Below are 72,089 nucleotides of genomic sequence, written 5' to 3' on the forward strand. Positions count from 1 at the left end.
TTGACTAGAGCCAAACAGGGCAGAATAGGGCCGAATCGAGCCAAATCCCACCAAATCGAGCCTAATCGAGCTGAACTGAGCCAATTTGAGCTGATTTGAACCGAACGGGGCCGAATCGCGTCAAACTGTCAAATGAAATTGAATAGATTAGAGTAGGGTAGGTTAAGGTAGGGTAGAGTAGACTAGAATAGAACAGGACAGAACAAAAGAGAAAGAATAGAGTCGAGTCGAATAGAGACGAATAGAACCAAATGGAGACAAATTGTGCCAAATTTCATCGTATGGTGTCGAATCCCTTTGAATCGCGTCGAATCCCTGCAATTCGTGTTGAATCGTGTTGCATCGAATGAAATCTATTAGAATGGATTATAGTAGAGTAGGATAGGATACAGTAGATTACAATAGAATAGAGTAGAAGAGATTAGAAGGGAGTAGAATGCTGGAGTGGAGCTGAATGTTTCTGATGGAGTCGAATGGCATCGAATAAAGAAATAGAGTCGAATAGAGCTGATTAGAGCCAAATGGAGCCAAATCGAGCTGAACTGAGCCAAATCAAACCGAATCCAACCGATTAGAACCGAATGGACCCGTTGGAACCGACTGGAGCCTAGTCATATCGAATCGCATCGCATAGTGTTGAAATGCGACAAATCGAATTGAATAGAGTAGGGTAGGTTAGGGTAGAATAGAAGAGAATAGAACGGGACAGAATAGAAAGAAGACAACAGAATAGAGTAAGGAGAGTAGAGCAGAGTAGAATAGAGTAGTGTAGAGTAGAATAGAGTCTGATAGAGCCGAATCGAGCGGAATCAATCCAAATGGATAGGAAATAAGACAGATCGCCTCAAATAGAATCGAACCGATTAGAGTTTGTTAGGGTAGGGTAGAAAGGAATAGAGTAGGATAGTGTAGAATAGAGTGGAATTGTTTGGAATGGAGTCAAATGGAGTGGCATAGATAGGAACAGAGTAGAAAAGAGTCGAATAGAGCCAAATAGAGTGGAAGAGGGCTGAATAAGGCCGAATAGAGCCAAAGTGAGTCGAATCGAGCCTAACTGAGCTGAATCAACCGGAATGGAGCCGAATCCAGACGAATCCAGCCTAATCAAGCTGAATCCACACGATTCGATCCGAATGGAGCCGAAAGGACCTGAATGGAGCAAGGCAAGGAAAGGATCAAACGGGACCCAGTCAGACCAAGCTGGATATGACCAGATCAAGCCGGGCATAACCAGATCAAACCAGATCTAACTAGACCCAAGCGGATCAAGCCAGATCTAACCGGGCCTAACTGTATCCAAGCTGATCCAATCGAATCCAGGTGGATAGAAGCAGATCCAGACGAATAGAACCGGATCCAGCCAGACATAAAAGGATCCAGGCAGATCCGAATGGATTCAACCAGTTCTAAACAGATACACCTGGATCCAACCAGTCCCAACCGGTTCCAACCGGATCCATCCGGTTCCAACCTCGCCCATCTGGTTCCAACAAGATCCAACAGATTGGAACTGGATCCGTCCGGTTCCAAGTGGTTCTATGTGGACCCAGCCGGATCCATCAGGTTTGAATTGGTTCTCGCAGAATCCAGCCGGTTCCAGCCAGTTCGAACTGGATCCATCTGATTCCACCGGTTCCTTCCGAAACTACCCAGTTCCAACCGGCTCCATCCGGATCGATCTGGTTCCAACCGGTTCCATCCGGATCAATCAGCTTCCAACCGGATCCATTCGGATCCAGCCGGATCAATCAGGTTTCAACTGGTTCCACCTGGATCCAAACGGATCCGTCCGGTTCCAACTGGTTCCATGTGGACCCAGGCGGATCCATCAGGTTTCAACTGGTTCTAGCAGAATCCAACTGGTTCCAGTCGGTTCCAACTGGATCTATCAGGTTCCAACAGGTTTTCTCCGCAACTATCCGGATCCAACTGGATCCATTCGGGTCCAAACCGCTACAGCCGGATCAAGGATTTTGCAACTGGACCCATCCGTATCCAGCCGGATCAATCTGGCTCCAACCGGTTCCATCCGGATCCATCCGCTTCCAACCGGATCAAATCAGCTCCAAAGAATCTCCTTGAATGCCATTGCATCCCAACAAATTCCAACAAATCGCATCGAATCCCATCGAATCCCATCCAATCGCGTCGAATCCCGTCACACCCCTTTGAATCGCATTGAATTCCTTCAAATCCCGATGAATCTCTTCAAACCCCGTTGAACCCTGTCGATTCTTGTCGAATCCTGTTGAATCGTGTCAAACCGTATGCGAGTTCCATCACAACACGTCGAAATGCTTCGATTCCTGTCAAATGGCATCCATGGCATCGAATCGCTTCAAGTCGGTTCCAAACCCGTGAATTCCATTGAATCTCATCAAATGGCTTCGATTGGCGTCTGAGCGGGTCGATTCCTGTCACATCCCATCGCATCTCATTAAATCTGTTGAATCGCGTCAAGCTGTGTCACGTTGCATTGAATCCCTTCCAAGTCGAGTGCCGTTGAATTGGGTCGAATCAAGTCGAATGGCATGGAATCCCGTCGAATCCCGTCGAATCACGTTGAATCCTGTCGGATTGCCTCTAATCGTGTCAAATCGTGTTGAATCACTTCGATACCTGTCGAGTCCCATCGATTCCCATTAAATGCCGTCCAATCACACTGAATGGCTTTGAATCGGAAGCAATGGAATAGATTAGAATGGAGTAAGGTAGGGTAAGTTTGGGTAGGGTAGACTACGGTGGACTATAGTAGACTAGAGTAAACTGGATTAGTAGTCTAGACTATTGCCCTAGGCTAGTAGCCTAGATGAGTAGACAAGAGTAGGGTAATGTGGGGTAGCGCTGGGTAGGGGAGCGAAAGGTGGAATACACAGGAGAAGAATAGAAGAGAAGAGAATAGAGTTGAATTGTGTTGAATTGCCTCGAGTTGCATCGAATATCATCAAATCATGTTGAATCGCATTGAATAGAGTCTATTAGAGCAGGGTAGTGTAGGATAGAATAGACTAGGACAGGAAAAAGTAGAATAGAACACAACAGAACAGAATAGAATAGATTACAGTAGGGTAGGGTAGTGCAGAATAGAATAGATTAGAACAGAACAGAATAGAATAGAATCGATTAGGGTAGGGTAGGTTGGAATAGAGAGAAAAGGAGAATAGAATAGAACAGAACAGAGCAGAAGAGAAAAGGATAGATTAGTGTACGGTAGGGTAGGATAGGGTAGAATAGAATAGAAATGAATGGCATAAAAGAGGATAGAGTCGAATTGTATCAAATTTCGTGGAATCGCATTAAATCCCATGGAATAGAACAGATTAGAGTAGGGTAGGGTAGGATAGAATGGAAAGGAATAGAATAGACAAGAACGGCATAGAACAGAAGTGAAAGGAACAGAACAGGGTAGGGCAGGGTAGAATGGAGTAGGGTACTGTAGAGTCAAATAGAATGTAATAGAATAGATTAGGGTAGGGTAGGGTAGCATATTGTGGAATAGAGAGTAGAAGAAGAGAAGAGAAGGGAATACAATTGAGAAGAGTCGAATCGAATAGATTAGAGTTGGCCAGAGTAGGGGAGAGGAGGGTAGAATAGAATGGCATAGAACAGAACAGAACACAATAGAAAGCATAGCAGAGAGTAGAATAGGGTAGAGTGGAGTTGAATAGAGTGGAAAAGAGCCAAATAGAGCTGATTAGAGCCGAATGGAGCCGAACTGAGCTGAATCAAGACGAAACGAGATGAATGGAGACAAATCGAGCCGAATTGCACCTAATCGCATTGTATCAGGGAGAATCGTGTCGCATCCCGTCAAATCGTGTCGAATTGCATCGAATCAAATCGAATTGTATTTGAGCTGAATCGCGTCGAATCGTGTCGAAATGTGTCAAGTCGAATCCAATGGAATAGAGTAGGGTAGGGTAGAAAAAGAGATAGAGTAAAATAGAACTGAACAGAAAGAATAAAATAGAATAGAGTAGAGTAGAATAGAGTAAAGCAGAATAGAGTTGAATAGAGGCAAATAGAGCCCAATGGAGATGAAACGAGACAAATTGCTTTGAAGCGCGTCCAATAGAATCAATTAGAGTGAACTAGAGCAGGGTAGGGTAGGGTAGGGTAGAATAGAACAGTCCAGAATGGAGTGGACTGGAATCGAATGGAGTCGAATGGAGTCGAATAATGATGAATAGAGTAGAAAAGAGTTGACTAGAGCCAAACAGGGCAGAATAGGGCCGAATCGAGCCAAATCCCACCAAATCGAGCCTAATCGAGCTGAACTGAGCCAATTTGAGCTGATTTGAACCGAACGGGGCCGAATCGCGTCAAACTGTCAAATGAAATTGAATAGATTAGAGTAGGGTAGGTTAAGGTAGGGTAGAGTAGACTAGAATAGAACAGGACAGAACAAAAGAGAAAGAATAGAGTCGAGTCGAATAGAGACGAATAGAACCAAATGGAGACAAATTGTGCCAAATTTCATCGTATGGTGTCGAATCCCTTTGAATCGCGTCGAATCCCTGCAATTCGTGTTGAATCGTGTTGCATCGAATGAAATCTATTAGAATGGATTATAGTAGAGTAGGATAGGATACAGTAGATTACAATAGAATAGAGTAGAAGAGATTAGAAGGGAGTAGAATGCTGGAGTGGAGCTGAATGTTTCTGATGGAGTCGAATGGCATCGAATAAAGAAATAGAGTCGAATAGAGCTGATTAGAGCCAAATGGAGCCAAATCGAGCTGAACTGAGCCAAATCAAACCGAATCCAACCGATTAGAACCGAATGGACCCGTTGGAACCGACTGGAGCCTAGTCATATCGAATCGCATCGCATAGTGTTGAAATGCGACAAATCGAATTGAATAGAGTAGGGTAGGTTAGGGTAGAATAGAAGAGAATAGAACGGGACAGAATAGAAAGAAGACAACAGAATAGAGTAAGGAGAGTAGAGCAGAGTAGAATAGAGTAGTGTAGAGTAGAATAGAGTCTGATAGAGCCGAATCGAGCGGAATCAATCCAAATGGATAGGAAATAAGACAGATCGCCTCAAATAGAATCGAACCGATTAGAGTTTGTTAGGGTAGGGTAGAAAGGAATAGAGTAGGATAGTGTAGAATAGAGTGGAATTGTTTGGAATGGAGTCAAATGGAGTGGCATAGATAGGAACAGAGTAGAAAAGAGTCGAATAGAGCCAAATAGAGTGGAAGAGGGCTGAATAAGGCCGAATAGAGCCAAAGTGAGTCGAATCGAGCCTAACTGAGCTGAATCAACCGGAATGGAGCCGAATCCAGACGAATCCAGCCTAATCAAGCTGAATCCACACGATTCGATCCGAATGGAGCCGAAAGGACCTGAATGGAGCAAGGCAAGGAAAGGATCAAACGGGACCCAGTCAGACCAAGCTGGATATGACCAGATCAAGCCGGGCATAACCAGATCAAACCAGATCTAACTAGACCCAAGCGGATCAAGCCAGATCTAACCGGGCCTAACTGTATCCAAGCTGATCCAATCGAATCCAGGTGGATAGAAGCAGATCCAGACGAATAGAACCGGATCCAGCCAGACATAAAAGGATCCAGGCAGATCCGAATGGATTCAACCAGTTCTAAACAGATACACCTGGATCCAACCAGTCCCAACCGGTTCCAACCGGATCCATCCGGTTCCAACCTCGCCCATCTGGTTCCAACAAGATCCAACAGATTGGAACTGGATCCGTCCGGTTCCAAGTGGTTCTATGTGGACCCAGCCGGATCCATCAGGTTTGAATTGGTTCTCGCAGAATCCAGCCGGTTCCAGCCAGTTCGAACTGGATCCATCTGATTCCACCGGTTCCTTCCGAAACTACCCAGTTCCAACCGGCTCCATCCGGATCGATCTGGTTCCAACCGGTTCCATCCGGATCAATCAGCTTCCAACCGGATCCATTCGGATCCAGCCGGATCAATCAGGTTTCAACTGGTTCCACCTGGATCCAAACGGATCCGTCCGGTTCCAACTGGTTCCATGTGGACCCAGGCGGATCCATCAGGTTTCAACTGGTTCTAGCAGAATCCAACTGGTTCCAGTCGGTTCCAACTGGATCTATCAGGTTCCAACAGGTTTTCTCCGCAACTATCCGGATCCAACTGGATCCATTCGGGTCCAAACCGCTACAGCCGGATCAAGGATTTTGCAACTGGACCCATCCGTATCCAGCCGGATCAATCTGGCTCCAACCGGTTCCATCCGGATCCATCCGCTTCCAACCGGATCAAATCAGCTCCAAAGAATCTCCTTGAATGCCATTGCATCCCAACAAATTCCAACAAATCGCATCGAATCCCATCGAATCCCATCCAATCGCGTCGAATCCCGTCACACCCCTTTGAATCGCATTGAATTCCTTCAAATCCCGATGAATCTCTTCAAACCCCGTTGAACCCTGTCGATTCTTGTCGAATCCTGTTGAATCGTGTCAAACCGTATGCGAGTTCCATCACAACACGTCGAAATGCTTCGATTCCTGTCAAATGGCATCCATGGCATCGAATCGCTTCAAGTCGGTTCCAAACCCGTGAATTCCATTGAATCTCATCAAATGGCTTCGATTGGCGTCTGAGCGGGTCGATTCCTGTCACATCCCATCGCATCTCATTAAATCTGTTGAATCGCGTCAAGCTGTGTCACGTTGCATTGAATCCCTTCCAAGTCGAGTGCCGTTGAATTGGGTCGAATCAAGTCGAATGGCATGGAATCCCGTCGAATCCCGTCGAATCACGTTGAATCCTGTCGGATTGCCTCTAATCGTGTCAAATCGTGTTGAATCACTTCGATACCTGTCGAGTCCCATCGATTCCCATTAAATGCCGTCCAATCACACTGAATGGCTTTGAATCGGAAGCAATGGAATAGATTAGAATGGAGTAAGGTAGGGTAAGTTTGGGTAGGGTAGACTACGGTGGACTATAGTAGACTAGAGTAAACTGGATTAGTAGTCTAGACTATTGCCCTAGGCTAGTAGCCTAGATGAGTAGACAAGAGTAGGGTAATGTGGGGTAGCGCTGGGTAGGGGAGCGAAAGGTGGAATACACAGGAGAAGAATAGAAGAGAAGAGAATAGAGTTGAATTGTGTTGAATTGCCTCGAGTTGCATCGAATATCATCAAATCATGTTGAATCGCATTGAATAGAGTCTATTAGAGCAGGGTAGTGTAGGATAGAATAGACTAGGACAGGAAAAAGTAGAATAGAACACAACAGAACAGAATAGAATAGATTACAGTAGGGTAGGGTAGTGCAGAATAGAATAGATTAGAACAGAACAGAATAGAATAGAATCGATTAGGGTAGGGTAGGTTGGAATAGAGAGAAAAGGAGAATAGAATAGAACAGAACAGAGCAGAAGAGAAAAGGATAGATTAGTGTACGGTAGGGTAGGATAGGGTAGAATAGAATAGAAATGAATGGCATAAAAGAGGATAGAGTCGAATTGTATCAAATTTCGTGGAATCGCATTAAATCCCATGGAATAGAACAGATTAGAGTAGGGTAGGGTAGGATAGAATGGAAAGGAATAGAATAGACAAGAACGGCATAGAACAGAAGTGAAAGGAACAGAACAGGGTAGGGCAGGGTAGAATGGAGTAGGGTACTGTAGAGTCAAATAGAATGTAATAGAATAGATTAGGGTAGGGTAGGGTAGCATATTGTGGAATAGAGAGTAGAAGAAGAGAAGAGAAGGGAATACAATTGAGAAGAGTCGAATCGAATAGATTAGAGTTGGCCAGAGTAGGGGAGAGGAGGGTAGAATAGAATGGCATAGAACAGAACAGAACACAATAGAAAGCATAGCAGAGAGTAGAATAGGGTAGAGTGGAGTTGAATAGAGTGGAAAAGAGCCAAATAGAGCTGATTAGAGCCGAATGGAGCCGAACTGAGCTGAATCAAGACGAAACGAGATGAATGGAGACAAATCGAGCCGAATTGCACCTAATCGCATTGTATCAGGGAGAATCGTGTCGCATCCCGTCAAATCGTGTCGAATTGCATCGAATCAAATCGAATTGTATTTGAGCTGAATCGCGTCGAATCGTGTCGAAATGTGTCAAGTCGAATCCAATGGAATAGAATAGGGTAGGGTAGAAAAAGAGATAGAGTAAAATAGAACTGAACAGAAAGAATAAAATAGAATAGAGTAGAGTAGAATAGAGTAAAGCAGAATAGAGTTGAATAGAGGCAAATAGAGCCCAATGGAGATGAAACGAGACAAATTGCTTTGAAGCGCGTCCAATAGAATCAATTAGAGTGAACTAGAGCAGGGTAGGGTAGGGTAGGGTAGAATAGAACAGTCCAGAATGGAGTGGACTGGAATCGAATGGAGTCGAATGGAGTCGAATAATGATGAATAGAGTAGAAAAGAGTTGACTAGAGCCAAACAGGGCAGAATAGGGCCGAATCGAGCCAAATCCCACCAAATCGAGCCTAATCGAGCTGAACTGAGCCAATTTGAGCTGATTTGAACCGAACGGGGCCGAATCGCGTCAAACTGTCAAATGAAATTGAATAGATTAGAGTAGGGTAGGTTAAGGTAGGGTAGAGTAGACTAGAATAGAACAGGACAGAACAAAAGAGAAAGAATAGAGTCGAGTCGAATAGAGACGAATAGAACCAAATGGAGACAAATTGTGCCAAATTTCATCGTATGGTGTCGAATCCCTTTGAATCGCGTCGAATCCCTGCAATTCGTGTTGAATCGTGTTGCATCGAATGAAATCTATTAGAATGGATTATAGTAGAGTAGGATAGGATACAGTAGATTACAATAGAATAGAGTAGAAGAGATTAGAAGGGAGTAGAATGCTGGAGTGGAGCTGAATGTTTCTGATGGAGTCGAATGGCATCGAATAAAGAAATAGAGTCGAATAGAGCTGATTAGAGCCAAATGGAGCCAAATCGAGCTGAACTGAGCCAAATCAAACCGAATCCAACCGATTAGAACCGAATGGACCCGTTGGAACCGACTGGAGCCTAGTCATATCGAATCGCATCGCATAGTGTTGAAATGCGACAAATCGAATTGAATAGAGTAGGGTAGGTTAGGGTAGAATAGAAGAGAATAGAACGGGACAGAATAGAAAGAAGACAACAGAATAGAGTAAGGAGAGTAGAGCAGAGTAGAATAGAGTAGTGTAGAGTAGAATAGAGTCTGATAGAGCCGAATCGAGCGGAATCAATCCAAATGGATAGGAAATAAGACAGATCGCCTCAAATAGAATCGAACCGATTAGAGTTTGTTAGGGTAGGGTAGAAAGGAATAGAGTAGGATAGTGTAGAATAGAGTGGAATTGTTTGGAATGGAGTCAAATGGAGTGGCATAGATAGGAACAGAGTAGAAAAGAGTCGAATAGAGCCAAATAGAGTGGAAGAGGGCTGAATAAGGCCGAATAGAGCCAAAGTGAGTCGAATCGAGCCTAACTGAGCTGAATCAACCGGAATGGAGCCGAATCCAGACGAATCCAGCCTAATCAAGCTGAATCCACACGATTCGATCCGAATGGAGCCGAAAGGACCTGAATGGAGCAAGGCAAGGAAAGGATCAAACGGGACCCAGTCAGACCAAGCTGGATATGACCAGATCAAGCCGGGCATAACCAGATCAAACCAGATCTAACTAGACCCAAGCGGATCAAGCCAGATCTAACCGGGCCTAACTGTATCCAAGCTGATCCAATCGAATCCAGGTGGATAGAAGCAGATCCAGACGAATAGAACCGGATCCAGCCAGACATAAAAGGATCCAGGCAGATCCGAATGGATTCAACCAGTTCTAAACAGATACACCTGGATCCAACCAGTCCCAACCGGTTCCAACCGGATCCATCCGGTTCCAACCTCGCCCATCTGGTTCCAACAAGATCCAACAGATTGGAACTGGATCCGTCCGGTTCCAAGTGGTTCTATGTGGACCCAGCCGGATCCATCAGGTTTGAATTGGTTCTCGCAGAATCCAGCCGGTTCCAGCCAGTTCGAACTGGATCCATCTGATTCCACCGGTTCCTTCCGAAACTACCCAGTTCCAACCGGCTCCATCCGGATCGATCTGGTTCCAACCGGTTCCATCCGGATCAATCAGCTTCCAACCGGATCCATTCGGATCCAGCCGGATCAATCAGGTTTCAACTGGTTCCACCTGGATCCAAACGGATCCGTCCGGTTCCAACTGGTTCCATGTGGACCCAGGCGGATCCATCAGGTTTCAACTGGTTCTAGCAGAATCCAACTGGTTCCAGTCGGTTCCAACTGGATCTATCAGGTTCCAACAGGTTTTCTCCGCAACTATCCGGATCCAACTGGATCCATTCGGGTCCAAACCGCTACAGCCGGATCAAGGATTTTGCAACTGGACCCATCCGTATCCAGCCGGATCAATCTGGCTCCAACCGGTTCCATCCGGATCCATCCGCTTCCAACCGGATCAAATCAGCTCCAAAGAATCTCCTTGAATGCCATTGCATCCCAACAAATTCCAACAAATCGCATCGAATCCCATCGAATCCCATCCAATCGCGTCGAATCCCGTCACACCCCTTTGAATCGCATTGAATTCCTTCAAATCCCGATGAATCTCTTCAAACCCCGTTGAACCCTGTCGATTCTTGTCGAATCCTGTTGAATCGTGTCAAACCGTATGCGAGTTCCATCACAACACGTCGAAATGCTTCGATTCCTGTCAAATGGCATCCATGGCATCGAATCGCTTCAAGTCGGTTCCAAACCCGTGAATTCCATTGAATCTCATCAAATGGCTTCGATTGGCGTCTGAGCGGGTCGATTCCTGTCACATCCCATCGCATCTCATTAAATCTGTTGAATCGCGTCAAGCTGTGTCACGTTGCATTGAATCCCTTCCAAGTCGAGTGCCGTTGAATTGGGTCGAATCAAGTCGAATGGCATGGAATCCCGTCGAATCCCGTCGAATCACGTTGAATCCTGTCGGATTGCCTCTAATCGTGTCAAATCGTGTTGAATCACTTCGATACCTGTCGAGTCCCATCGATTCCCATTAAATGCCGTCCAATCACACTGAATGGCTTTGAATCGGAAGCAATGGAATAGATTAGAATGGAGTAAGGTAGGGTAAGTTTGGGTAGGGTAGACTACGGTGGACTATAGTAGACTAGAGTAAACTGGATTAGTAGTCTAGACTATTGCCCTAGGCTAGTAGCCTAGATGAGTAGACAAGAGTAGGGTAATGTGGGGTAGCGCTGGGTAGGGGAGCGAAAGGTGGAATACACAGGAGAAGAATAGAAGAGAAGAGAATAGAGTTGAATTGTGTTGAATTGCCTCGAGTTGCATCGAATATCATCAAATCATGTTGAATCGCATTGAATAGAGTCTATTAGAGCAGGGTAGTGTAGGATAGAATAGACTAGGACAGGAAAAAGTAGAATAGAACACAACAGAACAGAATAGAATAGATTACAGTAGGGTAGGGTAGTGCAGAATAGAATAGATTAGAACAGAACAGAATAGAATAGAATCGATTAGGGTAGGGTAGGTTGGAATAGAGAGAAAAGGAGAATAGAATAGAACAGAACAGAGCAGAAGAGAAAAGGATAGATTAGTGTACGGTAGGGTAGGATAGGGTAGAATAGAATAGAAATGAATGGCATAAAAGAGGATAGAGTCGAATTGTATCAAATTTCGTGGAATCGCATTAAATCCCATGGAATAGAACAGATTAGAGTAGGGTAGGGTAGGATAGAATGGAAAGGAATAGAATAGACAAGAACGGCATAGAACAGAAGTGAAAGGAACAGAACAGGGTAGGGCAGGGTAGAATGGAGTAGGGTACTGTAGAGTCAAATAGAATGTAATAGAATAGATTAGGGTAGGGTAGGGTAGCATATTGTGGAATAGAGAGTAGAAGAAGAGAAGAGAAGGGAATACAATTGAGAAGAGTCGAATCGAATAGATTAGAGTTGGCCAGAGTAGGGGAGAGGAGGGTAGAATAGAATGGCATAGAACAGAACAGAACACAATAGAAAGCATAGCAGAGAGTAGAATAGGGTAGAGTGGAGTTGAATAGAGTGGAAAAGAGCCAAATAGAGCTGATTAGAGCCGAATGGAGCCGAACTGAGCTGAATCAAGACGAAACGAGATGAATGGAGACAAATCGAGCCGAATTGCACCTAATCGCATTGTATCAGGGAGAATCGTGTCGCATCCCGTCAAATCGTGTCGAATTGCATCGAATCAAATCGAATTGTATTTGAGCTGAATCGCGTCGAATCGTGTCGAAATGTGTCAAGTCGAATCCAATGGAATAGAGTAGGGTAGGGTAGAAAAAGAGATAGAGTAAAATAGAACTGAACAGAAAGAATAAAATAGAATAGAGTAGAGTAGAATAGAGTAAAGCAGAATAGAGTTGAATAGAGGCAAATAGAGCCCAATGGAGATGAAACGAGACAAATTGCTTTGAAGCGCGTCCAATAGAATCAATTAGAGTGAACTAGAGCAGGGTAGGGTAGGGTAGGGTAGAATAGAACAGTCCAGAATGGAGTGGACTGGAATCGAATGGAGTCGAATAATGATGAATAGAGTAGAAAAGAGTTGACTAGAGCCAAACAGGGCAGAATAGGGCCGAATCGAGCCAAATCCCACCAAATCGAGCCTAATCGAGCTGAACTGAGCCAATTTGAGCTGATTTGAACCGAACGGGGCCGAATCGCGTCAAACTGTCAAATGAAATTGAATAGATTAGAGTAGGGTAGGTTAAGGTAGGGTAGAGTAGACTAGAATAGAACAGGACAGAACAAAAGAGAAAGAATAGAGTCGAGTCGAATAGAGACGAATAGAACCAAATGGAGACAAATTGTGCCAAATTTCATCGTATGGTGTCGAATCCCTTTGAATCGCGTCGAATCCCTGCAATTCGTGTTGAATCGTGTTGCATCGAATGAAATCTATTAGAATGGATTATAGTAGAGTAGGATAGGATACAGTAGATTACAATAGAATAGAGTAGAAGAGATTAGAAGGGAGTAGAATGCTGGAGTGGAGCTGAATGTTTCTGATGGAGTCGAATGGCATCGAATAAAGAAATAGAGTCGAATAGAGCTGATTAGAGCCAAATGGAGCCAAATCGAGCTGAACTGAGCCAAATCAAACCGAATCCAACCGATTAGAACCGAATGGACCCGTTGGAACCGACTGGAGCCTAGTCATATCGAATCGCATCGCATAGTGTTGAAATGCGACAAATCGAATTGAATAGAGTAGGGTAGGTTAGGGTAGAATAGAAGAGAATAGAACGGGACAGAATAGAAAGAAGACAACAGAATAGAGTAAGGAGAGTAGAGCAGAGTAGAATAGAGTAGTGTAGAGTAGAATAGAGTCTGATAGAGCCGAATCGAGCGGAATCAATCCAAATGGATAGGAAATAAGACAGATCGCCTCAAATAGAATCGAACCGATTAGAGTTTGTTAGGGTAGGGTAGAAAGGAATAGAGTAGGATAGTGTAGAATAGAGTGGAATTGTTTGGAATGGAGTCAAATGGAGTGGCATAGATAGGAACAGAGTAGAAAAGAGTCGAATAGAGCCAAATAGAGTGGAAGAGGGCTGAATAAGGCCGAATAGAGCCAAAGTGAGTCGAATCGAGCCTAACTGAGCTGAATCAACCGGAATGGAGCCGAATCCAGACGAATCCAGCCTAATCAAGCTGAATCCACACGATTCGATCCGAATGGAGCCGAAAGGACCTGAATGGAGCAAGGCAAGGAAAGGATCAAACGGGACCCAGTCAGACCAAGCTGGATATGACCAGATCAAGCCGGGCATAACCAGATCAAACCAGATCTAACTAGACCCAAGCGGATCAAGCCAGATCTAACCGGGCCTAACTGTATCCAAGCTGATCCAATCGAATCCAGGTGGATAGAAGCAGATCCAGACGAATAGAACCGGATCCAGCCAGACATAAAAGGATCCAGGCAGATCCGAATGGATTCAACCAGTTCTAAACAGATACACCTGGATCCAACCAGTCCCAACCGGTTCCAACCGGATCCATCCGGTTCCAACCTCGCCCATCTGGTTCCAACAAGATCCAACAGATTGGAACTGGATCCGTCCGGTTCCAAGTGGTTCTATGTGGACCCAGCCGGATCCATCAGGTTTGAATTGGTTCTCGCAGAATCCAGCCGGTTCCAGCCAGTTCGAACTGGATCCATCTGATTCCACCGGTTCCTTCCGAAACTACCCAGTTCCAACCGGCTCCATCCGGATCGATCTGGTTCCAACCGGTTCCATCCGGATCAATCAGCTTCCAACCGGATCCATTCGGATCCAGCCGGATCAATCAGGTTTCAACTGGTTCCACCTGGATCCAAACGGATCCGTCCGGTTCCAACTGGTTCCATGTGGACCCAGGCGGATCCATCAGGTTTCAACTGGTTCTAGCAGAATCCAACTGGTTCCAGTCGGTTCCAACTGGATCTATCAGGTTCCAACAGGTTTTCTCCGCAACTATCCGGATCCAACTGGATCCATTCGGGTCCAAACCGCTACAGCCGGATCAAGGATTTTGCAACTGGACCCATCCGTATCCAGCCGGATCAATCTGGCTCCAACCGGTTCCATCCGGATCCATCCGCTTCCAACCGGATCAAATCAGCTCCAAAGAATCTCCTTGAATGCCATTGCATCCCAACAAATTCCAACAAATCGCATCGAATCCCATCGAATCCCATCCAATCGCGTCGAATCCCGTCACACCCCTTTGAATCGCATTGAATTCCTTCAAATCCCAATGAATCTCTTCAAACCCCGTTGAACCCTGTCGATTCTTGTCGAATCCTGTTGAATCGTGTCAAACCGTATGCGAGTTCCATCACAACACGTCGAAATGCTTCGATTCCTGTCAAATGGCATCCATGGCATCGAATCGCTTCAAGTCGGTTCCAAACCCGTGAATTCCATTGAATCTCATCAAATGGCTTCGATTGGCGTCTGAGCGGGTCGATTCCTGTCACATCCCATCGCATCTCATTAAATCTGTTGAATCGCGTCAAGCTGTGTCACGTTGCATTGAATCCCTTCCAAGTCGAGTGCCGTTGAATTGGGTCGAATCAAGTCGAATGGCATGGAATCCCGTCGAATCCCGTCGAATCACGTTGAATCCTGTCGGATTGCCTCTAATCGTGTCAAATCGTGTTGAATCACTTCGATACCTGTCGAGTCCCATCGATTCCCATTAAATGCCGTCCAATCACACTGAATGGCTTTGAATCGGAAGCAATGGAATAGATTAGAATGGAGTAAGGTAGGGTAAGTTTGGGTAGGGTAGACTACGGTGGACTATAGTAGACTAGAGTAAACTGGATTAGTAGTCTAGACTATTGCCCTAGGCTAGTAGCCTAGATGAGTAGACAAGAGTAGGGTAATGTGGGGTAGCGCTGGGTAGGGGAGCGAAAGGTGGAATACACAGTAGAAGAATAGAAGAGAAGAGAATAGAGTTGAATTGTGTTGAATTGCCTCGAGTTGCATCGAATATCATCAAATCATGTTGAATCGCATTGAATAGAGTCTATTAGAGCAGGGTAGTGTAGGATAGAATAGACTAGGACAGGAAAAAGTAGAATAGAACACAACAGAACAGAATAGAATAGATTACAGTAGGGTAGGGTAGTGCAGAATAGAATAGATTAGAACAGAACAGAATAGAATAGAATCGATTAGGGTAGGGTAGGTTGGAATAGAGAGAAAAGGAGAATAGAATAGAACAGAACAGAGCAGAAGAGAAAAGGATAGATTAGTGTACGGTAGGGTAGGATAGGGTAGAATAGAATAGAAATGAATGGCATAAAAGAGGATAGAGTCGAATTGTATCAAATTTCGTGGAATCGCATTAAATCCCATGGAATAGAACAGATTAGAGTAGGGTAGGGTAGGATAGAATGGAAAGGAATAGAATAGACAAGAACGGCATAGAACAGAAGTGAAAGGAACAGAACAGGGTAGGGCAGGGTAGAATGGAGTAGGGTACTGTAGAGTCAAATAGAATGTAATAGAATAGATTAGGGTAGGGTAGGGTAGCATATTGTGGAATAGAGAGTAGAAGAAGAGAAGAGAAGGGAATACAATTGAGAAGAGTCGAATCGAATAGATTAGAGTTGGCCAGAGTAGGGGAGAGGAGGGTAGAATAGAATGGCATAGAACAGAACAGAACACAATAGAAAGCATAGCAGAGAGTAGAATAGGGTAGAGTGGAGTTGAATAGAGTGGAAAAGAGCCAAATAGAGCTGATTAGAGCCGAATGGAGCCGAACTGAGCTGAATCAAGACGAAACGAGATGAATGGAGACAAATCGAGCCGAATTGCACCTAATCGCATTGTATCAGGGAGAATCGTGTCGCATCCCGTCAAATCGTGTCGAATTGCATCGAATCAAATCGAATTGTATTTGAGCTGAATCGCGTCGAATCGTGTCGAAATGTGTCAAGTCGAATCCAATGGAATAGAGTAGGGTAGGGTAGAAAAAGAGATAGAGTAAAATAGAACTGAACAGAAAGAATAAAATAGAATAGAGTAGAGTAGAATAGAGTAAAGCAGAATAGAGTTGAATAGAGGCAAATAGAGCCCAATGGAGATGAAACGAGACAAATTGCTTTGAAGCGCGTCCAATAGAATCAATTAGAGTGAACTAGAGCAGGGTAGGGTAGGGTAGGGTAGAATAGAACAGTCCAGAATGGAGTGGACTGGAATCGAATGGAGTCGAATGGAGTCGAATAATGATGAATAGAGTAGAAAAGAGTTGACTAGAGCCAAACAGGGCAGAATAGGGCCGAATCGAGCCAAATCCCACCAAATCGAGCCTAATCGAGCTGAACTGAGCCAATTTGAGCTGATTTGAACCGAACGGGGCCGAATCGCGTCAAACTGTCAAATGAAATTGAATAGATTAGAGTAGGGTAGGTTAAGGTAGGGTAGAGTAGACTAGAATAGAACAGGACAGAACAAAAGAGAAAGAATAGAGTCGAGTCGAATAGAGACGAATAGAACCAAATGGAGACAAATTGTGCCAAATTTCATCGTATGGTGTCGAATCCCTTTGAATCGCGTCGAATCCCTGCAATTCGTGTTGAATCGTGTTGCATCGAATGAAATCTATTAGAATGGATTATAGTAGAGTAGGATAGGATACAGTAGATTACAATAGAATAGAGTAGAAGAGATTAGAAGGGAGTAGAATGCTGGAGTGGAGCTGAATGTTTCTGATGGAGTCGAATGGCATCGAATAAAGAAATAGAGTCGAATAGAGCTGATTAGAGCCAAATGGAGCCAAATCGAGCTGAACTGAGCCAAATCAAACCGAATCCAACCGATTAGAACCGAATGGACCCGTTGGAACCGACTGGAGCCTAGTCATATCGAATCGCATCGCATAGTGTTGAAATGCGACAAATCGAATTGAATAGAGTAGGGTAGGTTAGGGTAGAATAGAAGAGAATAGAACGGGACAGAATAGAAAGAAGACAACAGAATAGAGTAAGGAGAGTAGAGCAGAGTAGAATAGAGTAGTGTAGAGTAGAATAGAGTCTGATAGAGCCGAATCGAGCGGAATCAATCCAAATGGATAGGAAATAAGACAGATCGCCTCAAATAGAATCGAACCGATTAGAGTTTGTTAGGGTAGGGTAGAAAGGAATAGAGTAGGATAGTGTAGAATAGAGTGGAATTGTTTGGAATGGAGTCAAATGGAGTGGCATAGATAGGAACAGAGTAGAAAAGAGTCGAATAGAGCCAAATAGAGTGGAAGAGGGCTGAATAAGGCCGAATAGAGCCAAAGTGAGTCGAATCGAGCCTAACTGAGCTGAATCAACCGGAATGGAGCCGAATCCAGACGAATCCAGCCTAATCAAGCTGAATCCACACGATTCGATCCGAATGGAGCCGAAAGGACCTGAATGGAGCAAGGCAAGGAAAGGATCAAACGGGACCCAGTCAGACCAAGCTGGATATGACCAGATCAAGCCGGGCATAACCAGATCAAACCAGATCTAACTAGACCCAAGCGGATCAAGCCAGATCTAACCGGGCCTAACTGTATCCAAGCTGATCCAATCGAATCCAGGTGGATAGAAGCAGATCCAGACGAATAGAACCGGATCCAGCCAGACATAAAAGGATCCAGGCAGATCCGAATGGATTCAACCAGTTCTAAACAGATACACCTGGATCCAACCAGTCCCAACCGGTTCCAACCGGATCCATCCGGTTCCAACCTCGCCCATCTGGTTCCAACAAGATCCAACAGATTGGAACTGGATCCGTCCGGTTCCAAGTGGTTCTATGTGGACCCAGCCGGATCCATCAGGTTTGAATTGGTTCTCGCAGAATCCAGCCGGTTCCAGCCAGTTCGAACTGGATCCATCTGATTCCACCGGTTCCTTCCGAAACTACCCAGTTCCAACCGGCTCCATCCGGATCGATCTGGTTCCAACCGGTTCCATCCGGATCAATCAGCTTCCAACCGGATCCATTCGGATCCAGCCGGATCAATCAGGTTTCAACTGGTTCCACCTGGATCCAAACGGATCCGTCCGGTTCCAACTGGTTCCATGTGGACCCAGGCGGATCCATCAGGTTTCAACTGGTTCTAGCAGAATCCAACTGGTTCCAGTCGGTTCCAACTGGATCTATCAGGTTCCAACAGGTTTTCTCCGCAACTATCCGGATCCAACTGGATCCATTCGGGTCCAAACCGCTACAGCCGGATCAAGGATTTTGCAACTGGACCCATCCTTATCCAGCCGGATCAATCTGGCTCCAACCGGTTCCATCCGGATCCATCCGCTTCCAACCGGATCAAATCAGCTCCAAAGAATCTCCTTGAATGCCATTGCATCCCAACAAATTCCAACAAATCGCATCGAATCCCATCGAATCCCATCCAATCGCGTCGAATCCCGTCACACCCCTTTGAATCGCATTGAATTCCTTCAAATCCCGATGAATCTCTTCAAACCCCGTTGAACCCTGTCGATTCTTGTCGAATCCTGTTGAATCGTGTCAAACCGTATGCGAGTTCCATCACAACACGTCGAAATGCTTCGATTCCTGTCAAATGGCATCCATGGCATCGAATCGCTTCAAGTCGGTTCCAAACCCGTGAATTCCATTGAATCTCATCAAATGGCTTCGATTGGCGTCTGAGCGGGTCGATTCCTGTCACATCCCATCGCATCTCATTAAATCTGTTGAATCGCGTCAAGCTGTGTCACGTTGCATTGAATCCCTTCCAAGTCGAGTGCCGTTGAATTGGGTCGAATCAAGTCGAATGGCATGGAATCCCGTCGAATCCCGTCGAATCACGTTGAATCCTGTCGGATTGCCTCTAATCGTGTCAAATCGTGTTGAATCACTTCGATACCTGTCGAGTCCCATCGATTCCCATTAAATGCCGTCCAATCACACTGAATGGCTTTGAATCGGAAGCAATGGAATAGATTAGAATGGAGTAAGGTAGGGTAAGTTTGGGTAGGGTAGACTACGGTGGACTATAGTAGACTAGAGTAAACTGGATTAGTAGTCTAGACTATTGCCCTAGGCTAGTAGCCTAGATGAGTAGACAAGAGTAGGGTAATGTGGGGTAGCGCTGGGTAGGGGAGCGAAAGGTGGAATACACAGGAGAAGAATAGAAGAGAAGAGAATAGAGTTGAATTGTGTTGAATTGCCTCGAGTTGCATCGAATATCATCAAATCATGTTGAATCGCATTGAATAGAGTCTATTAGAGCAGGGTAGTGTAGGATAGAATAGACTAGGACAGGAAAAAGTAGAATAGAACACAACAGAACAGAATAGAATAGATTACAGTAGGGTAGGGTAGTGCAGAATAGAATAGATTAGAACAGAACAGAATAGAATAGAATCGATTAGGGTAGGGTAGGTTGGAATAGAGAGAAAAGGAGAATAGAATAGAACAGAACAGAGCAGAAGAGAAAAGGATAGATTAGTGTACGGTAGGGTAGGATAGGGTAGAATAGAATAGAAATGAATGGCATAAAAGAGGATAGAGTCGAATTGTATCAAATTTCGTGGAATCGCATTAAATCCCATGGAATAGAACAGATTAGAGTAGGGTAGGGTAGGATAGAATGGAAAGGAATAGAATAGACAAGAACGGCATAGAACAGAAGTGAAAGGAACAGAACAGGGTAGGGCAGGGTAGAATGGAGTAGGGTACTGTAGAGTCAAATAGAATGTAATAGAATAGATTAGGGTAGGGTAGGGTAGCATATTGTGGAATAGAGAGTAGAAGAAGAGAAGAGAAGGGAATACAATTGAGAAGAGTCGAATCGAATAGATTAGAGTTGGCCAGAGTAGGGGAGAGGAGGGTAGAATAGAATGGCATAGAACAGAACAGAACACAATAGAAAGCATAGCAGAGAGTAGAATAGGGTAGAGTGGAGTTGAATAGAGTGGAAAAGAGCCAAATAGAGCTGATTAGAGCCGAATGGAGCCGAACTGAGCTGAATCAAGACGAAACGAGATGAATGGAGACAAATCGAGCCGAATTGCACCTAATCGCATTGTATCAGGGAGAATCGTGTCGCATCCCGTCAAATCGTGTCGAATTGCATCGAATCAAATCGAATTGTATTTGAGCTGAATCGCGTCGAATCGTGTCGAAATGTGTCAAGTCGAATCCAATGGAATAGAGTAGGGTAGGGTAGAAAAAGAGATAGAGTAAAATAGAACTGAACAGAAAGAATAAAATAGAATAGAGTAGAGTAGAATAGAGTAAAGCAGAATAGAGTTGAATAGAGGCAAATAGAGCCCAATGGAGATGAAACGAGACAAATTGCTTTGAAGCGCGTCCAATAGAATCAATTAGAGTGAACTAGAGCAGGGTAGGGTAGGGTAGGGTAGAATAGAACAGTCCAGAATGGAGTGGACTGGAATCGAATGGAGTCGAATGGAGTCGAATAATGATGAATAGAGTAGAAAAGAGTTGACTAGAGCCAAACAGGGCAGAATAGGGCCGAATCGAGCCAAATCCCACCAAATCGAGCCTAATCGAGCTGAACTGAGCCAATTTGAGCTGATTTGAACCGAACGGGGCCGAATCGCGTCAAACTGTCAAATGAAATTGAATAGATTAGAGTAGGGTAGGTTAAGGTAGGGTAGAGTAGACTAGAATAGAACAGGACAGAACAAAAGAGAAAGAATAGAGTCGAGTCGAATAGAGACGAATAGAACCAAATGGAGACAAATTGTGCCAAATTTCATCGTATGGTGTCGAATCCCTTTGAATCGCGTCGAATCCCTGCAATTCGTGTTGAATCGTGTTGCATCGAATGAAATCTATTAGAATGGATTATAGTAGAGTAGGATAGGATACAGTAGATTACAATAGAATAGAGTAGAAGAGATTAGAAGGGAGTAGAATGCTGGAGTGGAGCTGAATGTTTCTGATGGAGTCGAATGGCATCGAATAAAGAAATAGAGTCGAATAGAGCTGATTAGAGCCAAATGGAGCCAAATCGAGCTGAACTGAGCCAAATCAAACCGAATCCAACCGATTAGAACCGAATGGACCCGTTGGAACCGACTGGAGCCTAGTCATATCGAATCGCATCGCATAGTGTTGAAATGCGACAAATCGAATTGAATAGAGTAGGGTAGGTTAGGGTAGAATAGAAGAGAATAGAACGGGACAGAATAGAAAGAAGACAACAGAATAGAGTAAGGAGAGTAGAGCAGAGTAGAATAGAGTAGTGTAGAGTAGAATAGAGTCTGATAGAGCCGAATCGAGCGGAATCAATCCAAATGGATAGGAAATAAGACAGATCGCCTCAAATAGAATCGAACCGATTAGAGTTTGTTAGGGTAGGGTAGAAAGGAATAGAGTAGGATAGTGTAGAATAGAGTGGAATTGTTTGGAATGGAGTCAAATGGAGTGGCATAGATAGGAACAGAGTAGAAAAGAGTCGAATAGAGCCAAATAGAGTGGAAGAGGGCTGAATAAGGCCGAATAGAGCCAAAGTGAGTCGAATCGAGCCTAACTGAGCTGAATCAACCGGAATGGAGCCGAATCCAGACGAATCCAGCCTAATCAAGCTGAATCCACACGATTCGATCCGAATGGAGCCGAAAGGACCTGAATGGAGCAAGGCAAGGAAAGGATCAAACGGGACCCAGTCAGACCAAGCTGGATATGACCAGATCAAGCCGGGCATAACCAGATCAAACCAGATCTAACTAGACCCAAGCGGATCAAGCCAGATCTAACCGGGCCTAACTGTATCCAAGCTGATCCAATCGAATCCAGGTGGATAGAAGCAGATCCAGACGAATAGAACCGGATCCAGCCAGACATAAAAGGATCCAGGCAGATCCGAATGGATTCAACCAGTTCTAAACAGATACACCTGGATCCAACCAGTCCCAACCGGTTCCAACCGGATCCATCCGGTTCCAACCTCGCCCATCTGGTTCCAACAAGATCCAACAGATTGGAACTGGATCCGTCCGGTTCCAAGTGGTTCTATGTGGACCCAGCCGGATCCATCAGGTTTGAATTGGTTCTCGCAGAATCCAGCCGGTTCCAGCCAGTTCGAACTGGATCCATCTGATTCCACCGGTTCCTTCCGAAACTACCCAGTTCCAACCGGCTCCATCCGGATCGATCTGGTTCCAACCGGTTCCATCCGGATCAATCAGCTTCCAACCGGATCCATTCGGATCCAGCCGGATCAATCAGGTTTCAACTGGTTCCACCTGGATCCAAACGGATCCGTCCGGTTCCAACTGGTTCCATGTGGACCCAGGCGGATCCATCAGGTTTCAACTGGTTCTAGCAGAATCCAACTGGTTCCAGTCGGTTCCAACTGGATCTATCAGGTTCCAACAGGTTTTCTCCGCAACTATCCGGATCCAACTGGATCCATTCGGGTCCAAACCGCTACAGCCGGATCAAGGATTTTGCAACTGGACCCATCCGTATCCAGCCGGATCAATCTGGCTCCAACCGGTTCCATCCGGATCCATCCGCTTCCAACCGGATCAAATCAGCTCCAAAGAATCTCCTTGAATGCCATTGCATCCCAACAAATTCCAACAAATCGCATCGAATCCCATCGAATCCCATCCAATCGCGTCGAATCCCGTCACACCCCTTTGAATCGCATTGAATTCCTTCAAATCCCGATGAATCTCTTCAAACCCCGTTGAACCCTGTCGATTCTTGTCGAATCCTGTTGAATCGTGTCAAACCGTATGCGAGTTCCATCACAACACGTCGAAATGCTTCGATTCCTGTCAAATGGCATCCATGGCATCGAATCGCTTCAAGTCGGTTCCAAACCCGTGAATTCCATTGAATCTCATCAAATGGCTTCGATTGGCGTCTGAGCGGGTCGATTCCTGTCACATCCCATCGCATCTCATTAAATCTGTTGAATCGCGTCAAGCTGTGTCACGTTGCATTGAATCCCTTCCAAGTCGAGTGCCGTTGAATTGGGTCGAATCAAGTCGAATGGCATGGAATCCCGTCGAATCCCGTCGAATCACGTTGAATCCTGTCGGATTGCCTCTAATCGTGTCAAATCGTGTTGAATCACTTCGATACCTGTCGAGTCCCATCGATTCCCATTAAATGCCGTCCAATCACACTGAATGGCTTTGAATCGGAAGCAATGGAATAGATTAGAATGGAGTAAGGTAGGGTAAGTTTGGGTAGGGTAGACTACGGTGGACTATAGTAGACTAGAGTAAACTGGATTAGTAGTCTAGACTATTGCCCTAGGCTAGTAGCCTAGATGAGTAGACAAGAGTAGGGTAATGTGGGGTAGCGCTGGGTAGGGGAGCGAAAGGTGGAATACACAGTAGAAGAATAGAAGAGAAGAGAATAGAGTTGAATTGTGTTGAATTGCCTCGAGTTGCATCGAATATCATCAAATCATGTTGAATCGCATTGAATAGAGTCTATTAGAGCAGGGTAGTGTAGGATAGAATAGACTAGGACAGGAAAAAGTAGAATAGAACACAACAGAACAGAATAGAATAGATTACAGTAGGGTAGGGTAGTGCAGAATAGAATAGATTAGAACAGAACAGAATAGAATAGAATCGATTAGGGTAGGGTAGGTTGGAATAGAGAGAAAAGGAGAATAGAATAGAACAGAACAGAGCAGAAGAGAAAAGGATAGATTAGTGTACGGTAGGGTAGGATAGGGTAGAATAGAATAGAAATGAATGGCATAAAAGAGAATAGAGTCGAATTGTATCAAATTTCGTGGAATCGCATTAAATCCCATGGAATAGAACAGATTAGAGTAGGGTAGGGTAGGATAGAATGGAAAGGAATAGAATAGACAAGAACGGCATAGAACAGAAGTGAAAGGAACAGAACAGGGTAGGGCAGGGTAGAATGGAGTAGGGTACTGTAGAGTCAAATAGAATGTAATAGAATAGATTAGGGTAGGGTAGGGTAGCATATTGTGGAATAGAGAGTAGAAGAAGAGAAGAGAAGGGAATACAATTGAGAAGAGTCGAATCGAATAGATTAGAGTTGGCCAGAGTAGGGGAGAGGAGGGTAGAATAGAATGGCATAGAACAGAACAGAACACAATAGAAAGCATAGCAGAGAGTAGAATAGGGTAGAGTGGAGTTGAATAGAGTGGAAAAGAGCCAAATAGAGCTGATTAGAGCCGAATGGAGCCGAACTGAGCTGAATCAAGACGAAACGAGATGAATGGAGACAAATCGAGCCGAATTGCACCTAATCGCATTGTATCAGGGAGAATCGTGTCGCATCCCGTCAAATCGTGTCGAATTGCATCGAATCAAATCGAATTGTATTTGAGCTGAATCGCGTCGAATCGTGTCGAAATGTGTCAAGTCGAATCCAATGGAATAGAGTAGGGTAGGGTAGAAAAAGAGATAGAGTAAAATAGAACTGAACAGAAAGAATAAAATAGAATAGAGTAGAGTAGAATAGAGTAAAGCAGAATAGAGTTGAATAGAGGCAAATAGAGCCCAATGGAGATGAAACGAGACAAATTGCTTTGAAGCGCGTCCAATAGAATCAATTAGAGTGAACTAGAGCAGGGTAGGGTAGGGTAGGGTAGAATAGAACAGTCCAGAATGGAGTGGACTGGAATCGAATGGAGTCGAATGGAGTCGAATAATGATGAATAGAGTAGAAAAGAGTTGACTAGAGCCAAACAGGGCAGAATAGGGCCGAATCGAGCCAAATCCCACCAAATCGAGCCTAATCGAGCTGAACTGAGCCAATTTGAGCTGATTTGAACCGAACGGGGCCGAATCGCGTCAAACTGTCAAATGAAATTGAATAGATTAGAGTAGGGTAGGTTAAGGTAGGGTAGAGTAGACTAGAATAGAACAGGACAGAACAAAAGAGAAAGAATAGAGTCGAGTCGAATAGAGACGAATAGAACCAAATGGAGACAAATTGTGCCAAATTTCATCGTATGGTGTCGAATCCCTTTGAATCGCGTCGAATCCCTGCAATTCGTGTTGAATCGTGTTGCATCGAATGAAATCTATTAGAATGGATTATAGTAGAGTAGGATAGGATACAGTAGATTACAATAGAATAGAGTAGAAGAGATTAGAAGGGAGTAGAATGCTGGAGTGGAGCTGAATGTTTCTGATGGAGTCGAATGGCATCGAATAAAGAAATAGAGTCGAATAGAGCTGATTAGAGCCAAATGGAGCCAAATCGAGCTGAACTGAGCCAAATCAAACCGAATCCAACCGATTAGAACCGAATGGACCCGTTGGAACCGACTGGAGCCTAGTCATATCGAATCGCATCGCATAGTGTTGAAATGCGACAAATCGAATTGAATAGAGTAGGGTAGGTTAGGGTAGAATAGAAGAGAATAGAACGGGACAGAATAGAAAGAAGACAACAGAATAGAGTAAGGAGAGTAGAGCAGAGTAGAATAGAGTAGTGTAGAGTAGAATAGAGTCTGATAGAGCCGAATCGAGCGGAATCAATCCAAATGGATAGGAAATAAGACAGATCGCCTCAAATAGAATCGAACCGATTAGAGTTTGTTAGGGTAGGGTAGAAAGGAATAGAGTAGGATAGTGTAGAATAGAGTGGAATTGTTTGGAATGGAGTCAAATGGAGTGGCATAGATAGGAACAGAGTAGAAAAGAGTCGAATAGAGCCAAATAGAGTGGAAGAGGGCTGAATAAGGCCGAATAGAGCCAAAGTGAGTCGAATCGAGCCTAACTGAGCTGAATCAACCGGAATGGAGCCGAATCCAGACGAATCCAGCCTAATCAAGCTGAATCCACACGATTCGATCCGAATGGAGCCGAAAGGACCTGAATGGAGCAAGGCAAGGAAAGGATCAAACGGGACCCAGTCAGACCAAGCTGGATATGACCAGATCAAGCCGGGCATAACCAGATCAAACCAGATCTAACTAGACCCAAGCGGATCAAGCCAGATCTAACCGGGCCTAACTGTATCCAAGCTGATCCAATCGAATCCAGGTGGATAGAAGCAGATCCAGACGAATAGAACCGGATCCAGCCAGACATAAAAGGATCCAGGCAGATCCGAATGGATTCAACCAGTTCTAAACAGATACACCTGGATCCAACCAGTCCCAACCGGTTCCAACCGGATCCATCCGGTTCCAACCTCGCCCATCTGGTTCCAACAAGATCCAACAGATTGGAACTGGATCCGTCCGGTTCCAAGTGGTTCTATGTGGACCCAGCCGGATCCATCAGGTTTGAATTGGTTCTCGCAGAATCCAGCCGGTTCCAGCCAGTTCGAACTGGATCCATCTGATTCCACCGGTTCCTTCCGAAACTACCCAGTTCCAACCGGCTCCATCCGGATCGATCTGGTTCCAACCGGTTCCATCCGGATCAATCAGCTTCCAACCGGATCCATTCGGATCCAGCCGGATCAATCAGGTTTCAACTGGTTCCACCTGGATCCAAACGGATCCGTCCGGTTCCAACTGGTTCCATGTGGACCCAGGCGGATCCATCAGGTTTCAACTGGTTCTAGCAGAATCCAACTGGTTCCAGTCGGTTCCAACTGGATCTATCAGGTTCCAACAGGTTTTCTCCGCAACTATCCGGATCCAACTGGATCCATTCGGGTCCAAACCGCTACAGCCGGATCAAGGATTTTGCAACTGGACCCATCCGTATCCAGCCGGATCAATCTGGCTCCAACCGGTTCCATCCGGATCCATCCGCTTCCAACCGGATCAAATCAGCTCCAAAGAATCTCCTTGAATGCCATTGCATCCCAACAAATTCCAACAAATCGCATCGAATCCCATCGAATCCCATCCAATCGCGTCGAATCCCGTCACACCCCTTTGAATCGCATTGAATTCCTTCAAATCCCAATGAATCTCTTCAAACCCCGTTGAACCCTGTCGATTCTTGTCGAATCCTGTTGAATCGTGTCAAACCGTATGCGAGTTCCATCACAACACGTCGAAATGCTTCGATTCCTGTCAAATGGCATCCATGGCATCGAATCGCTTCAAGTCGGTTCCAAACCCGTGAATTCCATTGAATCTCATCAAATGGCTTCGATTGGCGTCTGAGCGGGTCGATTCCTGTCACATCCCATCGCATCTCATTAAATCTGTTGAATCGCGTCAAGCTGTGTCACGTTGCATTGAATCCCTTCCAAGTCGAGTGCCGTTGAATTGGGTCGAATCAAGTCGAATGGCATGGAATCCCGTCGAATCCCGTCGAATCACGTTGAATCCTGTCGGATTGCCTCTAATCGTGTCAAATCGTGTTGAATCACTTCGATACCTGTCGAGTCCCATCGATTCCCATTAAATGCCGTCCAATCACACTGAATGGCTTTGAATCGGAAGCAATGGAATAGATTAGAATGGAGTAAGGTAGGGTAAGTTTGGGTAGGGTAGACTACGGTGGACTATAGTAGACTAGAGTAAACTGGATTAGTAGTCTAGACTATTGCCCTAGGCTAGTAGCCTAGATGAGTAGACAAGAGTAGGGTAATGTGGGGTAGCGCTGGGTAGGGGAGCGAAAGGTGGAATACACAGTAGAAGAATAGAAGAGAAGAGAATAGAGTTGAATTGTGTTGAATTGCCTCGAGTTGCATCGAATATCATCAAATCATGTTGAATCGCATTGAATAGAGTCTATTAGAGCAGGGTAGTGTAGGATAGAATAGACTAGGACAGGAAAAAGTAGAATAGAACACAACAGAACAGAATAGAATAGATTACAGTAGCGTAGGGTAGTGCAGAATAGAATAGATTAGAACAGAACAGAATAGAATAGAATCGATTAGGGTAGGGTAGGTTGGAATAGAGAGAAAAGGAGAATAGAATAGAACAGAACAGAGCAGAAGAGAAAAGGATAGATTAGTGTACGGTAGGGTAGGATAGGGTAGAATAGAATAGAAATGAATGGCATAAAAGAGGATAGAGTCGAATTGTATCAAATTTCGTGGAATCGCATTAAATCCCATGGAATAGAACAGATTAGAGTAGGGTAGGGTAGGATAGAATGGAAAGGAATAGAATAGACAAGAACGGCATAGAACAGAAGTGAAAGGAACAGAACAGGGTAGGGCAGGGTAGAATGGAGTAGGGTACTGTAGAGTCAAATAGAATGTAATAGAATAGATTAGGGTAGGGTAGGGTAGCATATTGTGGAATAGAGAGTAGAAGAAGAGAAGAGAAGGGAATACAATTGAGAAGAGTCGAATCGAATAGATTAGAGTTGGCCAGAGTAGGGGAGAGGAGGGTAGAATAGAATGGCATAGAACAGAACAGAACACAATAGAAAGCATAGCAGAGAGTAGAATAGGGTAGAGTGGAGTTGAATAGAGTGGAAAAGAGCCAAATAGAGCTGATTAGAGCCGAATGGAGCCGAACTGAGCTGAATCAAGACGAAACGAGATGAATGGAGACAAATCGAGCCGAATTGCACCTAATCGCATTGTATCAGGGAGAATCGTGTCGCATCCCGTCAAATCGTGTCGAATTGCATCGAATCAAATCGAATTGTATTTGAGCTGAATCGCGTCGAATCGTGTCGAAATGTGTCAAGTCGAATCCAATGGAATAGAGTAGGGTAGGGTAGAAAAAGAGATAGAGTAAAATAGAACTGAACAGAAAGAATAAAATAGAATAGAGTAGAGTAGAATAGAGTAAAGCAGAATAGAGTTGAATAGAGGCAAATAGAGCCCAATGGAGATGAAACGAGACAAATTGCTTTGAAGCGCGTCCAATAGAATCAATTAGAGTGAACTAGAGCAGGGTAGGGTAGGGTAGGGTAGAATAGAACAGTCCAGAATGGAGTGGACTGGAATCGAATGGAGTCGAATGGAGTCGAATAATGATGAATAGAGTAGAAAAGAGTTGACTAGAGCCAAACAGGGCAGAATAGGGCCGAATCGAGCCAAATCCCACCAAATCGAGCCTAATCGAGCTGAACTGAGCCAATTTGAGCTGATTTGAACCGAACGGGGCCGAATCGCGTCAAACTGTCAAATGAAATTGAATAGATTAGAGTAGGGTAGGTTAAGGTAGGGTAGAGTAGACTAGAATAGAACAGGACAGAACAAAAGAGAAAGAATAGAGTCGAGTCGAATAGAGACGAATAGAACCAAATGGAGACAAATTGTGCCAAATTTCATCGTATGGTGTCGAATCCCTTTGAATCGCGTCGAATCCCTGCAATTCGTGTTGAATCGTGTTGCATCGAATGAAATCTATTAGAATGGATTATAGTAGAGTAGGATAGGATACAGTAGATTACAATAGAATAGAGTAGAAGAGATTAGAAGGGAGTAGAATGCTGGAGTGGAGCTGAATGTTTCTGATGGAGTCGAATGGCATCGAATAAAGAAATAGAGTCGAATAGAGCTGATTAGAGCCAAATGGAGCCAAATCGAGCTGAACTGAGCCAAATCAAACCGAATCCAACCGATTAGAACCGAATGGACCCGTTGGAACCGACTGGAGCCTAGTCATATCGAATCGCATCGCATAGTGTTGAAATGCGACAAATCGAATTGAATAGAGTAGGGTAGGTTAGGGTAGAATAGAAGAGAATAGAACGGGACAGAATAGAAAGAAGACAACAGAATAGAGTAAGGAGAGTAGAGCAGAGTAGAATAGAGTAGTGTAGAGTAGAATAGAGTCTGATAGAGCCGAATCGAGCGGAATCAATCCAAATGGATAGGAAATAAGACAGATCGCCTCAAATAGAATCGAACCGATTAGAGTTTGTTAGGGTAGGGTAGAAAGGAATAGAGTAGGATAGTGTAGAATAGAGTGGAATTGTTTGGAATGGAGTCAAATGGAGTGGCATAGATAGGAACAGAGTAGAAAAGAGTCGAATAGAGCCAAATAGAGTGGAAGAGGGCTGAATAAGGCCGAATAGAGCCAAAGTGAGTCGAATCGAGCCTAACTGAGCTGAATCAACCGGAATGGAGCCGAATCCAGACGAATCCAGCCTAATCAAGCTGAATCCACACGATTCGATCCGAATGGAGCCGAAAGGACCTGAATGGAGCAAGGCAAGGAAAGGATCAAACGGGACCCAGTCAGACCAAGCTGGATATGACCAGATCAAGCCGGGCATAACCAGATCAAACCAGATCTAACTAGACCCAAGCGGATCAAGCCAGATCTAACCGGGCCTAACTGTATCCAAGCTGATCCAATCGAATCCAGGTGGATAGAAGCAGATCCAGACGAATAGAACCGGATCCAGCCAGACATAAAAGGATCCAGGCAGATCCGAATGGATTCAACCAGTTCTAAACAGATACACCTGGATCCAACCAGTCCCAACCGGTTCCAACCGGATCCATCCGGTTCCAACCTCGCCCATCTGGTTCCAACAAGATCCAACAGATTGGAACTGGATCCGTCCGGTTCCAAGTGGTTCTATGTGGACCCAGCCGGATCCATCAGGTTTGAATTGGTTCTCGCAGAATCCAGCCGGTTCCAGCCAGTTCGAACTGGATCCATCTGATTCCACCGGTTCCTTCCGAAACTACCCAGTTCCAACCGGCTCCATCCGGATCGATCTGGTTCCAACCGGTTCCATCCGGATCAATCAGCTTCCAACCGGATCCATTCGGATCCAGCCGGATCAATCAGGTTTCAACTGGTTCCACCTGGATCCAAACGGATCCGTCCGGTTCCAACTGGTTCCATGTGGACCCAGGCGGATCCATCAGGTTTCAACTGGTTCTAGCAGAATCCAACTGGTTCCAGTCGGTTCCAACTGGATCTATCAGGTTCCAACAGGTTTTCTCCGCAACTATCCGGATCCAACTGGATCCATTCGGGTCCAAACCGCTACAGCCGGATCAAGGATTTTGCAACTGGACCCATCCGTATCCAGCCGGATCAATCTGGCTCCAACCGGTTCCATCCGGATCCATCCGCTTCCAACCGGATCAAATCAGCTCCAAAGAATCTCCTTGAATGCCATTGCATCCCAACAAATTCCAACAAATCGCATCGAATCCCATCGAATCCCATCCAATCGCGTCGAATCCCGTCACACCCCTTTGAATCGCATTGAATTCCTTCAAATCCCGATGAATCTCTTCAAACCCCGTTGAACCCTGTCGATTCTTGTCGAATCCTGTTGAATCGTGTCAAACCGTATGCGAGTTCCATCACAACACGTCGAAATGCTTCGATTCCTGTCAAATGGCATCCATGGCATCGAATCGCTTCAAGTCGGTTCCAAACCCGTGAATTCCATTGAATCTCATCAAATGGCTTCGATTGGCGTCTGAGCGGGTCGATTCCTGTCACATCCCATCGCATCTCATTAAATCTGTTGAATCGCGTCAAGCTGTGTCACGTTGCATTGAATCCCTTCCAAGTCGAGTGCCGTTGAATTGGGTCGAATCAAGTCGAATGGCATGGAATCCCGTCGAATCCCGTCGAATCACGTTGAATCCTGTCGGATTGCCTCTAATCGTGTCAAATCGTGTTGAATCACTTCGATACCTGTCGAGTCCCATCGATTCCCATTAAATGCCGTCCAATCACACTGAATGGCTTTGAATCGGAAGCAATGGAATAGATTAGAATGGAGTAAGGTAGGGTAAGTTTGGGTAGGGTAGACTACGGTGGACTATAGTAGACTAGAGTAAACTGGATTAGTAGTCTAGACTATTGCCCTAGGCTAGTAGCCTAGATGAGTAGACAAGAGTAGGGTAATGTGGGGTAGCGCTGGGTAGGGGAGCGAAAGGTGGAATACACAGTAGAAGAATAGAAGAGAAGAGAATAGAGTTGAATTGTGTTGAATTGCCTCGAGTTGCATCGAATATCATCAAATCATGTTGAATCGCATTGAATAGAGTCTATTAGAGCAGGGTAGTGTAGGATAGAATAGACTAGGACAGGAAAAAGTAGAATAGAACACAACAGAACAGAATAGAATAGATTACAGTAGGGTAGGGTAGTGCAGAATAGAATAGATTAGAACAGAACAGAATAGAATAGAATCGATTAGGGTAGGGTAGGTTGGAATAGAGAGAAAAGGAGAATAGAATAGAACAGAACAGAGCAGAAGAGAAAAGGATAGATTAGTGTACGGTAGGGTAGGATAGGGTAGAATAGAATAGAAATGAATGGCATAAAAGAGGATAGAGTCGAATTGTATCAAATTTCGTGGAATCGCATTAAATCCCATGGAATAGAACAGATTAGAGTAGGGTAGGGTAGGATAGAATGGAAAGGAATAGAATAGACAAGAATGGCATAGAACAGAAGTGAAAGGAACAGAACAGGGTAGGGCAGGGTAGAATGGAGTAGGGTACTGTAGAGTCAAATAGAATGTAATAGAATAGATTAGGGTAGGGTAGGGTAGCATATTGTGGAATAGAGAGTAGAAGAAGAGAAGAGAAGGGAATACAATTGAGAAGAGTCGAATCGAATAGATTAGAGTTGGCCAGAGTAGGGGAGAGGAGGGTAGAATAGAATGGCATAGAACAGAACAGAACACAATAGAAAGCATAGCAGAGAGTAGAATAGGGTAGAGTGGAGTTGAATAGAGTGGAAAAGAGCCAAATAGAGCTGATTAGAGCCGAATGGAGCCGAACTGAGCTGAATCAAGACGAAACGAGATGAATGGAGACAAATCGAGCCGAATTGCACCTAATCGCATTGTATCAGGGAGAATCGTGTCGCATCCCGTCAAATCGTGTCGAATTGCATCGAATCAAATCGAATTGTATTTGAGCTGAATCGCGTCGAATCGTGTCGAAATGTGTCAAGTCGAATCCAATGGAATAGAGTAGGGTAGGGTAGAAAAAGAGATAGAGTAAAATAGAACTGAACAGAAAGAATAAAATAGAATAGAGTAGAGTAGAATAGAGTAAAGCAGAATAGAGTTGAATAGAGGCAAATAGAGCCCAATGGAGATGAAACGAGACAAATTGCTTTGAAGCGCGTCCAATAGAATCAATTAGAGTGAACTAGAGCAGGGTAGGGTAGGGTAGGGTAGAATAGAACAGTCCAGAATGGAGTGGACTGGAATCGAATGGAGTCGAATGGAGTCGAATAATGATGAATAGAGTAGAAAAGAGTTGACTAGAGCCAAACAGGGCAGAATAGGGCCGAATCGAGCCAAATCCCACCAAATCGAGCCTAATCGAGCTGAACTGAGCCAATTTGAGCTGATTTGAACCGAACGGGGCCGAATCGCGTCAAACTGTCAAATGAAATTGAATAGATTAGAGTAGGGTAGGTTAAGGTAGGGTAGAGTAGACTAGAATAGAACAGGACAGAACAAAAGAGAAAGAATAGAGTCGAGTCGAATAGAGACGAATAGAACCAAATGGAGACAAATTGTGCCAAATTTCATCGTATGGTGTCGAATCCCTTTGAATCGCGTCGAATCCCTGCAATTCGTGTTGAATCGTGTTGCATCGAATGAAATCTATTAGAATGGATTATAGTAGAGTAGGATAGGATACAGTAGATTACAATAGAATAGAGTAGAAGAGATTAGAAGGGAGTAGAATGCTGGAGTGGAGCTGAATGTTTCTGATGGAGTCGAATGGCATCGAATAAAGAAATAGAGTCGAATAGAGCTGATTAGAGCCAAATGGAGCCAAATCGAGCTGAACTGAGCCAAATCAAACCGAATCCAACCGATTAGAACCGAATGGACCCGTTGGAACCGACTGGAGCCTAGTCATATCGAATCGCATCGCATAGTGTTGAAATGCGACAAATCGAATTGAATAGAGTAGGGTAGGTTAGGGTAGAATAGAAGAGAATAGAACGGGACAGAATAGAAAGAAGACAACAGAATAGAGTAAGGAGAGTAGAGCAGAGTAGAATAGAGTAGTGTAGAGTAGAATAGAGTCTGATAGAGCCGAATCGAGCGGAATCAATCCAAATGGATAGGAAATAAGACAGATCGCCTCAAATAGAATCGAACCGATTAGAGTTTGTTAGGGTAGGGTAGAAAGGAATAGAGTAGGATAGTGTAGAATAGAGTGGAATTGTTTGGAATGGAGTCAAATGGAGTGGCATAGATAGGAACAGAGTAGAAAAGAGTCGAATAGAGCCAAATAGAGTGGAAGAGGGCTGAATAAGGCCGAATAGAGCCAAAGTGAGTCGAATCGAGCCTAACTGAGCTGAATCAACCGGAATGGAGCCGAATCCAGACGAATCCAGCCTAATCAAGCTGAATCCACACGATTCGATCCGAATGGAGCCGAAAGGACCTGAATGGAGCAAGGCAAGGAAAGGATCAAACGGGACCCAGTCAGACCAAGCTGGATATGACCAGATCAAGCCGGGCATAACCAGATCAAACCAGATCTAACTAGACCCAAGCGGATCAAGCCAGATCTAACCGGGCCTAACTGTATCCAAGCTGATCCAATCGAATCCAGGTGGATAGAAGCAGATCCAGACGAATAGAACCGGATCCAGCCAGACATAAAAGGATCCAGGCAGATCCGAATGGATTCAACCAGTTCTAAACAGATACACCTGGATCCAACCAGTCCCAACCGGTTCCAACCGGATCCATCCGGTTCCAACCTCGCCCATCTGGTTCCAACAAGATCCAACAGATTGGAACTGGATCCGTCCGGTTCCAAGTGGTTCTATGTGGACCCAGCCGGATCCATCAGGTTTGAATTGGTTCTCGCAGAATCCAGCCGGTTCCAGCCAGTTCGAACTGGATCCATCTGATTCCACCGGTTCCTTCCGAAACTACCCAGTTCCAACCGGCTCCATCCGGATCGATCTGGTTCCAACCGGTTCCATCCGGATCAATCAGCTTCCAACCGGATCCATTCGGATCCAGCCGGATCAATCAGGTTTCAACTGGTTCCACCTGGATCCAAACGGATCCGTCCGGTTCCAACTGGTTCCATGTGGACCCAGGCGGATCCATCAGGTTTCAACTGGTTCTAGCAGAATCCAACTGGTTCCAGTCGGTTCCAACTGGATCTATCAGGTTCCAACAGGTTTTCTCCGCAACTATCCGGATCCAACTGGATCCATTCGGGTCCAAACCGCTACAGCCGGATCAAGGATTTTGCAACTGGACCCATCCGTATCCAGCCGGATCAATCTGGCTCCAACCGGTTCCATCCGGATCCATCCGCTTCCAACCGGATCAAATCAGCTCCAAAGAATCTCCTTGAATGCCATTGCATCCCAACAAATTCCAACAAATCGCATCGAATCCCATCGAATCCCATCCAATCGCGTCGAATCCCGTCACACCCCTTTGAATCGCATTGAATTCCTTCAAATCCCGATGAATCTCTTCAAACCCCGTTGAACCCTGTCGATTCTTGTCGAATCCTGTTGAATCGTGTCAAACCGTATGCGAGTTCCATCACAACACGTCGAAATGCTTCGATTCCTGTCAAATGGCATCCATGGCATCGAATCGCTTCAAGTCGGTTCCAAACCCGTGAATTCCATTGAATCTCATCAAATGGCTTCGATTGGCGTCTGAGCGGGTCGATTCCTGTCACATCCCATCGCATCTCATTAAATCTGTTGAATCGCGTCAAGCTGTGTCACGTTGCATTGAATCCCTTCCAAGTCGAGTGCCGTTGAATTGGGTCGAATCAAGTCGAATGGCATGGAATCCCGTCGAATCCCGTCGAATCACGTTGAATCCTGTCGGATTGCCTCTAATCGTGTCAAATCGTGTTGAATCACTTCGATACCTGTCGAGTCCCATCGATTCCCATTAAATGCCGTCCAATCACACTGAATGGCTTTGAATCGGAAGCAATGGAATAGATTAGAATGGAGTAAGGTAGGGTAAGTTTGGGTAGGGTAGACTACGGTGGACTATAGTAGACTAGAGTAAACTGGATTAGTAGTCTAGACTATTGCCCTAGGCTAGTAGCCTAGATGAGTAGACAAGAGTAGGGTAATGTGGGGTAGCGCTGGGTAGGGGAGCGAAAGGTGGAATACACAGTAGAAGAATAGAAGAGAAGAGAATAGAGTTGAATTGTGTTGAATTGCCTCGAGTTGCATCGAATATCATCAAATCATGTTGAATCGCATTGAATAGAGTCTATTAGAGCAGGGTAGTGTAGGATAGAATAGACTAGGACAGGAAAAAGTAGAATAGAACAAAACAGAACAGAATAGAATAGATTACAGTAGGGTAGGGTAGCGCAGAATAGAATAGATTAGAACAGAACAGAATAGAATAGAATCGATTAGGGTAGGGTAGGTTGGAATAGAGAGAAAAGGAGAATAGAATAGAACAGAACAGAGCAGAAGAGAAAAGGATAGATTAGTGTACGGTAGGGTAGGATAGGGTAGAATAGAATAGAAATGAATGGCATAAAAGAGGATAGAGTCGAATTGTATCAAATTTCGTGGAATCGCATTAAATCCCATGGAATAGAACAGATTAGAGTAGGGTAGGGTAGGATAGAATGGAAAGGAATAGAATAGACAAGAACGGCATAGAACAGAAGTGAAAGGAACAGAACAGGGTAGGGCAGGGTAGAATGGAGTAGGGTACTGTAGAGTCAAATAGAATGTAATAGAATAGATTAGGGTAGGGTAGGGTAGCATATTGTGGAATAGAGAGTAGAAGAAGAGAAGAGAAGGGAATACAATTGAGAAGAGTCGAATCGAATAGATTAGAGTTGGCCAGAGTAGGGGAGAGGAGGGTAGAATAGAATGGCATAGAACAGAACAGAACACAATAGAAAGCATAGCAGAGAGTAGAATAGGGTAGAGTGGAGTTGAATAGAGTGGAAAAGAGCCAAATAGAGCTGATTAGAGCCGAATGGAGCCGAACTGAGCTGAATCAAGACGAAACGAGATGAATGGAGACAAATCGAGCCGAATTGCACCTAATCGCATTGTATCAGGGAGAATCGTGTCGCATCCCGTCAAATCGTGTCGAATTGCATCGAATCAAATCGAATTGTATTTGAGCTGAATCGCGTCGAATCGTGTCGAAATGTGTCAAGTCGAATCCAATGGAATAGAGTAGGGTAGGGTAGAAAAAGAGATAGAGTAAAATAGAACTGAACAGAAAGAATAAAATAGAATAGAGTAGAGTAGAATAGAGTAAAGCAGAATAGAGTTGAATAGAGGCAAATAGAGCCCAATGGAGATGAAACGAGACAAATTGCTTTGAAGCGCGTCCAATAGAATCAATTAGAGTGAACTAGAGCAGGGTAGGGTAGGGTAGGGTAGAATAGAACAGTCCAGAATGGAGTGGACTGGAATCGAATGGAGTCGAATGGAGTCGAATAATGATGAATAGAGTAGAAAAGAGTTGACTAGAGCCAAACAGGGCAGAATAGGGCCGAATCGAGCCAAATCCCACCAAATCGAGCCTAATCGAGCTGAACTGAGCCAATTTGAGCTGATTTGAACCAAACGGGGCCGAATCGCGTCAAACTGTCAAATGAAATTGAATAGATTAGAGTAGGGTAGGTTAAGGTAGGGTAGAGTAGACTAGAATAGAACAGGACAGAACAAAAGAGAAAGAATAGAGTCGAGTCGAATAGAGACGAATAGAACCAAATGGAGACAAATTGTGCCAAATTTCATCGTATGGTGTCGAATCCCTTTGAATCGCGTCGAATCCCTGCAATTCGTGTTGAATCGTGTTGCATCGAATGAAATCTATTAGAATGGATTATAGTAGAGTAGGATAGGATACAGTAGATTACAATAGAATAGAGTAGAAGAGATTAGAAGGGAGTAGAATGCTGGAGTGGAGCTGAATGTTTCTGATGGAGTCGAATGGCATCGAATAAAGAAATAGAGTCGAATAGAGCTGATTAGAGCCAAATGGAGCCAAATCGAGCTGAACTGAGCCAAATCAAACCGAATCCAACCGATTAGAACCGAATGGACCCGTTGGAACCGACTGGAGCCTAGTCATATCGAATCGCATCGCATAGTGTTGAAATGCGACAAATCGAATTGAATAGAGTAGGGTAGGTTAGGGTAGAATAGAAGAGAATAGAACGGGACAGAATAGAAAGAAGACAACAGAATAGAGTAAGGAGAGTAGAGCAGAGTAGAATAGAGTAGTGTAGAGTAGAATAGAGTCTGATAGAGCCGAATCGAGCGGAATCAATCCAAATGGATAGGAAATAAGACAGATCGCCTCAAATAGAATCGAACCGATTAGAGTTTGTTAGGGTAGGGTAGAAAGGAATAGAGTAGGATAGTGTAGAATAGAGTGGAATTGTTTGGAATGGAGTCAAATGGAGTGGCATAGATAGGAACAGAGTAGAAAAGAGTCGAATAGAGCCAAATAGAGTGGAAGAGGGCTGAATAAGGCCGAATAGAGCCAAAGTGAGTCGAATCGAGCCTAACTGAGCTGAATCAACCGGAATGGAGCCGAATCCAGACGAATCCAGCCTAATCAAGCTGAATCCACACGATTCGATCCGAATGGAGCCGAAAGGACCTGAATGAAGCAAGGCAAGGAAAGGATCAAACGGGACCCAGTCAGACCAAGCTGGATATGACCAGATCAAGCCGGGCATAACCAGATCAAACCAGATCTAACTAGACCCAAGCGGATCAAGCCAGATCTAACCGGGCCTAACTGTATCCAAGCTGATCCAATCGAATCCAGGTGGATAGAAGCAGATCCAGACGAATAGAACCGGATCCAGCCAGACATAAAAGGATCCAGGCAGATCCGAATGGATTCAACCAGTTCTAAACAGATACACCTGGATCCAACCAGTCCCAACCGGTTCCAACCGGATCCATCCGGTTCCAACCTCGCCCATCTGGTTCCAACAAGATCCAACAGATTGGAACTGGATCCGTCCGGTTCCAAGTGGTTCTATGTGGACCCAGCCGGATCCATCAGGTTTGAATTGGTTCTCGCAGAATCCAGCCGGTTCCAGCCAGTTCGAACTGGATCCATCTGATTCCACCGGTTCCTTCCGAAACTACCCAGTTCCAACCGGCTCCATCCGGATCGATCTGGTTCCAACCGGTTCCATCCGGATCAATCAGCTTCCAACCGGATCCATTCGGATCCAGCCGGATCAATCAGGTTTCAACTGGTTCCACCTGGATCCAAACGGATCCGTCCGGTTCCAACTGGTTCCATGTGGACCCAGGCGGATCCATCAGGTTTCAACTGGTTCTAGCAGAATCCAACTGGTTCCAGTCGGTTCCAACTGGATCTATCAGGTTCCAACAGGTTTTCTCCGCAACTATCCGGATCCAACTGGATCCATTCGGGTCCAAACCGCTACAGCCGGATCAAGGATTTTGCAACTGGACCCATCCGTATCCAGCCGGATCAATCTGGCTCCAACCGGTTCCATCCGGATCCATCCGCTTCCAACCGGATCAAATCAGCTCCAAAGAATCTCCTTGAATGCCATTGCATCCCAACAAATTCCAACAAATCGCATCGAATCCCATCGAATCCCATCCAATCGCGTCGAATCCCGTCACACCCCTTTGAATCGCATTGAATTCCTTCAAATCCCGATGAATCTCTTCAAACCCCGTTGAACCCTGTCGATTCTTGTCGAATCCTGTTGAATCGTGTCAAACCGTATGCGAGTTCCATCACAACACGTCGAAATGCTTCGATTCCTGTCAAATGGCATCCATGGCATCGAATCGCTTCAAGTCGGTTCCAAACCCGTGAATTCCATTGAATCTCATCAAATGGCTTCGATTGGCGTCTGAGCGGGTCGATTCCTGTCACATCCCATCGCATCTCATTAAATCTGTTGAATCGCGTCAAGCTGTGTCACGTTGCATTGAATCCCTTCCAAGTCGAGTGCCGTTGAATTGGGTCGAATCAAGTCGAATGGCATGGAATCCCGTCGAATCCCGTCGAATCACGTTGAATCCTGTCGGATTGCCTCTAATCGTGTCAAATCGTGTTGAATCACTTCGATACCTGTCGAGTCCCATCGATTCCCATTAAATGCCGTCCAATCACACTGAATGGCTTTGAATCGGAAGCAATGGAATAGATTAGAATGGAGTAAGGTAGGGTAAGTTTGGGTAGGGTAGACTACGGTGGACTATAGTAGACTAGAGTAAACTGGATTAGTAGTCTAGACTATTGCCCTAGGCTAGTAGCCTAGATGAGTAGACAAGAGTAGGGTAATGTGGGGTAGCGCTGGGTAGGGGAGCGAAAGGTGGAATACACAGTAGAAGAATAGAAGAGAAGAGAATAGAGTTGAATTGTGTTGAATTGCCTCGAGTTGCATCGAATATCATCAAATCATGTTGAATCGCATTGAATAGAGTCTATTAGAGCAGGGTAGTGTAGGATAGAATAGACTAGGACAGGAAAAAGTAGAATAGAACAAAACAGAACAGAATAGAATAGATTACAGTAGGGTAGGGTAGCGCAGAATAGAATAGATTAGAACAGAACAGAATAGAATAGAATCGATTAGGGTAGGGTAGGTTGGAATAGAGAGAAAAGGAGAATAGAATAGAACAGAACAGAGCAGAAGAGAAAAGGATAGATTAGTGTACGGTAGGGTAGGATAGGGTAGAATAGAATAGAAATGAATGGCATAAAAGAGGATAGAGTCGAATTGTATCAAATTTCGTGGAATCGCATTAAATCCCATGGAATAGAACAGATTAGAGTAGGGTAGGGTAGGATAGAATGGAAAGGAATAGAATAGACAAGAACGGCATAGAACAGAAGTGAAAGGAACAGAACAGGGTAGGGCAGGGTAGAATGGAGTAGGGTACTGTAGAGTCAAATAGAATGTAATAGAATAGATTAGGGTAGGGTAGGGTAGCATATTGTGGAATAGAGAGTAGAAGAAGAGAAGAGAAGGGAATACAATTGAGAAGAGTCGAATCGAATAGATTAGAGTTGGCCAGAGTAGGGGAGAGGAGGGTAGAATAGAATGGCATAGAACAGAACAGAACACAATAGAAAGCATAGCAGAGAGTAGAATAGGGTAGAGTGGAGTTGAATAGAGTGGAAAAGAGCCAAATAGAGCTGATTAGAGCCGAATGGAGCCGAACTGAGCTGAATCAAGACGAAACGAGATGAATGGAGACAAATCGAGCCGAATTGCACCTAATCGCATTGTATCAGGGAGAATCGTGTCGCATCCCGTCAAATCGTGTCGAATTGCATCGAATCAAATCGAATTGTATTTGAGCTGAATCGCGTCGAATCGTGTCGAAATGTGTCAAGTCGAATCCAATGGAATAGAGTAGGGTAGGGTAGAAAAAGAGATAGAGTAAAATAGAACTGAACAGAAAGAATAAAATAGAATAGAGTAGAGTAGAATAGAGTAAAGCAGAATAGAGTTGAATAGAGGCAAATAGAGCCCAATGGAGATGAAACGAGACAAATTGCTTTGAAGCGCGTCCAATAGAATCAATTAGAGTGAACTAGAGCAGGGTAGGGTAGGGTAGGGTAGAATAGAACAGTCCAGAATGGAGTGGACTGGAATCGAATGGAGTCGAATGGAGTCGAATAATGATGAATAGAGTAGAAAAGAGTTGACTAGAGCCAAACAGGGCAGAATAGGGCCGAATCGAGCCAAATCCCACCAAATCGAGCCTAATCGAGCTGAACTGAGCCAATTTGAGCTGATTTGAACCGAACGGGGCCGAATCGCGTCAAACTGTCAAATGAAATTGAATAGATTAGAGTAGGGTAGGTTAAGGTAGGGTAGAGTAGACTAGAATAGAACAGGACAGAACAAAAGAGAAAGAATAGAGTCGAGTCGAATAGAGACGAATAGAACCAAATGGAGACAAATTGTGCCAAATTTCATCGTATGGTGTCGAATCCCTTTGAATCGCGTCGAATCCCTGCAATTCGTGTTGAATCGTGTTGCATCGAATGAAATCTATTAGAATGGATTATAGTAGAGTAGGATAGGATACAGTAGATTACAATAGAATAGAGTAGAAGAGATTAGAAGGGAGTAGAATGCTGGAGTGGAGCTGAATGTTTCTGATGGAGTCGAATGGCATCGAATAAAGAAATAGAGTCGAATAGAGCTGATTAGAGCCAAATGGAGCCAAATCGAGCTGAACTGAGCCAAATCAAACCGAATCCAACCGATTAGAACCGAATGGACCCGTTGGAACCGACTGGAGCCTAGTCATATCGAATCGCATCGCATAGTGTTGAAATGCGACAAATCGAATTGAATAGAGTAGGGTAGGTTAGGGTAGAATAGAAGAGAATAGAACGGGACAGAATAGAAAGAAGACAACAGAATAGAGTAAGGAGAGTAGAGCAGAGTAGAATAGAGTAGTGTAGAGTAGAATAGAGTCTGATAGAGCCGAATCGAGCGGAATCAATCCAAATGGATAGGAAATAAGACAGATCGCCTCAAATAGAATCGAACCGATTAGAGTTTGTTAGGGTAGGGTAGAAAGGAATAGAGTAGGATAGTGTAGAATAGAGTGGAATTGTTTGGAATGGAGTCAAATGGAGTGGCATAGATAGGAACAGAGTAGAAAAGAGTCGAATAGAGCCAAATAGAGTGGAAGAGGGCTGAATAAGGCCGAATAGAGCCAAAGTGAGTCGAATCGAGCCTAACTGAGCTGAATCAACCGGAATGGAGCCGAATCCAGACGAATCCAGCCTAATCAAGCTGAATCCACACGATTCGATCCGAATGGAGCCGAAAGGACCTGAATGGAGCAAGGCAAGGAAAGGATCAAACGGGACCCAGTCAGACCAAGCTGGATATGACCAGATCAAGCCGGGCATAACCAGATCAAACCAGATCTAACTAGACCCAAGCGGATCAAGCCAGATCTAACCGGGCCTAACTGTATCCAAGCTGATCCAATCGAATCCAGGTGGATAGAAGCAGATCCAGACGAATAGAACCGGATCCAGCCAGACATAAAAGGATCCAGGCAGATCCGAATGGATTCAACCAGTTCTAAACAGATACACCTGGATCCAACCAGTCCCAACCGGTTCCAACCGGATCCATCCGGTTCCAACCTCGCCCATCTGGTTCCAACAAGATCCAACAGATTGGAACTGGATCCGTCCGGTTCCAAGTGGTTCTATGTGGACCCAGCCGGATCCATCAGGTTTGAATTGGTTCTCGCAGAATCCAGCCGGTTCCAGCCAGTTCGAACTGGATCCATCTGATTCCACCGGTTCCTTCCGAAACTACCCAGTTCCAACCGGCTCCATCCGGATCGATCTGGTTCCAACCGGTTCCATCCGGATCAATCAGCTTCCAACCGGATCCATTCGGATCCAGCCGGATCAATCAGGTTTCAACTGGTTCCACCTGGATCCAAACGGATCCGTCCGGTTCCAACTGGTTCCATGTGGACCCAGGCGGATCCATCAGGTTTCAACTGGTTCTAGCAGAATCCAACTGGTTCCAGTCGGTTCCAACTGGATCTATCAGGTTCCAACAGGTTTTCTCCGCAACTATCCGGATCCAACTGGATCCATTCGGGTCCAAACCGCTACAGCCGGATCAAGGATTTTGCAACTGGACCCATCCGTATCCAGCCGGATCAATCTGGCTCCAACCGGTTCCATCCGGATCCATCCGCTTCCAACCGGATCAAATCAGCTCCAAAGAATCTCCTTGAATGCCATTGCATCCCAACAAATTCCAACAAATCGCATCGAATCCCATCGAATCCCATCCAATCGCGTCGAATCCCGTCACACCCCTTTGAATCGCATTGAATTCCTTCAAATCCCGATGAATCTCTTCAAACCCCGTTGAACCCTGTCGATTCTTGTCGAATCCTGTTGAATCGTGTCAAACCGTATGCGAGTTCCATCACAACACGTCGAAATGCTTCGATTCCTGTCAAATGGCATCCATGGCATCGAATCGCTTCAAGTCGGTTCCAAACCCGTGAATTCCATTGAATCTCATCAAATGGCTTCGATTGGCGTCTGAGCGGGTCGATTCCTGTCACATCCCATCGCATCTCATTAAATCTGTTGAATCGCGTCAAGCTGTGTCACGTTGCATTGAATCCCTTCCAAGTCGAGTGCCGTTGAATTGGGTCGAATCAAGTCGAATGGCATGGAATCCCGTCGAATCCCGTCGAATCACGTTGAATCCTGTCGGATTGCCTCTAATCGTGTCAAATCGTGTTGAATCACTTCGATACCTGTCGAGTCCCATCGATTCCCATTAAATGCCGTCCAATCACACTGAATGGCTTTGAATCGGAAGCAATGGAATAGATTAGAATGGAGTAAGGTAGGGTAAGTTTGGGTAGGGTAGACTACGGTGGACTATAGTAGACTAGAGTAAACTGGATTAGTAGTCTAGACTATTGCCCTAGGCTAGTAGCCTAGATGAGTAGACAAGAGTAGGGTAATGTGGGGTAGCGCTGGGTAGGGGAGCGAAAGGTGGAATACACAGTAGAAGAATAGAAGAGAAGAGAATAGAGTTGAATTGTGTTGAATTGCCTCGAGTTGCATCGAATATCATCAAATCATGTTGAATCGCATTGAATAGAGTCTATTAGAGCAGGGTAGTGTAGGATAGAATAGACTAGGACAGGAAAAAGTAGAATAGAACAAAACAGAACAGAATAGAATAGATTACAGTAGGGTAGGGTAGCGCAGAATAGAATAGATTAGAACAGAACAGAATAGAATAGAATCGATTAGGGTAGGGTAGGTTGGAATAGAGAGAAAAGGAGAATAGAATAGAACAGAACAGAGCAGAAGAGAAAAGGATAGATTAGTGTACGGTAGGGTAGGATAGGGTAGAATAGAATAGAAATGAATGGCATAAAAGAGGATAGAGTCGAATTGTATCAAATTTCGTGGAATCGCATTAAATCCCATGGAATAGAACAGATTAGAGTAGGGTAGGGTAGGATAGAATGGAAAGGAATAGAATAGACAAGAACGGCATAGAACAGAAGTGAAAGGAACAGAACAGGGTAGGGCAGGGTAGAATGGAGTAGGGTACTGTAGAGTCAAATAGAATGTAATAGAATAGATTAGGGTAGGGTAGGGTAGCATATTGTGGAATAGAGAGTAGAAGAAGAGAAGAGAAGGGAATACAATTGAGAAGAGTCGAATCGAATAGATTAGAGTTGGCCAGAGTAGGGGAGAGGAGGGTAGAATAGAATGGCATAGAACAGAACAGAACACAATAGAAAGCATAGCAGAGAGTAGAATAGGGTAGAGTGGAGTTGAATAGAGTGGAAAAGAGCCAAATAGAGCTGATTAGAGCCGAATGGAGCCGAACTGAGCTGAATCAAGACGAAACGAGATGAATGGAGACAAATCGAGCCGAATTGCACCTAATCGCATTGTATCAGGGAGAATCGTGTCGCATCCCGTCAAATCGTGTCGAATTGCATCGAATCAAATCGAATTGTATTTGAGCTGAATCGCGTCGAATCGTGTCGAAATGTGTCAAGTCGAATCCAATGGAATAGAGTAGGGTAGGGTAGAAAAAGAGATAGAGTAAAATAGAACTGAACAGAAAGAATAAAATAGAATAGAGTAGAGTAGAATAGAGTAAAGCAGAATAGAGTTGAATAGAGGCAAATAGAGCCCAATGGAGATGAAACGAGACAAATTGCTTTGAAGCGCGTCCAATAGAATCAATTAGAGTGAACTAGAGCAGGGTAGGGTAGGGTAGGGTAGAATAGAACAGTCCAGAATGGAGTGGACTGGAATCGAATGGAGTCGAATGGAGTCGAATAATGATGAATAGAGTAGAAAAGAGTTGACTAGAGCCAAACAGGGCAGAATAGGGCCGAATCGAGCCAAATCCCACCAAATCGAGCCTAATCGAGCTGAACTGAGCCAATTTGAGCTGATTTGAACCGAACGGGGCCGAATCGCGTCAAACTGTCAAATGAAATTGAATAGATTAGAGTAGGGTAGGTTAAGGTAGGGTAGAGTAGACTAGAATAGAACAGGACAGAACAAAAGAGAAAGAATAGAGTCGAGTCGAATAGAGACGAATAGAACCAAATGGAGACAAATTGTGCCAAATTTCATCGTATGGTGTCGAATCCCTTTGAATCGCGTCGAATCCCTGCAATTCGTGTTGAATCGTGTTGCATCGAATGAAATCTATTAGAATGGATTATAGTAGAGTAGGATAGGATACAGTAGATTACAATAGAATAGAGTAGAAGAGATTAGAAGGGAGTAGAATGCTGGAGTGGAGCTGAATGTTTCTGATGGAGTCGAATGGCATCGAATAAAGAAATAGAGTCGAATAGAGCTGATTAGAGCCAAATGGAGCCAAATCGAGCTGAACTGAGCCAAATCAAACCGAATCCAACCGATTAGAACCGAATGGACCCGTTGGAACCGACTGGAGCCTAGTCATATCGAATCGCATCGCATAGTGTTGAAATGCGACAAATCGAATTGAATAGAGTAGGGTAGGTTAGGGTAGAATAGAAGAGAATAGAACGGGACAGAATAGAAAGAAGACAACAGAATAGAGTAAGGAGAGTAGAGCAGAGTAGAATAGAGTAGTGTAGAGTAGAATAGAGTCTGATAGAGCCGAATCGAGCGGAATCAATCCAAATGGATAGGAAATAAGACAGATCGCCTCAAATAGAATCGAACCGATTAGAGTTTGTTAGGGTAGGGTAGAAAGGAATAGAGTAGGATAGTGTAGAATAGAGTGGAATTGTTTGGAATGGAGTCAAATGGAGTGGCATAGATAGGAACAGAGTAGAAAAGAGTCGAATAGAGCCAAATAGAGTGGAAGAGGGCTGAATAAGGCCGAATAGAGCCAAAGTGAGTCGAATCGAGCCTAACTGAGCTGAATCAACCGGAATGGAGCCGAATCCAGACGAATCCAGCCTAATCAAGCTGAATCCACACGATTCGATCCGAATGGAGCCGAAAGGACCTGAATGGAGCAAGGCAAGGAAAGGATCAAACGGGACCCAGTCAGACCAAGCTGGATATGACCAGATCAAGCCGGGCATAACCAGATCAAACCAGATCTAACTAGACCCAAGCGGATCAAGCCAGATCTAACCGGGCCTAACTGTATCCAAGCTGATCCAATCGAATCCAGGTGGATAGAAGCAGATCCAGACGAATAGAACCGGATCCAGCCAGACATAAAAGGATCCAGGCAGATCCGAATGGATTCAACCAGTTCTAAACAGATACACCTGGATCCAACCAGTCCCAACCGGTTCCAACCGGATCCATCCGGTTCCAACCTCGCCCATCTGGTTCCAACAAGATCCAACAGATTGGAACTGGATCCGTCCGGTTCCAAGTGGTTCTATGTGGACCCAGCCGGATCCATCAGGTTTGAATTGGTTCTCGCAGAATCCAGCCGGTTCCAGCCAGTTCGAACTGGATCCATCTGATTCCACCGGTTCCTTCCGAAACTACCCAGTTCCAACCGGCTCCATCCGGATCGATCTGGTTCCAACCGGTTCCATCCGGATCAATCAGCTTCCAACCGGATCCATTCGGATCCAGCCGGATCAATCAGGTTTCAACTGGTTCCACCTGGATCCAAACGGATCCGTCCGGTTCCAACTGGTTCCATGTGGACCCAGGCGGATCCATCAGGTTTCAACTGGTTCTAGCAGAATCCAACTGGTTCCAGTCGGTTCCAACTGGATCTATCAGGTTCCAACAGGTTTTCTCCGCAACTATCCGGATCCAACTGGATCCATTCGGGTCCAAACCGCTACAGCCGGATCAAGGATTTTGCAACTGGACCCATCCGTATCCAGCCGGATCAATCTGGCTCCAACCGGTTCCATCCGGATCCATCCGCTTCCAACCGGATCAAATCAGCTCCAAAGAATCTCCTTGAATGCCATTGCATCCCAACAAATTCCAACAAATCGCATCGAATCCCATCGAATCCCATCCAATCGCGTCGAATCCCGTCACACCCCTTTGAATCGCATTGAATTCCTTCAAATCCCGATGAATCTCTTCAAACCCCGTTGAACCCTGTCGATTCTTGTCGAATCCTGTTGAATCGTGTCAAACCGTATGCGAGTTCCATCACAACACGTGGAAATGCTTCGATTCCTGTCAAATGGCATCCATGGCATCGAATCGCTTCAAGTCGGTTCCAAACCCGTGAATTCCATTGAATCTCATCAAATGGCTTCGATTGGCGTCTGAGCGGGTCGATTCCTGTCACATCCCATCGCATCTCATTAAATCTGTTGAATCGCGTCAAGCTGTGTCACGTTGCATTGAATCCCTTCCAAGTCGAGTGCCGTTGAATTGGGTCGAATCAAGTCGAATGGCATGGAATCCCGTCGAATCTCGTCGAATCACGTTGAATCCTGTCGGATTGCCTCTAATCGTGTCAAATCGTGTTGAATCACTTCGATACCTGTCGAGTCCCATCGATTCCCATTAAATGCCGTCCAATCACACTGAACGGCTTTGAATCGGAAGCAATGGAATAGATTAGAATGGAGTAAGGTAGGGTAAGTTTGGGTAGGGTAGACTACGGTGGACTATAGTAGACTAGAGTAAACTGGATTAGTAGTCTAGACTATTGCCCTAGGCTAGTAGCCTAGATGAGTAGACAAGAGTAGGGTAATGTGGGGTAGCGCTGGGTAGGGGAGCGAAAGGTGGAATACACAGGAGAAGAATAGAAGAGAAGAGAATAGAGTTGAATTGTGTTGAATTGCCTCGAGTTGCATCGAATATCATCAAATCATGTTGAATCGCATTGAATAGAGTCTATTAGAGCAGGGTAGTGTAGGATAGAATAGACTAGGACAGGAAAAAGTAGAATAGAACACAACAGAACAGAATAGAATAGATTACAGTAGGGTAGGGTAGTGCAGAATAGAATAGATTAGAACAGAACAGAATAGAATAGAATCGATTAGGGTAGGGTAGGTTGGAATAGAGAGAAAAGGAGAATAGACTAGAACAGAACAGAGCAGAATAGAAAAGGATAGATTAGTGTACGGTAGGGTAGGATAGGGTAGAATAGAATAGAAATGAATGGCATAAAAGAGGATAGAGTCGAATTGTATCAAATTTCGTGGAATCGCATTAAATCCCATGGAATAGAACAGATTAGAGTAGGGTAGGGTAGGATAGAATGGAAAGGAATAGAATAGACAAGAACGGCATAGAACAGAAGTGAAAGGAACAGAACAGGGTAGGGCAGGGTAGAATGGAGTAGGGTACTGTAGAGTCAAATAGAATGTAATAGAATAGATTAGGGTAGGGTAGGGTAGCATATTGTGGAATAGAGAGTAGAAGAAGAGAAGAGAAGGGAATACAATTGAGAAGAGTCGAATCGAATAGATTAGAGTTGGCCAGAGTAGGGGAGAGGAGGGTAGAATAGAATGGCATAGAACAGAACCGAACACAATAGAAAGCATAGCAGAGAGTAGAATAGGGTAGAGTGGAGTTGAATAGAGTGGAAAAGAGCCAAATAGAGCTGATTAGAGCCGAATGGAGCCGAACTGAGCTGAATCAAGACGAAACGAGATGAATGGAGACAAATCGAGCCGAATTGCACCTAATCGCATTGTATCAGGGAGAATCGTGTCGCATCCCGTCAAATCGTGTCGAATTGCATCGAATCAAATCGAATTGTATTTGAGCTGAATCGCGTCGAATCGTGTCGAAATGTGTCAAGTCGAATCCAATGGAATAGAGTAGGGTAGGGTAGAAAAAGAGATAGAGTAAAATAGAACTGAACAGAAAGAATAAAATAGAATAGAGTAGAGTAGAATAGAGTAAAGCAGAATAGAGTTGAATAGAGGCAAATAGAGCCCAATGGAGATGAAACGAGACAAATTGCTTTGAAGCGCGTCCAATAGAATCAATTAGAGTGAACTAGAGCAGGGTAGGGTAGGGTAGGGTAGAATAGAACAGTCCAGAATGGAGTGGACTGGAATCGAATGGAGTCGAATGGAGTCGAATAATGATGAATAGAGTAGAAAAGAGTTGACTAGAGCCAAACAGGGCAGAATAGGGCCGAATCGAGCCAAATCCCACCAAATCGAGCCTAATCGAGCTGAACTGAGCCAATTTGAGCTGATTTGAACCGAACGGTGCCGAATCGCGTCAAACTGTCAAATGAAATTGAATAGATTAGAGTAGGGTAGGTTAAGGTAGGGTAGAGTAGACTAGAATAGAACAGGACAGAACAAAAGAGAAAGAATAGAGTCGAGTCGAATAGAGACGAATAGAACCAAATGGAGACAAATTGTGCCAAATCTCATCGTATGGTGTCGAATCCCTTTGAATCGCGTCGAATCCCTGCAATTCGTGTTGAATCGTGTTGCATCGAATGAAATCTATTAGAATGGATTATAGTAGAGTAGGATAGGATACTGTAGATTACAATAGAATAGAGTAGAAGAGATTAGAAGGGAGTAGAATGCTGGAGTGGAGCTGAATGTTTCTGATGGAGTCGAATGGCATCGAATAGAGAAATAGAGTCGAATAGAGCTGATTAGAGCCAAATCGAGCCAAATCGAGCTGAACGGAGCCAAAACAAACCGAATCCAACCGATTGGAACCAAATGGACCCCGTTGGAACCGATTGGAGCCTAGTCATATCGAATCGCGTCGCATAGTGTTGAAATGCGACAAATCGAATTGAATAGAGTAGGGTAGGTTAGGGTAGAATAGAAGAGAACAGAACGGGACAGAATAGAAAGAAGACAACAGAATAGGGTAAGGAGAGTAGAGCAGAGTAGAATAGAGTAGTGTAGAGTAGAATAGAGTCCGATAGAGCCGAATCGAGCGGAATCAATCCAAATGGATAGGAAATAAGACAGATCGCCTCAAATAGAATCGAACCGATTAGAGTTTGTTAGGGTAGGGTAGAAAGGAATAGAGTAGGATAGTGTAGAATAGAGTGGAATTGTTTGGAATGGAGTCAAATGGAGTGGCATAGATAGGAACAGAGTAGAAAAGAGTCGAATAGAGCCAAATAGAGTGGAAGAGGGCTGAATAAGGCCGAATAGAGCCAACGTGAGTCGAATCGAGCCTAACTGAGCTGAATCAACCTGAATGGAGCCGAATCCAGCCGAATCCAGCCTAATCAAGCTGAATCCACACGATTCGATCCGAATGGAGCCGAAAGGACCTGAATGGAGCAAGGCAAGGCAAGGATCAAACGGGACCCAGTCAGACCAAGCTGGATATGACCAGATCAAGCCGGGCATAACCAGATCAAACCAGATCTAACTAGACCCAAGCGGATCAAGCCAGATCTAACCGGGCCTAACTGTATCCAAGCTGATCCAATCGAATCCAGGTGGATAGAAGCAGATCCAGACGAATAGAACCGGATCCAGCCAGACATAAAAGGATCCAGTCAGATCCGAATGGATTCAACCAGTTCTAAACAGATACACCTGGATCCAACCAGTCCCAACCGGTTCCAACCGGATCCATCCGGTTCCAACCTCGCCCATCTGGTTCCAACAAGATCCAACAGATTGGAACTGGATCCGTCCGGTTCCAAGTGGTTCTATGTGGACCCAGCCGGATCCATCAGGTTTGAATTGGTTCTCGCAGAATCCAGCCGGTTCCAGCCAGTTCGAACTGGATCCATCTGATTCCACCGGTTCCTTCCGAAACTACCCAGTTCCAACCGGTTCCATCCGGATCGATCTGGTTCCAACCGGTTCCATCCGGATCAATCAGCTTCCAACCGGATCCATTCGGATCCAGCCGGATCAATCAGGTTTCAACTGGTTCCACCTGGATCCAAACGGATCCGTCCGGTTCCAACTGGTTCCATGTGGACCCAGGCGGATCCATCAGGTTTCAACTGGTTCTAGCAGAATCCAACTGGTTCCAGTCGGTTCCAACTGGATCTATCAGGTTCCAACAGGTTTTCTCCGCAACTATCCGGATCCAACTGGATCCATTCGGGTCCAAACCGCTACAGCCGGATCAAGGATTTTGCAACTGGACCCATCCGTATCCAGCCGGATCAATCTGGCTCCAACCGGTTCCATCCGGATCCATCCGCTTCCAACCGGATCAAATCAGCTCCAACGAATCTCCTTGAATGCCATTGCATCCCAACAAATTCCAACAAATCGCATCGAATCCCATCGAATCCCATCCAATCGCGTCGAATCCCGTCACACCCCTTTGAATCGCATTGAATTCCTTCAAATCCCGATGAATCTCTTCAAACCCCGTTGAACCCTGTCGATTCTTGTCGAATCCTGTTGAATCGTGTCAAATCGTATGGAGTTCCATCACAACACGTGGAAATGCTTCGATTCCTGTCAAATGGCATCCATGGCATCGAATCGCTTCAAGTCGGTTCCAAACCCGTGAATTCCATTGAATCTCATCAAATGGCTTCGATTGGCGTCTGAGCGGGTCGATTCCTGTCACATCCCATCGCATCTCATTAAATCTGTTGAATCGCGTCAAGCTGTGTCACGTTGCATTGAATCCCTTCCAAGTCGAGTGCCGTTGAATTGGGTCGAATCAAGTCGAATGGCATGGAATCCCGTCGAATCCCGTCGAATCACGTTGAATCCTGTCGGATTGCCTCTAATCGTGTCAAATCGTGTTGAATCACTTCGATACCTGTCGAGTCCCATCGATTCCCATTAAATGCCGTCCAATCACACTGAACGGCTTTGAATCGGAAGCAATGGAATAGATTAGAATGGAGTAAGGTAGGGTAAGTTTGGGTAGGGTAGACTACGGTGGACTATAGTAGACTAGAGTAAACTGGATTAGTAGTCTAGACTATTGCCCTAGGCTAGTAGCCTAGATGAGTAGACAAGAGTAGGGTAATGTGGGGTAGCGCTGGGTAGGGGAGCGAAAGGTGGAATACACAGGAGAAGAATAGAAGAGAAGAGAATAGAGTTGAATTGTGTTGAATTGCCTCGAGTTGCATCGAATATCATCAAATCATGTTGAATCGCATTGAATAGAGTCTATTAGAGCAGGGTAGTGTAGGATAGAATAGACTAGGACAGGAAAAAGTAGAATAGAACACAACAGAACAGAATAGAATAGATTACAGTAGGGTAGGGTAGTGCAGAATAGAATAGATTAGAACAGAACAGAATAGAATAGAATCGATTAGGGTAGGGTAGGTTGGAATAGAGAGAAAAGGAGAATAGACTAGAACAGAACAGAGCAGAATAGAAAAGGATAGATTAGTGTACGGTAGGGTAGGATAGGGTAGAATAGAATAGAAATGAATGGCATAAAAGAGGATAGAGTCGAATTGTATCAAATTTCGTGGAATCGCATTAAATCCCATGGAATAGAACAGATTAGAGTAGGGTAGGGTAGGATAGAATGGAAAGGAATAGAATAGACAAGAACGGCATAGAACAGAAGTGAAAGGAACAGAACAGGGTAGGGCAGGGTAGAATGGAGTAGGGTACTGTAGAGTCAAATAGAATGTAATAGAATAGATTAGGGTAGGGTAGGGTAGCATATTGTGGAATAGAGAGTAGAAGAAGAGAAGAGAAGGGAATACAATTGAGAAGAGTCGAATCGAATAGATTAGAGTTGGCCAGAGTAGGGGAGAGGAGGGTAGAATAGAATGGCATAGAACAGAACCGAACACAATAGAAAGCATAGCAGAGAGTAGAATAGGGTAGAGTGGAGTTGAATAGAGTGGAAAAGAGCCAAATAGAGCTGATTAGAGCCGAATGGAGCCGAACTGAGCTGAATCAAGACGAAACGAGATGAATGGAGACAAATCGAGCCGAATTGCACCTAATCGCATTGTATCAGGGAGAATCGTGTCGCATCCCGTCAAATCGTGTCGAATTGCATCGAATCAAATCGAATTGTATTTGAGCTGAATCGCGTCGAATCGTGTCGAAATGTGTCAAGTCGAATCCAATGGAATAGAGTAGGGTAGGGTAGAAAAAGAGATAGAGTAAAATAGAACTGAACAGAAAGAATAAAATAGAATAGAGTAGAGTAGAATAGAGTAAAGCAGAATAGAGTTGAATAGAGGCAAATAGAGCCCAATGGAGATGAAACGAGACAAATTGCTTTGAAGCGCGTCCAATAGAATCAATTAGAGTGAACTAGAGCAGGGTAGGGTAGGGTAGGGTAGGGTAGAATAGAACAGTCCAGAATGGAGTGGACTGGAATCGAATGGAGTCGAATGGAGTCGAATAATGATGAATAGAGTAGAAAAGAGTTGACTAGAGCCAAACAGGGCAGAATAGGGCCGAATCGAGCCAAATCCCACCAAATCGAGCCTAATCGAGCTGAACTGAGCCAATTTGAGCTGATCTGAACCGAACGGTGCCGAATCGCGTCAAACTGTCAAATGAAATTGAATAGATTAGAGTAGGGTAGGTTAAGGTAGGGTAGAGTAGACTAGAATAGAACAGGACAGAACAAAAGAGAAAGAATAGAGTCGAGTCGAATAGAGACGAATAGAACCAAATGGAGACAAATTGTGCCAAATCTCATCGTATGGTGTCGAATCCCTTTGAATCGCGTCGAATCCCTGCAATTCGTGTTGAATCGTGTTGCATCGAATGAAATCTATTAGAATGGATTATAGTAGAGTAGGATAGGATACAGTAGATTACAATAGAATAGAGTAGAAGAGATTAGAAGGGAGTAGAATGCTGGAGTGGAGCTGAATGTTTCTGATGGAGTCGAATGGCATCGAATAGAGAAATAGAGTCGAATAGAGCTGATTAGAGCCAAATCGAGCCAAATCGAGCTGAACGGAGCCAAAACAAACCGAATCCAACCGATTGGAACCAAATGGACCCCGTTGGAACCGATTGGAGCCTAGTCATATCGAATCGCGTCGCATAGTGTTGAAATGCGACAAATCGAATTGAATAGAGTAGGGTAGGTTAGGGTAGAATAGAAGAGAACAGAACGGGACAGAATAGAAAGAAGACAACAGAATAGGGTAAGGAGAGTAGAGCAGAGTAGAATAGAGTAGTGTAGAGTAGAATAGAGTCCGATAGAGCCGAATCGAGCGGAATCAATCCAAATGGATAGGAAATAAGACAGATCGCCTCAAATAGAATCGAACCGATTAGAGTTTGTTAGGGTAGGGTAGAAAGGAATAGAGTAGGATAGTGTAGAATAGAGTGGAATTGTTTGGAATGGAGTCAAATGGAGTGGCATAGATAGGAACAGAGTAGAAAAGAGTCGAATAGAGCCAAATAGAGTGGAAGAGGGCTGAATAAGGCCGAATAGAGCCAACGTGAGTCGAATCGAGCCTAACTGAGCTGAATCAACCAGAATGGAGCCGAATCCAGCCGAATCCAGCCTAATCAAGCTGAATCCACACGATTCGATCCGAATGGAGCCGAAAGGACCTGAATGGAGCAATGCAAGGCAAGGATCAAACGGGACCCAGTCAGACCAAGCTGGATATGACCAGATCAAGCCGGGCATAACCAGATCAAACCAGATCTAACTAGACCCAAGCGGATCAAGCCAGATCTAACCGGGCCTAACTGTATCCAAGCTGATCCAATCGAATCCAGGTGGATAGAAGCAGATCCAGACGAATAGAACCGGATCCAGCCAGACATAAAAGGATCCAGGCAGATCCGAATGGATTCAACCAGTTCTAAACAGATACACCTGGATCCAACCAGTCCCAACCGGTTCCAACCGGATCCATCCGGTTCCAACCTCGCCCATCTGGTTCCAACCAGATCCAACAGATTGGAACTGGATCCGTCCGGTTCCAAGTGGTTCTATGTGGACCCAGCCGGATCCATCAGGTTTGAATTGGTTCTCGCAGAATCCAGCCGGTTCCAGCCAGTTCGAACTGGATCCATCTGATTCCACCGGTTCCTTCCGAAACTACCCAGTTCCAACCGGCTCCATCCGGATCGATCTGGTTCCAACCGGTTCCATCCGGATCAATCAGCTTCCAACCGGATCCATTCGGATCCAGCCGGATCAATCAGGTTTCAACTGGTTCCACCTGGATCCAAACGGATCCGTCCGGTTCCAACTGGTTCCATGTGGACCCAGGCGGATCCATCAGGTTTCAACTGGTTCTAGCAGAATCCAACTGGTTCCAGTCGGTTCCAACTGGATCTATCAGGTTCCAACAGGTTTTCTCCGCAACTATCCGGATCCAACTGGATCCATTCGGGTCCAAACCGCTACAGCCGGATCAAGGATTTTGCAACTGGACCCATCCGTATCCAGCCGGATCAATCTGGCTCCAACCGGTTCCATCCGGATCCATCCGCTTCCAACCGGATCAAATCAGCTCCAACGAATCTCCTTGAATGCCATTGCATCCCAACAAATTCCAACAAATCGCATCGAATCCCATCGAATCCCATCCAATCGCGTCGAATCCCGTCACACCCCTTTGAATCGCATTGAATTCCTTCAAATCCCGATGAATCTCTTCAAACCCCGTTGAACCCTGTCGATTCTTGTCGAATCCTGTTGAATCGTGTCAAATCGTATGGAGTTCCATCACAACACGTGGAAATGCTTCGATTCCTGTCAAATGGCATCCATGGCATCGAATCGCTTCAAGTCGGTTCCAAACCCGTGAATTCCATTGAATCTCATCAAATGGCTTCGATTGGCGTCTGAGCGGGTCGATTCCTGTCACATCCCATCGCATCTCATTAAATCTGTTGAATCGCGTCAAGCTGTGTCACGTTGCATTGAATCCCTTCCAAGTCGAGTGCCATTGAATTGGGTCGAATCAAGTCGAATGGCATGGAATCCCGTCGAATCTCGTCGAATCACGTTGAATCCTGTCGGATTGCCTCTAATCGTGTCAAATCGTGTTGAATCACTTCGATACCTGTCGAGTCCCATCGATTCCCATTAAATGCCGTCCAATCACACTGAACGGCTTTGAATCGGAAGCAATGGAATAGATTAGAATGGAGTAAGGTAGGGTAAGTTTGGGTAGGGTAGACTACGGTGGACTATAGTAGACTAGAGTAAACTGGATTAGTAGTCTAGACTATTGCCCTAGGCTAGTAGCCTAGATGAGTAGACAAGAGTAGGGTAATGTGGGGTAGCGCTGGGTAGGGGAGCGAAAGGTGGAATACACAGGAGAAGAATAGAAGAGAAGAGAATAGAGTTGAATTGTGTTGAATTGCCTCGAGTTGCATCGAATATCATCAAATCATGTTGAATCGCATTGAATAGAGTCTATTAGAGCAGGGTAGTGTAGGATAGAATAGACTAGGACAGGAAAAAGTAGAATAGAACACAACAGAACAGAATAGAATAGATTACAGTAGGGTAGGGTAGTGCAGAATAGAATAGATTAGAACAGAACAGAATAGAATAGAATCGATTAGGGTAGGGTAGGTTGGAATAGAGAGAAAAGGAGAATAGACTAGAACAGAACAGAGCAGAAGAGAAAAGGATAGATTAGTGTACGGTAGGGTAGGATAGGGTAGAATAGAATAGAAATGAATGGCATAAAAGAGGATAGAGTCGAATTGTATCAAATTTCGTGGAATCGCATTAAATCCCATGGAATAGAACAGATTAGAGTAGGGTAGGGTAGGATAGAATGGAAAGGAATAGAATAGACAAGAACGGCATAGAACAGAAGTGAAAGGAACAGAACAGGGTAGGGCAGGGTAGAATGGAGTAGGGTACTGTAGAGTCAAATAGAATGTAATAGAATAGATTAGGGTAGGGTAGGGTAGCATATTGTGGAATAGAGAGTAGAAGAAGAGAAGAGAAGGGAATACAATTGAGAAGAGTCGAATCGAATAGATTAGAGTTGGCCAGAGTAGGGGAGAGGAGGGTAGAATAGAATGGCATAGAACAGAACCGAACACAATAGAAAGCATAGCAGAGAGTAGAATAGGGTAGAGTGGAGTTGAATAGAGTGGAAAAGAGCCAAATAGAGCTGATTAGAGCCGAATGGAGCCGAACTGAGCTGAATCAAGACGAAACGAGATGAATGGAGACAAATCGAGCCGAATTGCACCTAATCGCATTGTATCAGGGAGAATCGTGTCGCATCCCGTCAAATCGTGTCGAATTGCATCGAATCAAATCGAATTGTATTTGAGCTGAATCGCGTCGAATCGTGTCGAAATGTGTCAAGTCGAATCCAATGGAATAGAGTAGGGTAGGGTAGAAAAAGAGATAGAGTAAAATAGAACTGAACAGAAAGAATAAAATAGAATAGAGTAGAGTAGAATAGAGTAAAGCAGAATAGAGTTGAATAGAGGCAAATAGAGCCCAATGGAGATGAAACGAGACAAATTGCTTTGAAGCGCGTCCAATAGAATCAATTAGAGTGAACTAGAGCAGGGTAGGGTAGGGTAGGGTAGAATAGAATAGAACAGTCCAGAATGGAGTGGACTGGAATCGAATGGAGTCGAATGGAGTCGAATAATGATGAATAGAGTAGAAAAGAGTTGACTAGAGCCAAACAGGGCAGAATAGGGCCGAATCGAGCCAAATCCCACCAAATCGAGCCTAATCGAGCTGAACTGAGCCAATTTGAGCTGATTTGAACCGAACGGTGCCGAATCGCGTCAAACTGTCAAATGAAATTGAATAGATTAGAGTAGGGTAGGTTAAGGTAGGGTAGAGTAGACTAGAATAGAACAGGACAGAACAAAAGAGAAAGAATAGAGTCGAGTCGAATAGAGACGAATAGAACCAAATGGAGACAAATTGTGCCAAATCTCATCGTATGGTGTCGAATCCCTTTGAATCGCGTCGAATCCCTGCAATTCGTGTTGAATCGTGTTGCATCGAATGAAATCTATTAGAATGGATTATAGTAGAGTAGGATAGGATACAGTAGATTACAATAGAATAGAGTAGAAGAGATTAGAAGGGAGTAGAATGCTGGAGTGGAGCTGAATGTTTCTGATGGAGTCGAATGGCATCGAATAGAGAAATAGAGTCGAATAGAGCTGATTAGAGCCAAATCGAGCCAAATCGAGCTGAACGGAGCCAAAACAAACCGAATCCAACCGATTGGAACCGAATGGACCCCGTTGGAACCGATTGGAGCCTAGTCATATCGAATCGCGTCGCATAGTGTTGAAATGCGACAAATCGAATTGAATAGAGTAGGGTAGGTTAGGGTAGAATAGAAGAGAACAGAACGGGACAGAATAGAAAGAAGACAACAGAATAGGGTAAGGAGAGTAGAGCAGAGTAGAATAGAGTAGTGTAGAGTAGAATAGAGTCCGATAGAGCCGAATCGAACGGAATCAATCCAAATGGATAGGAAATAAGACAGATCGCCTCAAATAGAATCGAACCGATTAGAGTTTGTTAGGGTAGGGTAGAAAGGAATAGAGTAGGATAGTGTAGAATAGAGTGGAATTGTTTGGAATGGAGTCAAATGGAGTGGCATAGATAGGAACAGAGTAGAAAAGAGTCGAATAGAGCCAAATAGAGTGGAAGAGGGCTGAATAAGGCCGAATAGAGCCAACGTGAGTCGAATCGAGCCTAACTGAGCTGAATCAACCGGAATGGAGCCGAATCCAGACGAATCCAGCCTAATCAAGCTGAATCCACACGATTCGATCCGAATGGAGCCGAAAGGACCTGAATGGAGCAAGGCAAGGAAAGGATCAAACGGGACCCAGTCAGACCAAGCTGGATATGACCAGATCAAGCCGGGCATAACCAGATCAAACCAGATCTAACTAGACCCAAGCGGATCAAGCCAGATCTAACCGGGCCTAACTGTATCCAAGCTGATCCAATCGAATCCAGGTGGATAGAAGCAGATCCAGACGAATAGAACCGGATCCAGCCAGACATAAAAGGATCCAGTCAGATCCGAATGGATTCAACCAGTTCTAAACAGATACACCTGGATCCAACCAGTCCCAACCGGTTCCAACCGGATCCATCCGGTTCCAACCTCGCCCATCTGGTTCCAACAAGATCCAACAGATTGGAACTGGATCCGTCCGGTTCCAAGTGGTTCTATGTGGACCCAGCCGGATCCATCAGGTTTGAATTGGTTCTCGCAGAATCCAGCCGGTTCCAGCCAGTTCGAACTGGATCCATCTGATTCCACCGGTTCCTTCCGAAACTACCCAGTTCCAACCGGTTCCATCCGGATCGATCTGGTTCCAACCGGTTCCATCCGGATCAATCAGCTTCCAACCGGATCCATTCGGATCCAGCCGGATCAATCAGGTTTCAACTGGTTCCACCTGGATCCAAACGGATCCGTCCGGTTCCAACTGGTTCCATGTGGACCCAGGCGGATCCATCAGGTTTCAACTGGTTCTAGCAGAATCCAACTGGTTCCAGTCGGTTCCAACTGGATCTATCAGGTTCCAACAGGTTTTCTCCGCAACTATCCGGATCCAACTGGATCCATTCGGGTCCAAACCGCTACAGCCGGATCAAGGATTTTGCAACTGGACCCATCCGTATCCAGCCGGATCAATCTGGCTCCAACCGGTTCCATCCGGATCCATCCGCTTCCAACCGGATCAAATCAGCTCCAACGAATCTCCTTGAATGCCATTGCATCCCAACAAATTCCAACAAATCGCATCGAATCCCATCGAATCCCATCCAATCGCGTCGAATCCCGTCACACCCCTTTGAATCGCATTGAATTCCTTCAAATCCCGATGAATCTCTTCAAACCCCGTTGAACCCTGTCGATTCTTGTCGAATCCTGTTGAATCGTGTCAAATCGTATGGAGTTCCATCACAACACGTGGAAATGCTTCGATTCCTGTCAAATGGCATCCATGGCATCGAATCGCTTCAAGTCGGTTCCAAACCCGTGAATTCCATTGAATCTCATCAAATGGCTTCGATTGGCGTCTGAGCGGGTCGATTCCTGTCACATCCCATCGCATCTCATTAAATCTGTTGAATCGCGTCAAGCTGTGTCACGTTGCATTGAATCCCTTCCAAGTCGAGTGCCGTTGAATTGGGTCGAATCAAGTCGAATGGCATGGAATCCCGTCGAATCTCGTCGAATCACGTTGAATCCTGTCGGATTGCCTCTAATCGTGTCAAATCGTGTTGAATCACTTCGATACCTGTCGAGTCCCATCGATTCCCATTAAATGCCGTCCAATCACACTGAACGGCTTTGAATCGGAAGCAATGGAATAGATTAGAATGGAGTAAGGTAGGGTAAGTTTGGGTAGGGTAGACTACGGTGGACTATAGTAGACTAGAGTAAACTGGATTAGTAGTCTAGACTATTGCCCTAGGCTAGTAGCCTAGATGAGTAGACAAGAGTAGGGTAATGTGGGGTAGCGCTGGGTAGGGGAGCGAAAGGTGGAATACACAGGAGAAGAATAGAAGAGAAGAGAATAGAGTTGAATTGTGTTGAATTGCCTCGAGTTGCATCGAATATCATCAAATCATGTTGAATCGCATTGAATAGAGTCTATTAGAGCAGGGTAGTGTAGGATAGAATAGACTAGGACAGGAAAAAGTAGAATAGAACACAACAGAACAGAATAGAATAGATTACAGTAGGGTAGGGTAGTGCAGAATAGAATAGATTAGAACAGAACAGAATAGAATAGAATCGATTAGGGTAGGGTAGGTTGGAATAGAGAGAAAAGGAGAATAGACTAGAACAGAACAGAGCAGAATAGAAAAGGATAGATTAGTGTACGGTAGGGTAGGATAGGGTAGAATAGAATAGAAATGAATGGCATAAAAGAGGATAGAGTCGAATTGTATCAAATTTCGTGGAATCGCATTAAATCCCATGGAATAGAACAGATTAGAGTAGGGTAGGGTAGGATAGAATGGAAAGGAATAGAATAGACAAGAACGGCATAGAACAGAAGTGAAAGGAACAGAACAGGGTAGGGCAGGGTAGAATGGAGTAGGGTACTGTAGAGTCAAATAGAATGTAATAGAATAGATTAGGGTAGGGTAGGGTAGCATATTGTGGAATAGAGAGTAGAAGAAGAGAAGAGAAGGGAATACAATTGAGAAGAGTCGAATCGAATAGATTAGAGTTGGCCAGAGTAGGGGAGAGGAGGGTAGAATAGAATGGCATAGAACAGAACCGAACACAATAGAAAGCATAGCAGAGAGTAGAATAGGGTAGAGTGGAGTTGAATAGAGTGGAAAAGAGCCAAATAGAGCTGATTAGAGCCGAATGGAGCCGAACTGAGCTGAATCAAGACGAAACGAGATGAATGGAGACAAATCGAGCCGAATTGCACCTAATCGCATTGTATCAGGGAGAATCGTGTCGCATCCCGTCAAATCGTGTCGAATTGCATCGAATCAAATCGAATTGTATTTGAGCTGAATCGCGTCGAATCGTGTCGAAATGTGTCAAGTCGAATCCAATGGAATAGAGTAGGGTAGGGTAGAAAAAGAGATAGAGTAAAATAGAACTGAACAGAAAGAATAAAATAGAATAGAGTAGAGTAGAATAGAGTAAAGCAGAATAGAGTTGAATAGAGGCAAATAGAGCCCAATGGAGATGAAACGAGACAAATTGCTTTGAAGCGCGTCCAATAGAATCAATTAGAGTGAACTAGAGCAGGGTAGGGTAGGGTAGGGTAGAATAGAACAGTCCAGAATGGAGTGGACTGGAATCGAATGGAGTCGAATGGAGTCGAATAATGATGAATAGAGTAGAAAAGAGTTGACTAGAGCCAAACAGGGCAGAATAGGGCCGAATCGAGCCAAATCCCACCAAATCGAGCCTAATCGAGCTGAACTGAGCCAATTTGAGCTGATTTGAACCGAACGGTGCCGAATCGCGTCAAACTGTCAAATGAAATTGAATAGATTAGAGTAGGGTAGGTTAAGGTAGGGTAGAGTAGACTAGAATAGAACAGGACAGAACAAAAGAGAAAGAATAGAGTCGAGTCGAATAGAGACGAATAGAACCAAATGGAGACAAATTGTGCCAAATCTCATCGTATGGTGTCGAATCCCTTTGAATCGCGTCGAATCCCTGCAATTCGTGTTGAATCGTGTTGCATCGAATGAAATCTATTAGAATGGATTATAGTAGAGTAGGATAGGATACAGTAGATTACAATAGAATAGAGTAGAAGAGATTAGAAGGGAGTAGAATGCTGGAGTGGAGCTGAATGTTTCTGATGGAGTCGAATGGCATCGAATAGAGAAATAGAGTCGAATAGAGCTGATTAGAGCCAAATCGAGCCAAATCGAGCTGAACGGAGCCAAAACAAACCGAATCCAACCGATTGGAACCAAATGGACCCCGTTGGAACCGATTGGAGCCTAGTCATATCGAATCGCGTCGCATAGTGTTGAAATGCGACAAATCGAATTGAATAGAGTAGGGTAGGTTAGGGTAGAATAGAAGAGAACAGAACGGGACAGAATAGAAAGAAGACAACAGAATAGGGTAAGGAGAGTAGAGCAGAGTAGAATAGAGTAGTGTAGAGTAGAATAGAGTCCGATAGAGCCGAATCGAGCGGAATCAATCCAAATGGATAGGAAATAAGACAGATCGCCTCAAATAGAATCGAACCGATTAGAGTTTGTTAGGGTAGGGTAGAAAGGAATAGAGTAGGATAGTGTAGAATAGAGTGGAATTGTTTGGAATGGAGTCAAATGGAGTGGCATAGATAGGAACAGAGTAGAAAAGAGTCGAATAGAGCCAAATAGAGTGGAAGAGGGCTGAATAAGGCCGAATAGAGCCAACGTGAGTCGAATCGAGCCTAACTGAGCTGAATCAACCTGAATGGAGCCGAATCCAGCCGAATCCAGCCTAATCAAGCTGAATCCACACGATTCGATCCGAATGGAGCCGAAAGGACCTGAATGGAGCAAGGCAAGGCAAGGATCAAACGGGACCCAGTCAGACCAAGCTGGATATGACCAGATCAAGCCGGGCATAACCAGATCAAACCAGATCTAACTAGACCCAAGCGGATCAAGCCAGATCTAACCGGGCCTAACTGTATCCAAGCTGATCCAATCGAATCCAGGTGGATAGAAGCAGATCCAGACGAATAGAACCGGATCCAGCCAGACATAAAAGGATCCAGTCAGATCCGAATGGATTCAACCAGTTCTAAACAGATACACCTGGATCCAACCAGTCCCAACCGGTTCCAACCGGATCCATCCGGTTCCAACCTCGCCCATCTGGTTCCAACAAGATCCAACAGATTGGAACTGGATCCGTCCGGTTCCAAGTGGTTCTATGTGGACCCAGCCGGATCCATCAGGTTTGAATTGGTTCTCGCAGAATCCAGCCGGTTCCAGCCAGTTCGAACTGGATCCATCTGATTCCACCGGTTCCTTCCGAAACTACCCAGTTCCAACCGGTTCCATCCGGATCGATCTGGTTCCAACCGGTTCCATCCGGATCAATCAGCTTCCAACCGGATCCATTCGGATCCAGCCGGATCAATCAGGTTTCAACTGGTTCCACCTGGATCCAAACGGATCCGTCCGGTTCCAACTGGTTCCATGTGGACCCAGGCGGATCCATCAGGTTTCAACTGGTTCTAGCAGAATCCAACTGGTTCCAGTCGGTTCCAACTGGATCTATCAGGTTCCAACAGGTTTTCTCCGCAACTATCCGGATCCAACTGGATCCATTCGGGTCCAAACCGCTACAGCCGGATCAAGGATTTTGCAACTGGACCCATCCGTATCCAGCCGGATCAATCTGGCTCCAACCGGTTCCATCCGGATCCATCCGCTTCCAACCGGATCAAATCAGCTCCAACGAATCTCCTTGAATGCCATTGCATCCCAACAAATTCCAACAAATCGCATCGAATCCCATCGAATCCCATCCAATCGCGTCGAATCCCGTCACACCCCTTTGAATCGCATTGAATTCCTTCAAATCCCGATGAATCTCTTCAAACCCCGTTGAACCCTGTCGATTCTTGTCGAATCCTGTTGAATCGTGTCAAATCGTATGGAGTTCCATCACAACACGTGGAAATGCTTCGATTCCTGTCAAATGGCATCCATGGCATCGAATCGCTTCAAGTCGGTTCCAAACCCGTGAATTCCATTGAATCTCATCAAATGGCTTCGATTGGCGTCTGAGCGGGTCGATTCCTGTCACATCCCATCGCATCTCATTAAATCTGTTGAATCGCGTCAAGCTGTGTCACGTTGCATTGAATCCCTTCCAAGTCGAGTGCCGTTGAATTGGGTCGAATCAAGTCGAATGGCATGGAATCCCGTCGAATCTCGTCGAATCACGTTGAATCCTGTCGGATTGCCTCTAATCGTGTCAAATCGTGTTGAATCACTTCGATACCTGTCGAGTCCCATCGATTCCCATTAAATGCCGTCCAATCACACTGAACGGCTTTGAATCGGAAGCAATGGAATAGATTAGAATGGAGTAAGGTAGGGTAAGTTTGGGTAGGGTAGACTACGGTGGACTATAGTAGACTAGAGTAAACTGGATTAGTAGTCTAGACTATTGCCCTAGGCTAGTAGCCTAGATGAGTAGACAAGAGTAGGGTAATGTGGGGTAGCGCTGGGTAGGGGAGCGAAAGGTGGAATACACAGGAGAAGAATAGAAGAGAAGAGAATAGAGTTGAATTGTGTTGAATTGCCTCGAGTTGCATCGAATATCATCAAATCATGTTGAATCGCATTGAATAGAGTCTATTAGAGCAGGGTAGTGTAGGATAGAATAGACTAGGACAGGAAAAAGTAGAATAGAACACAACAGAACAGAATAGAATAGATTACAGTAGGGTAGGGTAGTGCAGAATAGAATAGATTAGAACAGAACAGAATAGAATAGAATCGATTAGGGTAGGGTAGGTTGGAATAGAGAGAAAAGGAGAATAGACTAGAACAGAACAGAGCAGAATAGAAAAGGATAGATTAGTGTACGGTAGGGTAGGATAGGGTAGAATAGAATAGAAATGAATGGCATAAAAGAGGATAGAGTCGAATTGTATCAAATTTCGTGGAATCGCATTAAATCCCATGGAATAGAACAGATTAGAGTAGGGTAGGGTAGGATAGAATGGAAAGGAATAGAATAGACAAGAACGGCATAGAACAGAAGTGAAAGGAACAGAACAGGGTAGGGCAGGGTAGAATGGAGTAGGGTACTGTAGAGTCAAATAGAATGTAATAGAATAGATTAGGGTAGGGTAGGGTAGCATATTGTGGAATAGAGAGTAGAAGAAGAGAAGAGAAGGGAATACAATTGAGAAGAGTCGAATCGAATAGATTAGAGTTGGCCAGAGTAGGGGAGAGGAGGGTAGAATAGAATGGCATAGAACAGAACCGAACACAATAGAAAGCATAGCAGAGAGTAGAATAGGGTAGAGTGGAGTTGAATAGAGTGGAAAAGAGCCAAATAGAGCTGATTAGAGCCGAATGGAGCCGAACTGAGCTGAATCAAGACGAAACGAGATGAATGGAGACAAATCGAGCCGAATTGCACCTAATCGCATTGTATCAGGGAGAATCGTGTCGCATCCCGTCAAATCGTGTCGAATTGCATCGAATCAAATCGAATTGTATTTGAGCTGAATCGCGTCGAATCGTGTCGAAATGTGTCAAGTCGAATCCAATGGAATAGAGTAGGGTAGGGTAGAAAAAGAGATAGAGTAAAATAGAACTGAACAGAAAGAATAAAATAGAATAGAGTAGAGTAGAATAGAGTAAAGCAGAATAGAGTTGAATAGAGGCAAATAGAGCCCAATGGAGATGAAACGAGACAAATTGCTTTGAAGCGCGTCCAATAGAATCAATTAGAGTGAACTAGAGCAGGGTAGGGTAGGGTAGGGTAGGGTAGAATAGAACAGTCCAGAATGGAGTGGACTGGAATCGAATGGAGTCGAATGGAGTCGAATAATGATGAATAGAGTAGAAAAGAGTTGACTAGAGCCAAACAGGGCAGAATAGGGCCGAATCGAGCCAAATCCCACCAAATCGAGCCTAATCGAGCTGAACTGAGCCAATTTGAGCTGATCTGAACCGAACGGTGCCGAATCGCGTCAAACTGTCAAATGAAATTGAATAGATTAGAGTAGGGTAGGTTAAGGTAGGGTAGAGTAGACTAGAATAGAACAGGACAGAACAAAAGAGAAAGAATAGAGTCGAGTCGAATAGAGACGAATAGAACCAAATGGAGACAAATTGTGCCAAATCTCATCGTATGGTGTCGAATCCCTTTGAATCGCGTCGAATCCCTGCAATTCGTGTTGAATCGTGTTGCATCGAATGAAATCTATTAGAATGGATTATAGTAGAGTAGGATAGGATACAGTAGATTACAATAGAATAGAGTAGAAGAGATTAGAAGGGAGTAGAATGCTGGAGTGGAGCTGAATGTTTCTGATGGAGTCGAATGGCATCGAATAGAGAAATAGAGTCGAATAGAGCTGATTAGAGCCAAATCGAGCCAAATCGAGCTGAACGGAGCCAAAACAAACCGAATCCAACCGATTGGAACCGAATGGACCCCGTTGGAACCGATTGGAGCCTAGTCATATCGAATCGCGTCGCATAGTGTTGAAATGCGACAAATCGAATTGAATAGAGTAGGGTAGGTTAGGGTAGAATAGAAGAGAACAGAACGGGACAGAATAGAAAGAAGACAACAGAATAGGGTAAGGAGAGTAGAGCAGAGTAGAATAGAGTAGTGTAGAGTAGAATAGAGTCCGATAGAGCCGAATCGAGCGGAATCAATCCAAATGGATAGGAAATAAGACAGATCGCCTCAAATAGAATCGAACCGATTAGAGTTTGTTAGGGTAGGGTAGAAAGGAATAGAGTAGGATAGTGTAGAATAGAGTGGAATTGTTTGGAATGGAGTCAAATGGAGTGGCATAGATAGGAACAGAGTAGAAAAGAGTCGAATAGAGCCAAATAGAGTGGAAGAGGGCTGAATAAGGCCGAATAGAGCCAACGTGAGTCGAATCGAGCCTAACTGAGCTGAATCAACCAGAATGGAGCCGAATCCAGCCGAATCCAGCCTAATCAAGCTGAATCCACACGATTCGATCCGAATGGAGCCGAAAGGACCTGAATGGAGCAAGGCAAGGCAAGGATCAAACGGGACCCAGTCAGACCAAGCTGGATATGACCAGATCAAGCCGGGCATAACCAGATCAAACCAGATCTAACTAGACCCAAGCGGATCAAGCCAGATCTAACCGGGCCTAACTGTATCCAAGCTGATCCAATCGAATCCAGGTGGATAGAAGCAGATCCAGACGAACAGAACCGGATCCAGCCAGACATAAAAGGATCCAGGCAGATCCGAATGGATTCAACCAGTTCTAAACAGATACACCTGGATCCAACCAGTCCCAACCGGTTCCAACCGGATCCATCCGGTTCCAACCTCGCCCATCTGGTTCCAACCAGATCCAACAGATTGGAACTGGATCCGTCCGGTTCCAAGTGGTTCTATGTGGACCCAGCCGGATCCATCAGGTTTGAATTGGTTCTCGCAGAATCCAGCCGGTTCCAGCCAGTTCGAACTGGATCCATCTGATTCCACCGGTTCCTTCCGAAACTACCCAGTTCCAACCGGCTCCATCCGGATCGATCTGGTTCCAACCGGTTCCATCCGGATCAATCAGCTTCCAACCGGATCCATTCGGATCCAGCCGGATCAATCAGGTTTCAACTGGTTCCACCTGGATCCAAACGGATCCGTCCGGTTCCAACTGGTTCCATGTGGACCCAGGCGGATCCATCAGGTTTCAACTGGTTCTAGCAGAATCCAACTGGTTCCAGTCGGTTCCAACTGGATCTATCAGGTTCCAACAGGTTTTCTCCGCAACTATCCGGATCCAACTGGATCCATTCGGGTCCAAACCGCTACAGCCGGATCAAGGATTTTGCAACTGGACCCATCCGTATCCAGCCGGATCAATCTGGCTCCAACCGGTTCCATCCGGATCCATCCGCTTCCAACCGGATCAAATCAGCTCCAACGAATCTCCTTGAATGCCATTGCATCCCAACAAATTCCAACAAATCGCATCGAATCCCATCGAATCCCATCCAATCGCGTCGAATCCCGTCACACCCCTTTGAATCGCATTGAATTCCTTCAAATCCCGATGAATCTCTTCAAACCCCGTTGAACCCTGTCGATTCTTGTCGAATCCTGTTGAATCGTGTCAAATCGTATGGAGTTCCATCACAACACGTGGAAATGCTTCGATTCCTGTCAAATGGCATCCATGGCATCGAATCGCTTCAAGTCGGTTCCAAACCCGTGAATTCCATTGAATCTCATCAAATGGCTTCGATTGGCGTCTGAGCGGGTCGATTCCTGTCACATCCCATCGCATCTCATTAAATCTGTTGAATCGCGTCAAGCTGTGTCACGTTGCATTGAATCCCTTCCAAGTCGAGTGCCGTTGAATTGGGTCGAATCAAGTCGAATGGCATGGAATCCCGTCGAATCTCGTCGAATCACGTTGAATCCTGTCGGATTGCCTCTAATCGTGTCAAATCGTGTTGAATCACTTCGATACCTGTCGAGTCCCATCGATTCCCATTAAATGCCGTCCAATCACACTGAACGGCTTTGAATCGGAAGCAATGGAATAGATTAGAATGGAGTAAGGTAGGGTAAGTTTGGGTAGGGTAGACTACGGTGGACTATAGTAGACTAGAGTAAACTGGATTAGTAGTCTAGACTATTGCCCTAGGCTAGTAGCCTAGATGAGTAGACAAGAGTAGGGTAATGTGGGGTAGCGCTGGGTAGGGGAGCGAAAGGTGGAATACACAGGAGAAGAATAGAAGAGAAGAGAATAGAGTTGAATTGTGTTGAATTGCCTCGAGTTGCATCGAATATCATCAAATCATGTTGAATCGCATTGAATAGAGTCTATTAGAGCAGGGTAGTGTAGGATAGAATAGACTAGGACAGGAAAAAGTAGAATAGAACACAACAGAACAGAATAGAATAGATTACAGTAGGGTAGGGTAGTGCAGAATAGAATAGATTAGAACAGAACAGAATAGAATAGAATCGATTAGGGTAGGGTAGGTTGGAATAGAGAGAAAAGAATAGACTAGAACAGAACAGAGCAGAAGAGAAAAGGATAGATTAGTGTACGGTAGGGTAGGATAGGGTAGAATAGAATAGAAATGAATGGCATAAAAGAGGATAGAGTCGAATTGTATCAAATTTCGTGGAATCGCATTAAATCCCATGGAATAGAACAGATTAGAGTAGGGTAGGGTAGGATAGAATGGAAAGGAATAGAATAGACAAGAACGGCATAGAACAGAAGTGAAAGGAACAGAACAGGGTAGGGCAGGGTAGAATGGAGTAGGGTACTGTAGAGTCAAATAGAATGTAATAGAATAGATTAGGGTAGGGTAGGGTAGCATATTGTGGAATAGAGAGTAGAAGAAGAGAAGAGAAGGGAATACAATTGAGAAGAGTCGAATCGAATAGATTAGAGTTGGCCAGAGTAGGGGAGAGGAGGGTAGAATAGAATGGCATAGAACAGAACCGAACACAATAGAAAGCATAGCAGAGAGTAGAATAGGGTAGAGTGGAGTTGAATAGAGTGGAAAAGAGCCAAATAGAGCTGATTAGAGCCGAATGGAGCCGAACTGAGCTGAATCAAGACGAAACGAGATGAATGGAGACAAATCGAGCCGAATTGCACCTAATCGCATTGTATCAGGGAGAATCGTGTCGCATCCCGTCAAATCGTGTCGAATTGCATCGAATCAAATCGAATTGTATTTGAGCTGAATCGCGTCGAATCGTGTCGAAATGTGTCAAGTCGAATCCAATGGAATAGAGTAGGGTAGGGTAGAAAAAGAGATAGAGTAAAATAGAACTGAACAGAAAGAATAAAATAGAATAGAGTAGAGTAGAATAGAGTAAAGCAGAATAGAGTTGAATAGAGGCAAATAGAGCCCAATGGAGATGAAACGAGACAAATTGCTTTGAAGCGCGTCCAATAGAATCAATTAGAGTGAACTAGAGCAGGGTAGGGTAGGGTAGGGTAGAATAGAATAGAACAGTCCAGAATGGAGTGGACTGGAATCGAATGGAGTCGAATGGAGTCGAATAATGATGAATAGAGTAGAAAAGAGTTGACTAGAGCCAAACAGGGCAGAATAGGGCCGAATCGAGCCAAATCCCACCAAATCGAGCCTAATCGAGCTGAACTGAGCCAATTTGAGCTGATTTGAACCGAACGGTGCCGAATCGCGTCAAACTGTCAAATGAAATTGAATAGATTAGAGTAGGGTAGGTTAAGGTAGGGTAGAGTAGACTAGAATAGAACAGGACAGAACAAAAGAGAAAGAATAGAGTCGAGTCGAATAGAGACGAATAGAACCAAATGGAGACAAATTGTGCCAAATCTCATCGTATGGTGTCGAATCCCTTTGAATCGCGTCGAATCCCTGCAATTCGTGTTGAATCGTGTTGCATCGAATGAAATCTATTAGAATGGATTATAGTAGAGTAGGATAGGATACAGTAGATTACAATAGAATAGAGTAGAAGAGATTAGAAGGGAGTAGAATGCTGGAGTGGAGCTGAATGTTTCTGATGGAGTCGAATGGCATCGAATAGAGAAATAGAGTCGAATAGAGCTGATTAGAGCCAAATCGAGCCAAATCGAGCTGAACGGAGCCAAAACAAACCGAATCCAACCGATTGGAACCGAATGGACCCCGTTGGAACCGATTGGAGCCTAGTCATATCGAATCGCGTCGCATAGTGTTGAAATGCGA

The sequence above is a fragment of the Elephas maximus genome, chromosome 3 (genome assembly GCF_024166365.1).
Source record: "Elephas maximus indicus isolate mEleMax1 chromosome 3, mEleMax1 primary haplotype, whole genome shotgun sequence".
NCBI lineage: Eukaryota > Metazoa > Chordata > Mammalia > Proboscidea > Elephantidae > Elephas > Elephas maximus.